This window comes from Mauremys reevesii, linkage group 22, assembly GCF_016161935.1.
Source record: "Mauremys reevesii isolate NIE-2019 linkage group 22, ASM1616193v1, whole genome shotgun sequence".
NCBI classification, from domain to species: Eukaryota; Metazoa; Chordata; order Testudines; family Geoemydidae; genus Mauremys; species Mauremys reevesii.
Genome location: NC_052644.1, coordinates 2092548 through 2147259, shown reverse-complemented (window position 1 = coordinate 2147259; position 54712 = coordinate 2092548). Strand labels below are relative to the sequence as shown.

At 56.7% G+C, this 54712-nt stretch overlaps 3 protein-coding genes and 2 long non-coding RNA genes across 5 annotated transcripts; 3 read left to right on the top strand and 2 right to left on the bottom strand.

Moving 5' to 3' along the window:
• The first annotated feature begins 1860 nt into the window (after positions 1–1860).
• On the top strand, positions 1861–9573 carry NOP53 (NOP53 ribosome biogenesis factor). The gene is made up of 13 exons (XM_039509860.1): positions 1861–2138; positions 3381–3445; positions 3815–3899; positions 4480–4694; positions 5162–5232; positions 5353–5448; positions 5708–5812; positions 6321–6494; positions 7271–7446; positions 7756–7822; positions 8814–8890; positions 9257–9313; positions 9483–9573. The coding sequence occupies exons 1-13, from the start codon at positions 1921–1923 to the stop codon at positions 9487–9489; spliced, it is 1413 nt and encodes a 470-aa protein (XP_039365794.1). The 5' UTR covers positions 1861–1920; the 3' UTR covers positions 9490–9573.
• Positions 9574–14224: 4651 nt separating this feature from the next.
• LOC120388668 (gap junction delta-2 protein-like) lies at positions 14225–20302 on the bottom strand. The gene is made up of 2 exons (XM_039510669.1): positions 20085–20302; positions 14225–15315 (listed from the first exon to the last, which is right to left on the bottom strand). Exons 1-2 carry the CDS (start codon positions 20153–20155, stop codon positions 14496–14498), a joined length of 891 nt encoding a protein of 296 aa, XP_039366603.1. The 5' UTR covers positions 20156–20302; the 3' UTR covers positions 14225–14495.
• A 6475-nt stretch (positions 20303–26777) lies between these two features.
• On the top strand, positions 26778–38311 carry LOC120388780. The gene is made up of 5 exons (XR_005590649.1): positions 26778–26821; positions 32278–32437; positions 32895–32950; positions 35230–35379; positions 38217–38311. It is a non-coding gene; the product is annotated as an uncharacterized LOC120388780 (long non-coding RNA).
• On the bottom strand, positions 32913–38479 carry LOC120388779 (thyroid transcription factor 1-like). The gene is made up of 2 exons (XM_039510860.1): positions 38137–38479; positions 32913–34055 (listed from the first exon to the last, which is right to left on the bottom strand). Exons 1-2 carry the CDS (start codon positions 38384–38386, stop codon positions 33508–33510), a joined length of 798 nt encoding a protein of 265 aa, XP_039366794.1. The 5' UTR covers positions 38387–38479; the 3' UTR covers positions 32913–33507.
• Positions 38480–43737: 5258 nt separating this feature from the next.
• LOC120388872 lies at positions 43738–51850 on the top strand. Its single transcript, XR_005590661.1, has 6 exons — positions 43738–43892; positions 46617–46641; positions 47169–47222; positions 48162–48236; positions 49675–49794; positions 51055–51850. It is a non-coding gene; the product is annotated as an uncharacterized LOC120388872 (long non-coding RNA).
• The last annotated feature ends 2862 nt before the right edge of the window (positions 51851–54712 follow it).

Here is a 54712-nt window from a genome sequence, read left to right as displayed (position 1 = left end):
TGGATGTGAAACACAAGTGTGGGGGGAAAGGGCAGCCCCGCCCTTCCGTGCCACCCCCACGCACCCACCCCAGTGCCGGCAGATGCAGGCCCCAGTGGGGAGAAGGGCCCACCCTGGCTTTGGAAAACAGCTGTGGGTGAGGCCAGGACAAGCATTAGCTTGTTAAAAGAAAACAGCAAGCAGCCAGGGCGGGGTGTGTGGATCCACTGCTTCTAAAGGGGCTGAGCAGTGTGTGTGTAGGTGCGCACATGTGTGTGTGTGTCTGTCCTTGTGCTGTGGTTTGTGTGCATGTGGTTTGTATGTCCATGTGCTGTAGTTGCATATTATGTATGTTTTGCGTGTGCATATTTTGTGTGCATGTTTTTGTGTGTGTTTTGTGTGTGCATGTTGTGTGGGTCTGTGCGCATGTGTTCTGTGATTTGTGTGTGCATGTTCTGGTGGGACCAGCCGGAAGTAGGTAGGTGGGGTGTGTGTGGGTGTGTGTGTGGGTGTGTGTGTGTGTGTGTGTGACATTCACACTGTTAATGTCCTGTTACTACCTGCAGTCCCAACCCCATTGTGTGCAGCCAGGCGGTTCTGGAGGAGACACTCACTCTCTGGTTTTTACACACAACCTGCAGATCCTGGGCCCACGCAGCACCACCCCACCCGCCTCACAGCTCCCTGGCACACCGTGCCCCCACCCCTTGCCTTGCCAGAGATACGGCCCCCATCAGCGCCACCCCGCACTCCTGATTTACACCGGAGTCAGGCCGACGGGCAGCGGCGCCTGGGGAGTTACGCTGGGTCAGTGAGAAGGGAATCAGGCCCGGTGCCCTCAGGAGAGTGACTCTGGCTGCTTGACACCGCGGCGAGAGAAGAATCAGGCCCGAATCTGCACACAGGCATCGTGTGGGTGGGTATGTGGGTGGGTTGGGGGGGGGGGATCCTCCTCTCTTCATTTCCAAAAGTGGAAAATCTCTGATGAAAATGGTTCGACCATTAATGAGGGTCAGGAAAAATATAATCACAACCCTGGGCAGGCCCCCACCCAAAGCCCAGCCCTAGGAGAGCAGCACGAGTGGGGTGGTCCTGCCCCCTCGTGGCTGATCGGAGAGTGAATTGTGCAGTTGCATTTACACTGCGAACGGAACCCGGATTTACAACGGGAAGTCTATGTGCGGGGGTGACCAGACAGCAAGTGTGAAAAATCGGGACGGGGTGGGGGGTAATAGGAGCCTGTATAAGACAAAGCCCCAAATATCGGGATTGTCCCTATAAAATCGGGACATCTGGTCACCCGGGGGGAGGGGGGGAATCTGGATCTGCACCTGGGAATCTGGGGTATTAATCTGGATTCCCACCAGGGAATCTGGGGATGAATCTGGATTTGCAGCCGGGAATCTGGGGTATTAATCTGGATTCCCACCAGGGAATCTGGGGATGAATCTGGATTTGCAGCCGGGAATCTGGACGCCCACCGGGAAATGTAGGGAGGGGTGTGAAACTGGATTTATACCCATGTAACTGGGAAGGGGCACAGGCTGGGAGGTGCAATGACAGCCCCATTATTCCCCGCCCCATTCCAGATGTTACTTACTAGCCCCCGCCCCCAGCCCCACATCTGCCCCCTGCGCAGCCTGCCGGGTCTCCTGAGCGGCCCCAGAGATGGGCTTGGGTGTCGAATCTGCTGATTCCGATACCAATCCAGCGACCAAAAAAGTAATCGCCCCTTAGCGCGGGTTCCCTTGTCCGGCAGAGGGAGCGGTGGTGCCATGGGAGGGAGGCGGGGATTTTTTTTTTTTTTTTGAAGGCGTGTGGAATCTGCTGATAAAAACCCTCCGCCGGCGCCCTCCATCTTTCTCCTATACCAAGATGGCGGGGACCGCCGGAAGTCGTTTACCCGGCACTTCCGGCCCTGCCTTTCCCTCCTTTACCAAGATGGCGGCGCCCACGGAGGCTCCCGGCGGCGCGGCCGCCTCGGGCTTCCTGGGCTTCCGGGCCGAGTCCCGCGATCCCGGCGCCCCCGGCAAGCGGCGCCCCCGGGGCGGCCGCCACCGCAAGAAGGGCTGGAAGCGCTGGGCGGGGCCCGAGGCGCGGCTGGGCCGGGAGCTGGGCGCCTTCCTGGAGGACGTGGGGCTGCAGCAGCGCGCGGCCGGGTGAGGGGGCGAGTGGAGGCGCCAGGGAGCGGGGCCGCCGGGGAATGGGGGCGCCGGGGAGTGGGGGGTGTCCGGGGGTGAGGAGGGGAGTGGGGGCGCTGGGGGAATGGGGGTGAGGAGGAGGGAGGTGCTGGGGGCAGTGGGAGGGGGCGCCAGAGGGAATGGGGGTGTCTGGGTGTGATGAGAGGAAGGGGGTGAGGCGGGGAGCGGGGGCGCCAGAGGAGTGGGGGTAATGAGGGGAGTGGGGAGGTGCTGGGGGCGATGGGGGTGGGAGGGACTTGGGAGCATGAGGGGAGGAGGGAGGGAGGGACATGGGGGCCTGGGATGAGGAAGGGGCTCGGACGGGGAGCGGGGGCGCCAGAGGGAGTGGGGGTGATGAGGAGTGGGAGGTGCTGGGGCGATGGGGGGAGGGACTTGGGAGCGGGAGGAGGAGGAGGGACATGGGGGCCTGGGAGAAGGGGCTCGGACGGGGAGCTGGGGCTGGGGGCGGAGGGCTTGGGCAGGAGAGGGGAACTGGGAGGAAGACAAGGAGGGGGCCGGAGGAGGTGGGGGCTGGAAAGGGGGCAGGGTGGGGCGATTGGGGCGGAGGGGGAGGATGCTGGGGCAGTTGGGACCCTGGGAAGGGGAGAATTGGGGGTCCTGGTGGGGCGAGGGTCTGGGCGAGACAGAGATTGTTGGGGATGAGTAATGGGGGGGCGTGGGGAGGCCTTGTGGGGTGAGCTGAGGGGCTCCTGGTAAGAGAGGGGGTGACGGGCGCTGATGTGGGGGGGTCCCGGGAGGGGGCGGCGTGTTGGGAAGGTACATGAAGGGGGGAAGCCTGGGGGCTGGGGAAGATCTCATGGGTTTGGGGTGATGGAGAATCTGGGGGCAAAGGGGGGTGGGAGACCTCAAGGATCCTCATAGGTGCCGGGGGGGGTGCTGGGTTAGGGCTGGAGGGGTGTCAAGAGGGCGCAGAAGTGGGGGGGGGGGTAGAACTGGGGAGGGTCTAGCGAGAGGGGTGGACATGGGTAGAATTTGGGGAGAAGGAGAAAAGGGGGGGCTGGCTAGGGGAGAGTTGATGGGGGGGCCCTTGGGGTCGGGTCTGAGAGTGAGGATGAGGAGGGGGAGCTGTGAGGTGGGTGGGCACCTATAGTCCAGACTGGGGGGGAGGGGGCATTTTGGACCTGCTGAGGAGATGGGGGCTTCATTGGTCCCTCCCCAGCGTGTGGTAGTAACGGGGCGTCTCTCCCCTTCGCTCCCCAGGGGCCTGGTGGCCGAGAAGCCGGACGAGAGCCTCTTCTTCCTGGATACGGGCAGTGAGGAGAAAGGTGAGTGGGGGGGGGGGTTAGCCTGTGCTGTGGGGGTCCCTGCGCTTTGGGTCAGCAGGGCAGGCCCCCGAGTTGGAGAACCGGGATGGGGGCTCCCTCAGAGTCCAGTGGCTGCCTCAGCAGAGGGGCTCGGTCTCTGCTCTGCTGCTTTGGGGGGATCCCTGCGAGGCACAGCCTGCTGGGGTAACCCTGAGCATGTCCCCGAGTCTGCGTGCCTCAGTTTCCCCCTCTGTAGCGGGCAGGGGCTGCGACGCAGTCCTCCGTGGCGGGGGGGGGGCAATGCCGTCCCTCTGGGGGCATCCTCGCGTCTCCGGGGTGCTGCGGAGCGTGTGGCCAGCCGTCCATCCGTGTCTCCCCTCCTCGCCCCAGACCGCGAGCTGAACCGAGGCAAAGAGAAGCCCCTGCGGATAGACCTCATCCTGCAGCCGGATTCCAAGGTGCCGGCTCCCAAAGAGTGAGTCCCGCCCGGGGCAGGGGCTGGGCTGGCGGGACGGTATCGGGGGCGCTCCGTCTCTCCCGTGTGTACACTGTAGGGGGGCAGGGGGCTGCTGTGCCGGGCTCAGGAGCCTCCCCATGGGGATCGTGGCTGGTTCTCTGCCTGGGGGACCCAGGGCAAGTCTCAGCGCTTCCTGCCTCGGTTTCCCCATTGGTAAAAGTGGATAATAGCAATGCAGAAGTGGGGGTGCTGGGTTTGGAAGAGGAGTGGGATCTAGTGGTTAGAGCAGGGGGGCTGGGAGCCAGGACTCCTGGGTTCTCTCCCCTGCTCTGGCAGGAGAGTGGGGTCTAGTGGTTAGAGCGGGGAGGGGGAGAGGCCTGGGAGCCAGGACGCCTGGGTTCTATCTCTGGTGCTGGGAGAGGGGTGGGGTCTAGTGGTTAGAGCGGGGGGCTGGCGTGGCTGGGAGTCAGGACTCCTGGGTTCTATCTCTGGCACTGGGAGGTGGGTGGGATGTCAGTCTCACACCGAGGGAGGCCAGGCGCCCCCTGCTGGCCCAGAGGCCTCAGCCGCCCTCATCCTGTCCCGCTCCCCTTGGCAGCATTTTGGCCCACCAGGTCCCCAACGGGAAGAAGCTGAAGCGGAAGCAGCGGCTGTGGGAGAAGCTGGCGGAGCGAGGCGTGGTGCCCCGAGAGCAGCGCCTCCTCCTGGCCCGCCTGCAGCACGCGCAGCCAGCAACCGCGGAGCCCTCGCACGGCCAGCAGGGGGCGGGAGCCCAGCCGGCTGGGGGCTTCTACGACATCTGGTCAGACACAAGTAAGCAGGGAACCTCTGTGGCAGGGGAGTGGGGTTTAGTGGTTAGAGCAGGGGGCTGGGAGCCAGGACTCCTGGGTTCTCTCCCCAGCTCTAGGAGGGGAGTGGGGTTTAGTGGTTAGAGCAGGGGGCTGGGAGCCAGGACTCCTGGGTTCTCTCCCCAGCTCAAATGGAGCCTCCCCCATCCCCACCTCGAGGGCTGCTGCTGATCGCCCCGACTCTTGTCCCCGCCTGGCTGGAACGCTCCCCAGAGCTGGGAATACCGGGGGGGGGAGTGGGGGACGCTCCCCAGATCTCTCTGGCTCTCCTGGATCCCAAAGCGAAGGTGTCACCCCAGCTCCCCTCTGCGTTAACCACCAGGCCCCACTCCCGGAGCTGGGATGGAACCCAGGAGTCCTGGTGCCCCCCGCTCTGACCCCGTGGGCGGTACCGTTGTGGGGCTGGTGGTAACGGTCCCGCTCTCCCGGCAGACCCGCTCGACCGGCCGCTGGCCGGGCAGGACGCCTGGTTCCTGGAGCAGACCAAGAAGCAGAGAGTGCGGGTGAGTGGGGGGGGCCCTGCTGGGGGTGGGCACAGACCCCCTGGGTGCACGGTGCCATGTGCGGGCTGGTGGGGGGCGGACAGGCCCTCCCCTCCTGGCTCACCCGCGTTCTCTCCTCAGCGCCCCGCCAGGCTGGAGACGAAGCCGTCGGAGCTGCCGGCCGTGGAAGTCATCCCCGCGGGGGGGTCCTACAACCCCACGTTCGAGTCCCACCAGGTAGGGGGCAGGGGGCTGCCCCCCGGCTCAGCCTGCCCCCGGCGCATTTGCAGCAGTGCATGCTGGGAGTGGAGTGGCTGTGCGGGGAGGTGTGATTTGCAGCCCCACTCTGGACTGCGGGGGGGGGCAGCTTTCCTGCCCCATGGTGTTTAGGGCTGGGGGAGGGCTATGTGGGGCGGGGGCTGGGCCCTGCTGAGGTGGGGCCGTGTGGGGGTGGTTCCGGGGGGGCTGTTCCCGCTGACCCCGCGTCTCCCCCCAGGCGCTGCTGCTCCAGGCCCACGAGGTGGAGCTCAGGCGGCAGAAGGCCGAGGAAAAGCTGCAGAGGCAGCTGCGATTCCCCACGGCGGCCGAGGCCCCCACCCAGGTGAGAGCCCATGGGGGGCGGCGTTCCGGCGGGGCTGGGGAGCCGGCTTGGGGGGCTCCGGGGCCCCCCAGGCTGTGGGTGCAGAGGAGACACGACCACCCGCCCCCCCGGTCCTGTCCCACCCACCTGATCCGCTATATTTAGCCTCTTAGGGAATCGCTTTAAGGGGACGGGCCGGCCCACAGGCCACCGTCCGTAACCCCGCCCCCAGCCACTGCCCGGGGAGGGGCCCTGCTGCTCCCGGTCACGGCGAGTGACCCCGGCTGCCCTGCGGTGCCAGTCGCTGAGTACCACGGTCCCCACCCACACCTGGCTGGGCACCCCAGGGTCCCAGCAGCCTTGGTGGCTCAGGGTCAAGCGTCTCCCCCCTCCACAAAGCTCCCTAGAGAACGGGAGGGGGGTTGCAGCCCATGTCCCCTTTGAGTCACCCCCCCGCTCTAACCCTTAGGCCCTGCTCCCCTCCCAGTGTCTGTCCCTGTCTCACGGCCGTTGCTCGCTCTGCCCGCAGGCGACGACCTTCCGGGAGCAGTGCGAGGGGCTGCTCGAGGAGTCGGCTGACGAGGGGGGCGAGGAAGAGGCGCCCGATGAGCCCCCAGCCCCCGGGGCCCCCCCACCTCTGGCCCCCTTGCGTGAGAAGAAAACAGAGCAGCAGCGCAGGAGGGAGAAGGAAGCCAAATTCCTGGTGCCTAATTCCCCTTGGTTTCCGCTTGCGTGGGGGGCTGGGATATGCCCCCGGTGTAATCCAGACCTCGTCAATGGTGACTGGCGGACGGATGGCAGCTGGCTGCTGCCCTCTGCCGTGATCCCATGGGGTGGGATGTCTGGGGCAAGCCCCCCTGCCATTGCCTGGGGATACCCCAGGGCCCCCTTACCCCGGGCCAGGCTCCCCGGGAGGCGAGTCCCCGATCCCCCTGGGGCTGCAGGTCGCCCTTGAGAAGCAGCTTGTCCGCGGCCTCCCGTGCCCCATGCCAGAGTGAGCTTCATTCCCGGCGCTGCAGCACGGGGCCATCTGCTGTGCCCGGCCGCCGCCATCTGCTCCCAGTGCCACGCGGGGGGGCCTGGCTCGCACCCCCACCCCCACACTGGGGTCCTCCTCTTGGGGGGGCAGTCGTTAGCAGCTGGGTATGGGGAGGTGCAGCACTGGTAGCTGGGGGAGCCAGGACTCCTGGGTTCTCTCCCCGGCTCTGGGAGGGGAGGGGAGGGGGGGGCTGGTGGGTTAGAACAGGCGGGGCTGGGAGCCAGGACGCCTGGGTTCTCTCCCTGGCTCTGGGAGGGGAGTGGGGGCTGGTGGGTTAGAGCAGGGGGGGCTGGGAGCCAGGACTCCTGGGTCCCCTCCTTGGCTCCGGGAGGGGAGTGGGGGCTAGTGGTTAGAGCAGGGGATGGGGACCAGGCTGTGGGGGCTGCTGGCAGGGCGGGGGGCAGCACCATGCCGGATCTGACCCGCTCTGGTCCCTGCAGGAGGCCCGGCGGCTGGGCGAGAAGGCGGCGCGGTGCCGGCGGCAGGAGCTCTTCCAGCTCCGCTCCATCCGGCTGCAGGTGAAGCGGCGCGAGGCCGAGCTGCTGCGCCGGAGGCGGGCGCGGCTGGCGAAGAGACGGGCTGAGGCCACCAAGCCCCGGAGGCTGGGCAGGCTGAAGTGAGCGCGGGGGGGGCCTGTCCCTCTGAGGGGGGGGTCCCAGGTGCCGGACCCCTGGGGGTGCGTGAGGGGGGCCAGGGCAGGGTTTGCAGGGGGGGGTCGTACGGGGTACACCAGGGAGCTGGGGGTGCCGGGCAGGATATGCAGGGGGCCCTGGGGTGAAGCGGGTGTGGGGAGCTGGCACGTAAAGGGGGCTCTGGCGGGTGCTGTTTCTGGCTTGGGGGGGTCTGTTTTCAGGGTACGTACGTGGTGGGGGGCTGCTCCTTTTCTAACACCCCCCCCACCCCACCCCCGAACTCTCACCCGCAGATACGAAGACCCCGACCTGGAGGTGCAGCTGAGCACGGAGCTGGCCGAGTCCCTGCGGACGCTGAAGGTGGGTGCCAGCGCCCATCTCCCTGGCGCCTGGGCTGCTGTCGGTGCCCCGGGGGGGGGGGGGGGGGTGGCGCGGGTGCCCCGTGATGAGACCCATCCTTGCGCTACGAGGATTCGCAGCACGGCATGCTGGGAATGTGAAGGTCACCCGGGGTTCCCGGGCCCTGCCCAGTGGGGAAGGACCTGGGGACTGAGGGCACCAGACGTAGCCCCGTTCTCGTGCGGCGCATCCCGACGGACAGGCCAGCCGCCCAATCGGCAGCGGGCACCATGTCCCGTGCGTCCAGTCCGGTCCCAGCCTCTGCCGGGCCGGTGCCAGGTGCCCCCCCCCCCGGCGAATGATTATGGGATATCCTGCCCGCAGGGGCAATTCCTGCCTGACCCCCGTGGCTGGCAGCTGCCTCCTGCCCTGATGCATGAGAGTTTATGGCCCGTTGTTCTATGAGGGGTGCCAACGACTGGCCCCATGGCGCCCCCCCCGCTTCCCCACCTCTGCACCCCCTCCTTGCTCTGTCGCTAGCACTGCCCTCGTGCGCAACACGTCTGTGACTGGGGGGGCCCACAACACCCCCCGCAGGTACCCAGGGCGCTGCATCCCCCACGCCCTCTGTAGCTCGGGGGCCTCAGCCGATGGAGTGTCTGGTGGGAGAGGAACCAGCTTCCTCTCTGCCCCGTGGCCCCCCTGGTCTGGGGCAGTGGGGGAGGGGGCTACAGCAGGGGCGGGGCTGAAGGGGGGTGGCTTCGTGCTCTAACTCATCGGGGGGGGCCGTTCGCTCCCTTCATCTCCCCACCTGGGTGCTCTGAGGGTCGTGTTCCCCCCCCCCATGCTGCCTCTTGAAGCTCCGGGGGGGGGGTCCCAGCCCTGTGCTGGGCGCTGAGATCTGGGGCCGAGCCCCTGCGCCCTGAGGCTGGGGTGAGGGGCAGCCTCCCCTTAGCCAGGCACAGGCTGACCCCCCCCCCGCCCCTGACCAGCTTCGCCGTCTCTCGCGCAGCCCGAGGGCAGCATCCTGCGCGACCGCTTCAAGAGCCTGCAGAGGAGAAACCTGATTGAGCCCCGCGAGCGAGCCAGGTGAGTGGGGGGGGGGGCGCAGGGCTGGGGGGCACCGGGCACCCTGGGCCTGCTCCGCGAGAGGGGAGGTTGGCAGGAGAATCCCGCCCCCCACGTGCCCCTGGGGGGGTGTCTCTGCCCGTTGGCTGATGCCCTGGGACCGGCCGGGCACAGTGGGCATCTCTAGCCATGCGCGGGGCATTGAGGTGCTGGACCCAGCACTGGGGGGGGGCTCCTCCCCCTCCCCCACAGGTCCCAAATCGGGCTCTGGCTGGGGGGGGCCAGAGCTCATCCTGGGTCCCTCCCCCGCTCGGTGGGTTTATTTGAGGGGCCAGTACCCCGTCCCTTGGGTCTGGGAACTAACCCCCTGTCCCCGTCGCCCCCCAGGTTCAAGAGGAAATACCGGCTGAAGTACGTGGAGAAAAGGGCCTTCCGCGAAGTCACGTGAGTGGGGTTGTGGGGGGACCCGTGGGCTGGGGGTGGAGATAGGGGGCAGGGCTGGCCCCTCCCCCTGGAGTTACCCCGCTCCGGGGATAGCAGCAGATTCCCTGAATGCCCCGTTCCTGCCCCCCCCCAGCTGCGCCCCCTAACCACCCTCTGCTTTGCATTGCAGGTTGTAACGCTGACGCCCCTCGGCTCCTCGCTGCGTCCGGCGCTGCCCGTTTGTACCAACGATCTATTAAAGCCCTGGGCACCTCCCGTCACTCCGGCTCCTCATTGCCTGCCTGGGCCCCTAGCACCCCCCACATCCTGCCCCGCATCCCCTGCTGGGCACCTGCTGAGGGCGTGACTATTGGGGGGAGGGGAGGGGGCGGATGAGGGGCAGTGGGTCCCTGCGGCGAGGTGGGGGCAGGCTGCCCGGTTTCGGCGTGGCTGAGATCCAGGGCTGGACGGCGGCTGCCTGCTGGCACCATGGGGCTGGCATTGGCAGGGCGCCAGTGCTGTGATTAGACGCGCCTGGTTTAGCAACATCTGGCTTCTATTCAGGACAATCTCCCCCCCCCAGCTGTTGTGGGGGGTCCGCTTGGCTCACAGCTCCCACCGCGGCATCTGCCGGGCACACGGGAGCCAGGCGCTGGTCAGGGCTCTGCCCGTCAGCTTCTCTCCCCTCCCGAGAGCTCGAGCGGGAGGGAGTGGGGGCTGGGAGCCAGGACTCCTGGGTTCTCTCCCTGGCTCTGCCCCTGAGTGCACCAGCCCCAGAGCTGTTGGGAGAACCCAGGAGTCCTGGCCCCCATCCTGCCACACACCGTCTGAAAGCACAGAGACCCCTCGGCGTCTCTGAGGCTGGGAGTGGGGGGGAGACAGACGCTGGCAGATCTGGGTTTCTGGCCGGATCCTCCTTGCAACACGGTGGTGCCTCACCTTCCCCTGGGCCGTGGGGAGCCGTGGGGCATGGCCCTGCAGGAGCTGCTTCGCGGGGCTGACACTGAACTGCTGGGAGCCTCTTCTTTGTTACAGAAGACCCTACAATAACAGACCATTGTTGCCTGGCTGTGGGAGGGGAGTGGGGGCTGGTGGTTAGAGCAGGGAGGGCTGGGAGCCAGGACTCCTGGGTTCTATCCCTGTCACATGTGACCACGTCCCCTCTTTCTGCCTCAATTTCCCTCATCACGCTAGTCTGCTTCTTGGAGCCAGGGCCCTCCCCTGGCCAGGGGCTGGAGATTTCTAGCTTTGTGGGGGGGGGTCTACTCCTGCCTGGGGTGACCCCCTCCCGCTGCCCCCCTCCACCAGTGAGGGAATGTGCCTGGCCAGCTCTGCTCCCCTGCTGGCGCCCGCAGCGGCTGGCTCTGGGGGCTGTGCCGACTCACCGTGCATAATTCAGGCCACCTAATGCAGTTCCGCTGTCGTGGGCCGTGACTTCCTCCCAGCTGCCACCAAACTAGCCCCAGCCCGGCTTGGCTGAGCGGCCTGGCCACTAGGTGCCCACCAAGGGGGGGCCGAGCCAAGCCCAGCTCCCTCGGCCGGCGCTGGGCAGGGACCCCGGGGTGCTCTCCCGACGCACGGCGCCGACCCCGGTGCCCCGGGACAGAGCGAGGCCAGGCTGCCTCGCCCCCACCCCCAGCCTTGCAGCCAGGCAGCCCAGGGGGCTCGTCCTTGGGCTGGGGGCTTAGGCGGGAGGGGGGGTCCCTGCACCCGGGAGCAGACGAGGGGACGCTCAGATGCCGGGGGGCCATGTGTCCTGGCCAAGTGCACAGATCAGAAAAGAGGTGATGGGAACTGAGCCCAGGAGTCCTGGCTCCCAGCCCCCCCTGCTCTAACCACCAGCCCCCCACTCCCCTCCCAGAGCCAGGGAGAGAACCCAGGAGTCCTGGCTACCAGCCCCCCCTGCTCTAACCACCAGCCCCCCACTCCCCTCCCTGAGCTGGAGAGAACCCAGGAGTCCTGGCTACCAGCCCCCCTGCTCTAACCACCAGCCCCCACTCCTCCCAGAGCTGGGAGAGAACCCAGGAGTCCTGGCTACCAGCCCCTCCCCCCCCCCACCTGGTGCCCTGCTCCCCACACTCCTGGTTATTAATAGAGGTGTGACTGAGAACGAGGTGTCACCTCGTTGGTGCTAACGAACAAGCGGGGATTGGGGGACGGGGATGCTGTTGCCATGGTGCCAGGTCCCTGCTCACCTGGCGCTGTCGTGTACCCCCCCCCCAGACCCCCGCCCAAGGGGCAATGCAGGATCTCAAGGGGGGGGCAGGTGCTGGGATCACCCATCTGGCTGGGTACCACCCCCCCCCCATCTGGGCCTGGGACGGGGCTCTGGCCTGGTCCGTCCCCCCTCTCCCCGTCTCCTGCCCTCATGGGATTGATACCCACTGCCCCTCCCTTCATCCCTCCTCCCACCCCCAGGGGTCACCGTGTCCCCCCAGTGGGGGCCAGGTGCTGGCCATGGGGAGGGGCTGTGGGTGGGGTGTGATGGCCCCCGGCTCCGTGTACAACCGGCCCCGGGAGGGCAGAGCTGGGTGTACGGGCGAGACACCCGCCCATAGCAGCTGCGTCTGCCCCCCGAGTGGTGCTGCCCAACGCCGAGACGACCACACCCCAGCGGGCACAACCGCAGCTCGCGCACAACCCGACAACCACACCCCAGCGGGCACAGCTGTGGTGGGCACAACCCGATGACCACACCCCAGTGGGCACAGCCCCAGCACACACAACCTGACAAAGACCACACCCCAGTGGGCACAGCCCCAGCACACACAACCTGACAAAGACCACACCCCAGTGGGCACAGCCGCAGCTCGCGCACAACCACCCAATGACTAAACCCCAGTGGGTACAGCCCCAGCACACACAACCTGACAACGACCACACCCCAGTGGGTACAGCCGCAGCATGCACAACCCGACAACCACACCCCAGCGGGCACAGCCGCAGCATGCACAACCCGACAACCACACCCCAGTGGGTACAGCCCCAGCACACACAACCTGACAACGACCACACCCCAGCGGGCACAGCCGCAGCTCGCGCACAACCACCCAATGACTAAACCCCAGTGGGTACAGCCCCAGCACACACAACCTGACAACGACTGCACCCCAGCAGGCACAGCTGCAGCGCGCACAACCACACCCCAGCGGGCACAGCCGCAGCATGTACAACCCGACAACACCCCCAGCAGGCACAGCTGCAGCTTGCACACAATCCGACAACCACACCCCAGTGGGCACAGCCAGCAACAACACCGACGACAGACCACCCAAGTACAAGTGCAGCAGCTCGCGCAGACAACCACCCAATGACTAAACCCCAGTGGGTACAGCCCCAGCACACACAACCTGACAACGACTGCACCCCAGCAGGCACAGCTGCAGCGCGCACAACCACACCCCAGCGGGCACAGCCGCAGCATGTACAACCCGACAACAACACCCCAGCAGGCACAGCTGCAGCTTGCACACAATCCGACAACCACACCCCAGTGGGCACAGCCACAGCGCACACAACCCGACAACCACACCCCAGCAGGCACAGCTGCAGCTTGCACACAATCCGACAACCACACCCCAGCGGGCCCAGCCGCAGCATGTACAACCCGACGACAACACCCCAGCAGGCACAGCTGCAGCTTGCACACAATCCGACAACCACACCCCAGCGGGCACAGCCGCAGCATGTACAACCCGACGACAACACCCCAGCAGGCACAGCTGCAGCTTGCACACAATCCGACAACCACACCCCAGTGGGCCCAGGGCTTAGCTTGGGGGTGGCTGGAGGTCAGTGCTGGGCTCACACGGGGTTGTTCCCCTTTGTGATCTCTGCCCCCCAGGAGCAGCATCCCCCCCCCCCCCCGGCTGAGCGGTGGGGTGGTGGGGGAGGGGGTTGTTTTGTTCAACAGCCCAGAGCTTCAGGGCAGCGAGGGGCTTAAGAGGTGAAAGTGCCATTGGGGGGGGATCAGCTTAGGGGGAGGATTACTAAACGGGGGCACAGAGCTGGGGCTGGGAGCCAGGACACCGGGGTTCTGTCCCCAGCGGGGGCTGGGAGCCAGGGCACCGGGGTCCTGTCCCCAGCTGGGGGGGGGGGGGCTGGGAACTAGGACCCCGGGGTTCTGTCCCCAGCTGGGGGCGGGGGGGGGGGGGCTGGGAGCCAGGACACTCGGGTTCCAGCCCTGGCCCTGCTGGGTGACCTTGGCCATGTCTTGCCCCCTCTCCGTGGCTGTTTCCCCCTCTGTAAATGGGGACAATATTAACGCGGGGGGGGGGCACAGCCCTCACGGTGCTTTGAGATCGGTGCTGGTGAAGGGCCGGACCATTAGCTACAGGGGCTGGTCTCCCCCCCCCCCAATAAATGCAAAGTGCCCAGGGCCCGGGAGGGGGGACGTGGCCAGATGGTCCCAGCCCAGAGCAGCTTAAGGGCCGCAAATCCCCCCGGGGGGGGGGGAAGACGTGCGATGCTGCCCTGCGGGCAGGTCCCTGGGACTGGCAGCAGGCGCTGAGCCAGAACCAGCCCCTGGCACCGCCCCCCGCCAGGCAGGGCCGCTGGGGGGGTCGGGGCTGAGATTTCTCCCTTTGCAGGCCCAGCGACAAGCCCCCCCGTCTCTAGCAGGGGCAGGGCCGGCAGCATTTCACCCCGTTTCTCTGTCTGCCCCCCTCCCTGGGGTCGCCCTGCCTTGCCCACGTGAGCCGGGCCAGGCCGGACTGCCAGGGAGAGCCCCCCCCCGCCCCGAGTCTCCCCCTCGCTCCCCGCAGCCCAGCCCCATCTACCACCCAGCTTATCTTTTAATTCTTAAAAATTGCATCTGGTCATCGATTCTTTTTATTGTCAGCCCAAGGGCTGAGAAAAGCAGGAGCCATGATCTGCCCCCGCCCTGCAGTAACACCCCCGCCCCCCTCCAAATATTCCCCACCCCTGGCTGATCCCAGGGCCGGAAAAGGCTGATTGGGGGGGAGTTCCAGGAACCCTCCCCCCTGCTTGCACCATGGTGGAAGACTCCAAGAAAGAATAAATATCTTTTTTAAACGAGTTGGAGCTGGGAGCCCCCCCAACACCCCGGCTGGATCCTGGGGGGTCGTGTCTCCTGTTCAGCCCTTGGAGCAAACCTGCCGCACCCGCCCCCGGCGGGAGGGGCGGCTCGAGAAGCACCCACTGGCATTTGCATTGTAAAGGGGGGGCCCGGCCGCCCCCAGGCTCACACGTAGGCGGACTCGCTGGACTGGGTCCGCCCCAGCGGCGGCACCGGGGCCAGCGCCGAGAGGTCCTTCCTGCGCCCCTCGCAGACAGACTTGCGCCGCGCCCGCGCCCCCCGCACGGCCGTCTTGACCTTGCGCCAGCCCAGGTGGTTGAGCTCGGCCAGGTTGAGCAGGACGCAGATCCCGCTGACGGCGAACATGAAGACCAGGAAGACGGTCTTCTCGGTGGGCCGGGAGACGTAGCACTCCACCGCCTTGAGGCAGGGGTAGCGGTCGCACTCGAAGATGCCCGGCACGGTGAAGCCGTACAGGAAGTACTGGCCCGCCAGGAAGCCGATCTCCAGCGCGTTGCGGAAAACCACCTGGATGATGTAGAAGCGGGAGATGCCCTCCTGCCGCTTCACCTTGGCGCTCTTGGGCGGGCGCCGGGGGGTGCTGGGCAGCTCCTTGACCTCCAGGCAGTCGGGTTCCTCCTTGGCCGAGCCCTCGGGGTTGTGCACCAGGATGCCGTTGGCGCCGCGGGCCTTGCGGGCGTCCGTCTCCAGCAGCGGGTAGAGGAAGGAGTAGCGCCGGTCCCGCTGCTTGGCCGCCTGGTGCACGGAGTAGGTGATGAAGCAGAGGCTGGGCGTGCACACCAGGATGATCTGGAAGACCCAGTAGCGGATGTGGGAGATGGGGAAGGCCTGGTCGTAGCAGGCCTGGTTGCAGCCCGGCTGCAGCGTGTTGCACATGAACATGGTCTGCTCGTCCTCGTACACCGTCTCGCCCACGATGGCCACGATCAGGATCCGGAAGATGACGACCACCGTCAGCAGGATCCTGCGGGGGGAGGAGAGGGGAGGGACCCAGCTGGGTGCGGCGAGGGGAGCCGGCCCCGCTGCGCTGGGAGCGTGGGGCAGGCGCAGGACGCCTGGGTTCTCTCCCCAGTGCTGGGAGGGGAGTGGGGTCTGGTGGTTAGATGGGGGGGAGGGCTCCTGGGTTCTCTCCCTAGCTCCAAAAGGGACTGGTGGCAAGTGGTTAGAGAAGGGGGGAGCTGGGCTCCCGGACTCCTGAGCCCTGTTTCTAGCTCCGTCGTTCACACGCTTTACAAGCTCTGGCCAAAGTCCTTTCTCAACCCCGCCCCCCGTGCCTCAGTTTCCCCTTGTGTATAATATGGCGCCTGATGCTTACTCGTCTCCCATCCAGCCCATGAAATTCCCCCAATATTTACACCTCTTGCCGCGGAGATGCGACGCAGAGCGCGGGGGGTGGGGGGGGTTGTGTCTCTATTATGCCTGGGGATAAACGGCTGGGGGGGACATCCGGGGCGCCGGAAAGTTTAGCAGCGCTGGGTGCTTCGAGCCAGCAGCCCAGCTGTGCTAAGGGGGGGCCCCGTTGCACCCCACTGCAGAGCTGCTGCTGCCCAGTGCCTCACTCGGTTGACGAACGCCAGGAGGAGCAGAGGTGAGGCTGGGTGGGGGGTGACAGCTCCAGCAGTGGGGTTCACAATCCCCTGACCCAATAAATCTGGGTGAGGGGGCAACACTAGCTCCCTCCCTAACCCCCCCCCCCAGGGCTGGGCAGGGGGCATTCAGCCCTCACCAGTCAGACCCCAAGCTCCTGGCGGCATTTCAAAAATCTCGTCTGTTTTGCGGGGGTCTGAGACAGGATTGCTGATCTTTGCAGGTTGGCAAGACTGTGGGTGTTGCATGGGGGGGGGCTGGGAGCCAGGACTCCTGGGTTCTGTCCCAGCTCTGGGAGGGGAGTGGGGTCTAGTGGTCAGAGCAGAGGGGCTGGGAGCCCGGACTCCTGGGTTCTAGCCCGGCACCAGGAGAGTGTTTGATGCACTTGACCTGTTGCCCAGCTGCCGGAGCGGGGAGAAGGGCCAGCGCCTCTCGGTCCCTGATTCTCGGTGGCAAACGCATCTGCTGCCCCTTTCCCTGGGGCCTTTCACACCCAACCGTGCACCCCTAAAATGCAGCTACCTCTGGGGCAGAGCGCCTCAGCTAGCAACCCCCAGCACACAGGGGGGTTCACTCCGCCAGGACGACACAGCCCACCCCATGCGGGGCTCTGAACCTGTGGAGCCAGAGACACCCCTTCGCCCACTGAAACCAACTGCCTCCTGGCCTTAATATGATGGGACGGCGGCTTCGTCTGCGTCTCCTCCCTCGGCAGCGTTCACAATCTCACCCGGGGGGCTGGCAACGAAACACCTGGCATGCTCCACTGAGACCGGCTCCCCCTTGGGCCGGGTGCTGCCCAGACCCCCGACTGAGATCGGGGCCCCGTCGCGCCGGGCATCGCAGACCCAGCAGGAGACAGTCCCTGCCCCAAACTGCTCACCGTCTGAGCAAAGGGCAGATCATTCTCCGTTACAGCTGGGGAAACTGAGGCCCAGAGACACACACGGACTTGTCCAGAGAATCAGGGCAGAGCAGGGATTAGAGCCCAGCTCCCAGGGCATTAACCCCGCGGCCGAGCCCGCCTGTGCCACTGACACGCTGCTTCGGCAGCCAGGAGAGCTGGTCCACCACATCCCCACTCCAGTCGGCCCCATGGCCTGGCCCTGGGCCCAGTGGAGAGTAACTGAGCGCAGCGGTACTGGGCAGCAGGGTTGTGCCTGGTGCGGGGGGGGGGGGTGGGGGGGGGCGGGAGGCCTGGCTTCCATTCCCAGCACTGCCACCCAGTCACCTCAGGCGGCTCGCACAAGCCCCGTGCCTCAGTTTCCCGAGCTGTAAAATGGGTATAACAATTACCCCTCGGCCTACCTGGGCGGGGGATGGGGGTACGCCCCACACCGGCGCTGAGCGGGTCCAGCAGGAGGCGCCAGGGAGCAGGGCTTGGTTAATCACACACGAGGCGCAGCTGGGCAGGAGCCAGGCGGGGCCTGTAGACAGCCCAGGAGCTGGCAGCCAAAGGAGGCTGCAGGGCCGCCCCGGGCTCCCCTGCCGGTGCCGCAAGGGGCAGGCGCCGTTTCGTACAGCGGGACGAAGGGGGAACCCCGGAGCCAGCCGGCCTGAGTCACCAAGAGGCGGCCCCCAGGAAGAGGGGCCCCCGAGGGGCTGCTCCTGCCCGCTCTGATTTGGGGGACGCTCGTCCTGACCTGAGGCCGAACCCGCCCGGCCAGCCGTGAGCATGAGGTGGGACCCGCAGGCTGGGGAGGGCGGTTGGGGTACAGGGCCACGGGCCCTCGAGGCCCCACCCCTCTGAGTCCCGATGGGGAACCCCTCCGCATCCGAACCCTCCTGCTCATCACGGCCCCGAGCCAGCCGAGGGGCCTTAAAACACTGTATGGGCCCAGCCCGGGGCCCCTGCCTGCCAACACGGTCCCGTGTCCCAGCCCCTCCGGGGGCACCGGACCAGGCGGCAGGATGGTGACACGGGGGCAGCCCCTGCTGGGGAACAGCCCCCGCTGACGTCAGACGGGATCTCACAGGCTGGAGTCGGCGTCCCCGTCCCCGTCCCTCCATCCTCCCCTTTCCCGCTCTCTGCTCCCGCCCTGCCCGTCCTGGCACCGAGCGCCCGGCTCCGCCTGCCCCCTCTGCCCCGTCCCAGCGCCCGGCTCTGCCCGCCCCCTCTGCCCTGTCCCGGCGCCCGGCTCCGCCCACCCCCTCTGCCCTGTCCCGCCCGCCTCTGCCCTGTCCCGCGCCCGCCTCCGCCGCCCCTCTGCCCCGTCCCGGCGCCCGGCTCTGCCCGCCCCCTCTGCCCGTCCCAGTGCCCGGCTCTGCCTGCCCCCTCTGTCCTGTCCCGGCGCCTGCCCGCCCGCCCCTCTGCCCTGTCCCGCGCCCGCCTCTGCCCTGTCCCGGCGCCCGGCCCGCCGCCTCTGCCCTGTCCCGCGCCCGGCTCCGCCCGCCCCTCTGTCCCGTCCCAGTGCCCGCTCCGCCCGCCTCTGCCCCGTCCCGGCGCCCGGCTCTGCCCACCCCCTCTGCCCTGTCCCGGCGCCCGGCTCCGCCCCCCCCCTCTGCCCTGTCCCGGCGCCCGGCTCCGCCCGCCCCCTCTGCCCCGTCCCGGCGCCCGGCTCCGCCCGCCCCCTCTGCCCTGTCCCGGGGCCCGGCTCTGCCTGCCCCTCTTCCCAGCGCCCGGCTCTGCCCGCCCCCTCTGCCCTGTCCAGGCGCCTGGCTCCGCCCGCCCCCTCAGACCCGTCCCAGGTGCCCGGCTCTGCCCGCCCCTCTGCCCGCCCCTGCCCGGGCCCGCCCCGCCCCTGTGCCCGTCCCAGCGCCCGGCTCCACCCGCGCCCCTCTGCCTCTGCCCCGTCCCAGCGCCCGGCTCCGCCTGCCCCCTCTGCCCCGTCCCAGCGCTCGGCTCCGCCCGCCCCCTCTGCCCCGTCCCCTGTCGAGCCACCCCCTAGCACAGCCTCCTCTGGCCCCGCCGCCTTGGTGGCTTTGTGCCAGGGCTGGAGCAGGGGGTTGCTCCCCCCCGGGGCAGCAGGGCCCCCCGCGCCCTGTTGTCCCTGGCTGACCTCTGGGGTCAGGCTGCCACGTCTGCCCCGGGGCCTGTGGTTCCCCCCGTGGTGTGGGGGGGGCGAGAGCGAGCAGCTGGCTGGGCCCCCCACACTGATCCGCAGCCCCGCAGGAAGGGCGGCTACCAGCTCATTCATTGCCACCCGGCCGAGGGGTTCCTGGGTCGGAACAGGGCCCCTGGCACCCCCCCACACACACACACTCCATGGGCCAGGATCCCCCAGCCCGCTGTCTGCCAACCCCCCAGCCCATGGGTCCTACAGAGGGGGAAACTGAGGCAGCATGAGAGGAGGACCTTGCTAAAGATCACTGGGGAAGGCAGTGTCCAGAATAGAACCTGGGTTCTGCCCCCAGCCCCAACCACCAGCCCCTCCCCGAGCCGGGGGGAGAACCCAGGAGTCCTGGCTCCCGGCCCCCCCTGCTCTAACCACCAGCCCCCCCTCCCTTCCCCTCCCCTCCCCGAGCTGGGAGAGAACCCAGGAGTCCTGGCTCCCAGCCCCCCCTGCTCTAACCACCAGCCCCCACTCCCCTCCCAGAGCTGGGGAGAGAACCCAGGAGTCCTGGCTCCCAGCCCCCCCTGCTCTAACCACCAGCCCCCACTCCCCTCCCAGGGCTGGGGAGAGAACCCAGGAGTCCTGGCTCCCAGCCCCCCCTGCTCTAACCACCAGCCCCCACTCCCCTCCCAGGGCTGGGAGAGAACCCAGGAGTCCCGGCTCCCAGCCCCAGAACTCCGGCCTCCTGCTCTCACCATCAGACCCACTGGGCTCTCCCGGTGGGTAATTTGGGCAATTCCCGCCGGCTGCTACAACGGGCAACCCTGGCCCCAGCTCCGTGCCCCGCCCCACAGAGCTGGAGGGTGCAAGGGACCAGCCCCCCCGAGCTGCACCCCAGAGCTGGAGGATGCAAAGGGCCAGTGCCGCCCCCCCCCAGCTGCACCCCAGAGCTGGAGGGTGCAAGGGACCAGCCCCTCCCCCGAGCTGGAGGGTGCAAGGGACCAGCCCCTCCCCCCCGAGCTGCACCCCAGAGCTGGAGGGTGCAAGGGACCAGCCCCCCCCCCCAGGGCTGGAGCGTGCTAGGGACCAGCCCCCCCCCTCCGAGCTGGAGGGTGCCAGGGGCCAGCCCCCCCGGGCCCCCCGCCCCGCGCACCTGCCGATCATAGTCGAGTGCTGCTGCACCGCGGCCTCCAGCAACCTTTCCAGGATCGTCCACTCGCCCATCGCGGCGGGGCGCCGGGGGCTGCCCGCATCCAGCAGCGGGGAGACCCCGAGCCGCTCCCCGGCCCCGTCAGCGGCGGGGACCCCGGCGTCCGGGCCCCCGCCGGGCAGCCCGGGCCATGGGAGCGGGGCTGGGGCGAGCCCGGCGCCCGCTGCGCGCTGCCACCTGCGCCGCTTTCAAGGACGCCGGGCGGGAGGCGGCGGGATTAGTGCCCGGCCCCCCCCCCCGCCCCCGGAGCGGGATCCCCGGCGCGGGGGGGCCGGGCACAGCGGGCCAAGGAAAGTTTATGGGGGGGCAGCGACGTGTCAGTGCGCCGAGGCGCACACACACTGCAACAGTGGAGATACACACACTGCAACAATACACAGACACACACTCTGCAACAATACACACACACATTGCAACTATGCACAGACACACACTCTGCAACAATACACACACCCATTGCAACTATGCACAGATACACCCATAACACACACTGCAACAATACACACACCCATTGCAACTATGCACAGATACACCCATAACACACACTGCAACAAGACACACACACACTGCAACAATACACACACCCATTGCAACTATGCACAGATACACCCATAACACACACTGCAACAATGCACAGATACACACTGCAACAATGCACAGATACACATTGCAACAATACACACACCCATTGTAACTATGCAGAGATACACCCATAACACACACTGCAACAATGCAGATACACACATTGCAACAATGCAGATACACACATTGCAACTATGCATACAGGCACACACTTTGCAACAATGCACAGATACACCCATAACACACACTGCAAAAATGCACACACAGACACATGTTGCAACAATGCACAGACGCACACTTTGCAATAGTACACACACACATTGCAACTATGCACAGATACACACTGCAACAATGCAGATACACACATTGCAACTATGCACAGATACACCCATAACACACATTGCAATGACAGTGCACCCATTGCAACAATGCACACACAGACACACACACATTGCAACAATGCATACACACATTGCAACAGCACACACACATTGCAACAACACACACTTTGCGACAGTGCAGATACATACAGCCTTAATACACATTGCAACCACAATACACACAGACACACACCCATTGCAACAATGCACACACATCACACACTGCAGCAACACACACACATTACAACGATACACAGAGACATATGCCCATCACACACATTGCAACAACAAACACAATGTGTATGCACACATTGCAATTATGCACACATACACTCAAATTGCAACCACACACATCGCAACAATGCACTCACACAAATATTCACACATCACAACACACACACAAATACACAGCCCAACCATGTGCACACACACGTACACACTCACAAATTGCAGCACTAAACACATGCCACAACAGTGCACACACACACATCACAGTGCAACAATAGACACATCACGATGCACCCACACCCCGATGTGATAAACTTTCCAGCATCAGAAGAGGAGCTGAGTGAGGACAGGCTGTGACATTGGTTTGTTTTTTTCCTACACACACACACACATTGCCGTGTTGCAGTATTTCCACAAACAGCCATGAATAGGAATGTGTGGCAGGTTTGTGTATTGGTGTGTCGAAGTGTCTCTGCCATCACATGCACAGGTGTATTGCAGTATTTCAGCGCCATCACACACACACACCGATGTGCTGCAGTGTTTCACACATACTCTGCTGGGTTGTAATAGCCACACACAGGCTGGGTGTGGTACAGTATTCCTGTACACACACACACACTTTTCTCTAGTGCCCTAGTGCAAGGGCTGTTCTCAGCTCCCAGTCCCCTTGAGGGTCAGTAGCAGGGGGCTGGGGGCAGAGCTGGGGGTGGGAGGCAGGGCCTGTCAGCCAGGGAGCGGCTCCCTGCCCCATGGGGCGGATCCTGCACCGCAGGCCTTTGCCACCAGCTATGGATAATGAAGGCGCCGGCCGGCCGGCTGGGGGAGCAGCGGAGGGGCTGTGGGGCCCAGAGCTGGTGTGTGGGAGCGGAGACCCAGTGTCTCCCTTGCCGGATGGTTACCTGTCCTGGAGGATAAAGGGGGCCGAGGATGCTGGGAAGGAACCACAGAGTAAGAGCTCACAGTGTCAAGAGACGAGGGCAGGGAGGGAAACTGAGGCACGGAGCGGGACAGTGACTCGCCCAAGAGATCAGTGGCAGAAATAGAGCCCAGAAGTCCAGCGTCCCGGTCTGGGACTGCACCGCACAGTCTGACGGGCACAGGTCTGTCGGCCTGTGCGTCTGTCCCATGCTCATCCCAGGGAGCCAGGATGGGGCATTCCCGTTCCAGGGAGATGTTCATAGGATGATTATTGGGGGGGGGGCAGGTATCGGAGGGGGGGAAGGCTGTGGCTTCTGCTGGTGCTGGCAGAGCCCCCGGCCCACGTTCCCTGCTGCCCCCCCAGTGGGTTCTGTCCCCGGTGATCCCGGCCTGTGCACCCAGCACCTCCCTCTGCCAACGCCCGAGGAAGCGCCCCCAGCAGTGGGACAAAGACGGGCTGGCCAAGAGTGGGCCCCCCACCCATATAGTGAGGCCCCAGCAGCGCAGAAGAGTGGGGTTCAGGGGTGACCAAAGTGGGGGGCTGGTTTAGGTTCAGCTCTGACCTCCTGCAGGTTTTTTGGGGGGTAGATTTGGGGACCACCACCCACTCGCCCATTCTTTGCAGAATCTGCTGCAGCAGCTTCCCCACCCCCACCTAATGGCCACACAGGGTATTGCAAGGGTGAGACCTGTCTGGCTGCTGGGAGTTGGTTAATTAAGCAGGTTTGCTAATTAGCCCAGCGCGGTTGGTTACTGGACAGTGCTGGGGTCAGAGCTCCTGGGTTCCACGTCCACCTCTGCAAGCCGCTTCCCTGTTGCGTGCCTCAGTTTCCCCTCCCACCCTTCGTCTGGTTAGACTGGCAGCTCTTTGGGGCAGCTCCCCGTCCAATGGGGCCCGGCACCCGGTCCGGCGGGGGGCCCCCGATCTCTGCTGGGCTCTGTGCAGCAGGGGAAGGCGGTAGGCGCTGTCGTTATACACCTACTAGCTGTTTAACAGAGCCAGGACGCGATGCGTTCTCCCTCCCTGGGGAACTCTGGCCTCGGAGGGCTGCTTAGCTCAGCCTCAGGTGTCTGGGCTGGAAGCAGGGACCCGGGGGGAGGGTCTGTGGCCTGGCTTGTGCGGGGGGGTCAGGTGCCCCCTTCTAGCGAGAGCCTCCCAGCGCCACGCTCGGCCCGATCACCCTCCCCACCCCGTCAGCCGCAGGGAGTCGTTGGCTGACGATGATACAGGGCCCACGCACCTGCTCCCTGCTGGGCCTGTCCTCGTGCACAGAGCTCAGCGCCCGGGGGGTCGACGCCGCGGGCCGGGAGCCCGTTCGCGAGCGGAATGGGGTTAGCCCAGCCATAGCCTCGCTCCCAGCATCCCCGCAATCCCAGCTCCCCCCGCACCCCATCGCCTCCAGCTCGGGGGCGGGAGGGGCTGGAGCAGTGTCCAGTGGCTGAGTGGAGGCTCAAGACGTAACACGCGGCACTGGGACCGGCCGTACGCTGTGTGTGTGTGTTGCATTGGGTGTGGGGTGTGTGTGTAACAAGCATGTGCGAGGTGTGTAATGAGTGTGTGTGGCCATGCAGGGTGTGGAATGAGCATGTGCAGGGCGTGTAAGGAGCACATGTGGAGTGTGGAATGAGTGTGTGTAGCCATGCAGGGCGTGTAATGAGCGTGTGTGGGTGTGCAATGAGCGTGAGCGAGGTATGTGGGTCATGTACTGAGTGTGTGTGGCCATGCGGGGGTGTGTCATGAGCCCGTGCGGGGCGTGTAACACCCCCAGCCACCTGGCCCTTGGCTGTGTCTAACCAGGGCCCTGCTCTGCCCTGGGCGGGCAGGCGGGGGGGAGGCAGTGAAACAACGGCCAGCGAAGCGCCGTGTTGCCTGACCATGTCTCCTTGCCCCAGAGACAGCAACGGGCAGGGAAAGGGGTCGCGTCCTGGGGGGACGTTTGGGGCCAGATTGTTAAGGGGGCAGAGCCCCCCTCTCTGCCCCACTGCACCACACTGGAAATGTGTGTTTGTGTCCCACAGATAAGAGCCTACTACTGCTGCTAGCTGGCAGAGCTGGTCCCCCAGCAGAGCCCCCAAGCTCCAGGGACAAAGGCAGCGGTTCCAGCAGAGGCACAGGCAGGCAGCGACGGGGGTTCAGTTCCCGGTGCCGCTGCAGATTGTGTGCGCGACCTTGGGCCCAGTGCGGAAAAGGAGACAACTTCGCTGCTCGAATGAAGGAACGTGTGTAAACGCTCTGGGAGCGTCTGGGTGCCCAAAACGTGGCCGGCGCTCTGGGGGCGTGCCTGCCTGGCTCTGAATGCAGCTCCCTGGGGATGGCCGGCACGGCAGCACGGTCTATTGCAATGATCCGTTTCTCCTCCTCTAGGAGTGGAATATCCCTGCTGCGAGCCTGTCACCGGGGTCGATCTCCAGTGCCCCTCCTGGCACGAAAGCTGCACGGAGATCAGAGCTGTTTGCTTTGCTGTGATTACATGGACGCGCCAGCTGGTCTGATGGGCTGGAAATCCCACGCCCGCCCAAAGGCTCCTCTACCCTTGGGTCCTCTCGGCCTCCAGAGGTAAGTTGGTGTCGAGCACAGCGGCCTCCAGAGAGCTATTAATGTTGCTGTAACATGTGACTGAGATCAGGGCCCCGTCGCGCCGGGCGCTGCCCAGACCCCAGCCGAGATCAGGGCCCCGTCGTGCCGGACACTGCAAAGATACAGCTGGAGACAATTCAGCTGAGTGACCAGCATGCTTAGTCCAGTGAGCCTACAATAACAAACCTGCTTGAGCAGTCCTAGCGCTCCCGAGAGACCCTACAATAACAACCGTGTGCATAGCTCCAGCACCCTACAATAACAAACTTGGCTTTCCCTGCCACTTCTTGAATTCCCCACTCCCTGCCTCCCAGAGCTCTCCTGCTCGCTGGCTGGTGGGGGTGGGGGTGTTACACCAGCAGAGATGGGTCGGGGGTCCCCCCCCCCGCCTCCATGCACGAGGCTGGCTAGGAGTGCGAGAAAGTCGTTGCCATGGTGACGCAAGGTGGCAGGCGGGTTGGCGCTCGGCTGTGACCTCGTTAAAGCTGCTCGGCGGGTGGGACTCGCTCCGTCGTTAGGCAACTTAGGGCTCAGCGGGGGATTGGTGTCCCGGTTATCCCAGGGCCCTGCCGGGGCGCTGGCCAGAGCCGCTGGCCGCCCGCTGACCAGGGGTGCTGGGCGCCCGTGTCATTGAGAGCTGTCCTTTTATCTGCGTTAATCGGAGCATGGAGCAGCTCGAGGGCTGGCAGCGTCGCTGGGGCAAAGGCCGCCCTGGGTGCGGGGCAGGGGGCAGGCAGGCAGGGCCCAGGCAGCACAGACGAGCAGTCCCGGACTCCTGGGTTCTATTTCCTGCTGGAGGAGGGAGCAGGGACGGGGCAGTGGGTGGGGACGGGACAAGGCGTCGCAGGACAGCAGGCAGCTCCCTTCCCTCTCCATGCTGCAGTTTCCAGTCTTGTCCGCTTAGGCTGGGGGCTCTTTGGAGCAGGGATTGTACCTTGGGGTCTGGGTGGCGCCTGGCCCTCTGGGGGCCCCAATCTGGGACCTGACCAGAGACTCCCCCAGTCCCCAGTGTGCAAACCCCCAGCTTAATGGGAATTAGGAGCGTCTGTCTCTTAGAGGGGTGGGGCCCAACCTCCGCATTTCACTCCTGGCTGATTCCAGTGGGAAAGACCCCGACGGGTCTGTCCACACTGTGCACCAAGCCCCGGCTTGACTCCAGTTTGAGCCCACACACTGTCCACACACAAATTCGTCTGACTGGGGTCAGCTCAGGACCCAGGTCCACCCGTGAGGGTCTGAGCCCAAGTCCTGCTAAGACTCCGGTCCGAGCCCTGCTATCCTGCAGTGTGGACGCAGCTCCAGCCGCAGCCCTGAGGCAGAAGGTCTGTGTCATGCAGCCTGGCGGGAGACCTGGGGCTGGCAGTTGCAAGCCCAATGCAGTGTGGACACTCAAGTGGGGACTTGACCACCCCGAGTCCCCGTGGGTCCCCCAGACCTGGTTTTTCAAAGCAGTGTGGACATATTCTAACTCCCGCCAATGTACTGTACAGGAGCCTGCGTGCCTGGCGCCAGGCGGAGGGGCTCTGTTACCTGGCAGGGTGCCTAGGGGTTAGCCGTTGCAGGGCCTTACGTCCCTCTGAGGACGGGCTTTTGGAAACGTGACTTTCTGAGCCCTTCGGTCTGTGGATGAGAGGAAAACCCTGTGGCAGCTGCTTTTTCCCTCGCAAAACAAGCTGGGTGCAAACACAGCTTCCGCTACCAACCCACCAGCCTCCCCTCCTGGCCACGTTGTCCCAGAGATCTGAGCACAAACCTGCTCTAGTTACTGGGCAGCTGACATCTGTGTTATCGGCAGACCCAGCCCTGCTCCAGAGGAGGGCAGACAGCTGTGTTGTTGCTCTGGTTAACCAGAAACAGGTACTGGTGGGCGATGGGAGATCAGGTGTTGGAGTTAATGATGTATAAAGGAGCTAGCAGTGTGCGATGTCTCCTCCCAGCATCCAGAGACCAGTGGGCCTGCTCTGTGCTAGCCTCCAGCATCACAAATCTAGGTGCGTCTTTTTTTTACATCATGTGAGAACAGCATGATTTGATCTAAGGGACTGGGCATGAGGCTCTGCGCCCGGCCTCCTGGGTTCCCCACTTTGAGAGCTCTAATAGTGCGAGGGTTCTGGCTCCCAGTATGGGAGGGAGGGTCATCGAATGGTAAGAGGGGACCCAAAACCTGGAAAATCCCCCCAGTGAGACTTTGTTTTGTTTTTTCTGAAAAAAACCCAAACGAACCAAACCAAAAAATAGTGTGTTTGGTGGGGAAAGGACTATTCTGGGTTGGAAATGAACAATTCTGGATGGAAAAATGGCAACTCCCTGCAGCCGGGGTGGGGCCGGTAGGAGTGGTCTCTGTTCAGTGTTTTGGCAGCAGGTAGCTTGGTAAATAGGCCGTGGCTTTTACCAGGGGGTCTGAAAAACCTTGACAAAGGAGCGCAGAGTCATTATACCCCTTCTGCAGATGGGGAAACTGAGGCAGGGGGTTGATAAGGTCACCTACAAGGCCAATGCTCTCTTCACTAGGCCACGCTGCCTTCCCTTTCAGGTCATATGTTATAACACCGAATGAGCTGATTCCTCCCCTCCATGTTGAGGATGGCACGTGGGCGAGGTGAGAAGGTTTCCCTGTTTCTGTCTGAGCCCTACCTGTCCTGTGGAAAGAAGACATTCGTCTCCAGAGCTGTCAGTCAGCAATAGATCCCACCCAACCACCCCAAAAATACAGGCCAGATCAAAGGGGCTTGAAGGGGGTGTGCGATGCCCTTGAAAACTCCCTTGACTTTGCTCTCCAAGGGAAGCCTGTTGACTCTGAGCTACTGGAATGTTAGTCCTCAGGGCCCAGCTGTTTATCTAGCAACTGAAGTGTGCAGGGGTTGGGGGGAAGGTGGGTTTTGCCAGCTGGCATCCGTCTGAAATGTGCGCCCTGTCACCCTCGGTTTGGCATCTGCTTCCTGGGGAAGGGATGCAGCAAATTATTAATTGGCACTGGCGACTCCAGCAGTGTCATCCCCGAGCAACGGGATGAGCATGTGGCAAAAATCACCTGGGAGATGAGGGTTCAATTCCCAGCTTGGCCAAGACCTCCCTGGGTGATTTTGAGTCTGCATTGCCCTGGGCCTCAGTTTTCCCAGCTGTAAAATGGGTTTCTTTGTCTGTTTAGATTGTAAGTTCTTTGGAGCAACAACTGGGTTGGGGTGGCACCTGGCCCAGTGGGGGCCCTGATCTTGGTTGGGGTCCATGCAGCGCCCGGCCCAGTGGGGCCCAGATCCCAGCTGAGGTCTCTATGTGCTACCATATTAAAGTAAGATGTTTTGCCAACTCAGAAGCCCAGATCCAAACGCTTCTCCCTAGCACCTGGGAAAAGCTTGAAGCGGGATCTGAACTCCCAGCAGGTCTATTCCCTCCCCTGAAACGAACCACAATCTCAGGTGTCAACACCCTTGAAGTGTGGATCAAAATTTAGCTTCTGGCACAGTCCAAAAGGAAATCCCAGCTCCTGACAGCCATGGGGCGCAGCTGAGAGTCCAGTGCAAAAAGCCCTCAGATAACTTAGGGCTATATTTGCCAGTGCGGATGCGGCTGAGAAATCAGCAGGAAAACCTGTCCTTTACTGAGCAGGTTAAACCCTTTAATTGCCTTGATCAATCTGCCGGGCCAAACTCAGGATCAAACAGCTGCTTCTGCTAATCTCAGAAGCAGAGTCAACACGGCTTGTTTTCACTCCTGGCGCCACACAGGAGCCTGGCTCTGTCTTTCGAGGGGCTCCCAAGAAGCAAAGCAAACCACAGGCTGACTCACTGGGGGGGCAGACAAGGAAGCTGATGAATCAATATTGACCCAGTGCACTCTTGGCACACAATAGATCTGCAATAGATGAGGTCATTACCTCTTCCAGAGTGCGAAGGTGGCTGGGGGTTTGAACCCGCCCCTCGGAAGAGCCCCAGCCCTCTTGGGAGAGATGGAGGAGGAAAACAAATAACGATCTTTTTGGTCAGCTTCCGTGGTTGGGGGCAGCTGGGGCCCTGGGGGCTAGGATCTGCCTAGATTAAGAGCACTAGGCACTCCAGGGAGGAGGGCTTGGCGGGACAGGCTGGCTCGGGGGCTTGGGGGAAAGGACCCTGGGCCTTTCTCTTGTATAGGGTCTTGGCTCTGGTCTGGCCCCAGACTGGGGGCATAGGCTGGCTCAGGGAATATGAGTGTGGGGGGTCTCTCCCCTCTAGGAGAGCAGTTTCAGTCTGACCCCAGGTCAGGGAGGGAGCAATTGGCATTGATCCTGGGGGGTTCGCCTTCCTCTGCAACGCGGGGCACGGGTTAGTTGCAGGTTTAAACTAATATAACTGGAGTCACTTGAAGTCTTTAAATCCTGATTTGAGGGTTTCAGTAACTCAGCCAGAGGTTAGGGGTGGGTGTAGGATGACCAGACAACAAGCGTGAAAAATCGGGACGGGGGAGGGGGGGTAATAGGAGCCTATATAAGGAAAAGACCCAAAATCAGGACTGTCTCTATAAAATCAGGACATCTGGTCATCCTAGGTGGGTGAGGTTCTGTGGCCTGCAGTGTGCAGGAGGGCAGGCTAGATCAGGGGGTCTCAAACTGGGGGTTGGGACCCCTCAGGGGGTTGTGAGGTTATTACATGGGAGGTCACAAGCTGCCAGCCTCCACCCCAAACCCCACTTTGCCTCCAGCATGTATAATGGTGTTAAATATATAAACAAGTGTTTTTAATGGATAAGGGGGGGTCGCACTCAGAGGCCTGCTGTGTGAAAGGGGTCACCAGTACCAAATTTGAGAACCACTGGGCTAGATGATCATGATGGTCCTTTCTGGCCTAGTTCACAGATTCCAGGCCTAGTTCAGGACTGAGCGTGGGGGTCTAGTGGCCAGCACAGGGGACTGGCAGCCAGGATTCCTGGGGTTCTCAATTGTTTGTGTGTGTGGTGTGTGACCACAGGCAAGTCACGTCCTCTCCTGGCAGCCAGGATTCCTGGGGTTCTCGAGTGTGTGTGTGACCACAGGCAAGTCACGTCCTCTTGCTCTACCTGGCTCTCACCATGGGTAAAACACTTCCCTCAAGTGGCAGGACGATTTGTCTTAATATTAGGAAAGTGCTTGGAACTGCCCGGACAATCAAAGCGCTCTTGAGGTGCCGCCGGTTTCTGTGCAATGCCCTTTTTCAGAAATTCAGCAAACCAGTAGCATCAGACCCCAAAACCCACGCTGGGGAGAAGAGATTGCTGACTGTTAAGTGCGTGATAATACGCAAACCCCAGCCTAGGTACATATTTGCCTGTGAGAACAGAATGGTGCAGGCACATAACCTGCGTGATATTTATTTTAAAGCCGTGAATAGTATTTACTCAACCCAGCAGCGTGGCTTCTCCAGCAGTCATCAAATAGCAGCTGGTCTTAACACAGAAACACACCAAAATATTTACCTGGCAGCAGAAATTGTTCTGATCTCCCAGCCAGGTAAGTTCCAAGGGCCTGGGCCCGAAGGGCAGCGCTGCCAGCTTTCGTGAGTCTCGCTGCATCTTATTGTTTTCGGATCCCCGGCTCTTGGGGTCATGTGACTGTGTGAGACTCTCCGTTCTTTTTTTTTTGTTGTTAACCAAAGGTAATTGTCGAGCCCTTCGGGCTGCAGAGAAACGCCTGGAAACACCTGAGCACCCCGAAAGGCACTGCAACAAATACAAAGAACCCAACATTCATTTAAAAAAAAACTCTTGGTTTTTTTTTTTTTTTTTTTTAAGCCAGTCTCATAATCTTTGACCATTTGGCGTTGATCCTCTGGGGAAGCAAAGTGAGGGTGAAGTGTAAATTAGCAGGATTGCAAACGAACATCAGAATGGCCAGAGTGGGTCAGACCAGTGGTCCGTCTAGCCCGGTATCCTGTCTTCCGACAGTGGCCAGTGCCAGGTGCCCCAGAGGGAATGAACAGAACAGGGCAGTTACTGAGTGATCCTTTCCCTGTCGTCCAGTCCCAGCTTCTGGCAGCCAGAGGTGTAGGAACACCTAGAGCATGGGGCTGTGTCACTGACCATCGTGGCTAATAGCCATTGATGGACCTGTCCTCCAGGAACTTATCTAGTTCTTTCTTGAACCCAGTTATGCCTTTGGCCTTCACAACATCCTCTAGCAAGGAGTTCCACAGGTGACTGTGCGTTGGGTGAGGAGTTCTTTCTTATGTTTGCTTTAAACCTCCTGCTTATTCATTTCCTCAGGTGACCCCTGGTTCTCGTGTTCTGTGAAGGGATAAATAGCACATCCCTAGTCACTTTCTCCACACCAGCCATGATTTCATAGACCTCGATCATACCCCACCGTATGATCTTTTCTAAGCACTGTCCAGCAGGGGTCAGAATTAGAGGAGTCAGGTTGGATTTACACTCCTATGGGTGAGGGGCTAACACGTTAGGTACCAGTTATTTCCCACAGGGACAGATTTTACCCTCAGGGGCCCTTGGTTTGGATTGATTTGGACCAAAGGAAAATCAGACACAGAAAAGTGAACATAGAGTGACCAGACTGGTGCATGGTGGGAGACGTAGCTGAGCAGGGAGCCCGGCCTGGGGTGAATTAGAACTCGCATTGTGCATCCCGGCGACATTTCAGAAGTGAGAGTTTTATTTTCAATTTGTTTTACTGAAAACGTGAAAATTTCCCTGAAACATTTTGATGAAAACAAAACAATTTGTGTGTGTTTTGTCTCAATTTTCCATGGAAAAAATAACATTTTCCAACTAGTTTTAATGGTACGGCCAGACAGGATCACTGTGATCATTTGGTCTAGTCCAACCCCCTGTATAACCCAGGTGTTGGTACTTATATGCCAGATCTTTGGTTTTGTTCATTCTACTAAACCCTTAGCTTCAATGAGATCCTGTAGCAAGATACCTGGTATGAAAAAGTATTTCCTATGGATGAATGGAGAAATACAACCAGAATAGCTTTTTTTTATTTAAGCAAGGGAGTAATATTTTATTTAACTCTTTGCCTTTTACCTGTCGCTAAAGAAGTTATCAAATATAAACACAGGTGTGATTTTAAATATATATATATGAGTACACAGGGAGGTTCCAACTGCACGTGTGTAGACTGTCCCTGATTTTCAATGTTCTTCTAAGAAATTAAACTATCAAGTTAAAAAATAACCAATAGATTTTTCCAATCTACATTTTTCTTTAAAGGCGAATAAATAAATGGATTTGGAAAGCATAATTAAGTACAATTAAAAGGATTATGTGATGATTGTGATCATATTAGAATTGTAATATCTAGTTCTGATGCAGTGCATTCCATCTGTAGATCTCCAAGCTACAGCCTCTTAAAAAAACACAACAAAAACATTTATTTTCCCAATAAAAATGGCTTTTAGACCAGAATGAACATTTGAATGGAGAGTTTTCATTTAGGCCAAAATTTTCTAGGGTTTTTTTTTTTTTTTCCCCACCCCCATAGATTCCGGGGCTAGCAGGGACCGTTGTGATCATCTATTCTGACCTGTAAAACACAGGCCTGAGAACTTCCTCAAGATAATTCCTGGAGCAGATCGTTTAGAAAAACATCCCAGCTTGATTTAAAAAATGTCAAGTGATGGAGCATCCACCGTGACCCTTGGGTAAGTTGTTCCAATGATTAATTACTGTCACTGTTAAAAATGTGCCTTATTTCCAGTCTGAATTTCTCTGACTTCATCTTCCAGCCACTGGATCACATTATACTGAATCTCTCTCTGCTAGATTAAATATTTGTTCCTCATGTAGATACTTACAGACTGTAATCAAATCACCCCTTAACCTTCTCTTGAAGTAAATAGATTGAGTTTGTTTGTTTGTTTTGTCAAAAACAAAAAAAAAAGCAAACCCTGAACATTTTTTAGCAAACGTTGTCAGTTTAGGGTTCAAATGTTTGTTTGTTTGTTTGTTTTTTTATGTTTTTAAACACAAATATTTTTATCTAAAATGTTTTTCAAATTAGCTTTTTTCAGGATGAAAAAAAGCCAGAAAAATTTGGCAGAGATTAAAAAAGAAAAACTTTTTCTTTCTTTGTTCATTTTGGAAAAAAAAAAAAAAAAGTGAAAAATAAATGGCACTTCTAAGACCAACGCGATACCCAGCATTTTACAAAGGAGGTAAGTGTCACTAGCCTCAGCTGTCCCCCGTTCATGCTGCCTTGCAGTCACCAAACCAAAGCGCCTGTGCTAAAAAGAAATGCCTCATGTTTGTGTTCCTTGTACCCTGGAGAGAGCAGAGTGGAGTAAATGGGATGTGTGTTGTGAGCAGCTCCGTGGGGGTCTCTGTTCTCAGGCACCGTTAGCTACGTATGCTATGCCAGTTCTGAAGGCTCCCTCGAAGGCGGATGCAGCTCTGGCCTAGCCCACTCCAGAGTGCCACCCACCCCTGTAGGCAGGTAAGTTTGGGGAATTAATGGTGAAGGCTAGAGACTTGAGTTCAGTTCCCGCCTCCGCCGCTGCGTGTGTGACCTTGGACAAGTATTTCTGCCCTCAGATCCCCAGCTGTGAAATGGGGCGCATCAGGCCGCCTTCGAACTGAGAAAAACTGGTTTGGGCTGAAACTTTTTGCAGTGGAAAAATGGAGATTTGGATTGTGTGAAATGTTCTGTGAACTCGTGTTGAATTTGTGGAATGATCTCAGTTTGGGAAAATTCCGCCCCGTTCCCCAAATGAAGCTACCACGACTTGCTAAACATGAGGCTTCTGTTGCTGGCCTTGGGCTGACAGTCTACAGTAGTGTTGGGGCTCACGGCCAGGCCTTGGCCTCTGAGACCACCTTGCCCAAGTCTGGGGAGGTTGTAATGGGCCTCCGGAGGGGATTTATTCTCCAGCTCAGGATCTGCAAAGCCATAGTCAGCGTGGGAGGTGACGGGGCTGCTGGCACAGGCCTTGTGGAGCACTGAGATTGGGCTACGCGGCTGCTCCAGGTCCCGCTGCTTGGCTTGCCTCTTCATCTTGTAGCGGTGGTTCTGGAACCAGATCTTCACTTGGTTGGGGGTCAGGTGGGTGACCTTGGCCAGATGCTCCCGCTCAGGAGCAGTCAGGTATTTCTGGAGCTCAAACCTTTTCTCCAGCTCGTAAACCTGAGCCTGAGAGAACAGCACCCTCCTCTTCCGCCTGGACGTGTTCTGGAGGAAGAGGGTAGATTTGGCCACCTCCCCGATATATCCCAGGCAACCAGTGCTGGGCATGTTAAATCCAGACGGTCCCATGTACCTAGAGACTGGGAAAGGAACGAGAAAGTTGAGGTCACTTTGGCGCCAATCCTGTCAATGGGCCCCCTGCTCCTAGGCAGATCCCCAGTGAAATCGACGCCCTCCCTGTAGGACTGGATGGGGTGATGTGTCATCAAGTCTGCTCTCCTGGGTTCCATCCCTGCGGATCCGGTGCTAGGATTGGGCCCTTGGTTTTAAATGTTCATGTAAAAACAGCTGGTGGCAACTTCACTGTCAAATATTAATCAGAATTATTCAGCACAATAATTAACCGCTCCCAGTAGTTAATGAGAAGCATCCTGCCGTTGGTTTCAATCAGGGCTTAATTTGTGCCAGGGATGAGCTCCAGCACCTCTAAGTTCATCATGCTGGCACCTCTGGGCTTGGTGCGTCAATTACAAAAGTAAAAAAATGGCTTGAGCCCCCGCACCTCTTTCATTAGAAATCAAGCGCTGATTTCAGTGGAGGTTTCTGCTTAAAAATCCACCGCCCAAGCGGTACTTGGCAATGGCATAGGGTAACGCTTTTTATCCCAAGATCTCAGAGCACTTTACAAAGGTGGCTCGGTGCCATCAGCCCCATTTCACAGAGGGGGAAACTGAGGCAAGGAGCGGCAAGTAGAGGATAAGTAGCATTAACTCATGAAGTGAAACTAGTTGACATGGTTACTTTCAATCTTGACTTTTTTTAAAGTCGAAAAGAACTGCTGGTATCACTAGTCTAAACATTCTGAATTTTAAAAAAAAAGCTTTGATGGTAACATTTAAAATATTAGGGTTTTAAATTTGTTTGTTTTTTAATCATTAGTTTAAATCTGTGGAATGGAAAGGATTTTAGAGCACTCAGAAAAACCGGCCGTTGAACAGCAAAGCTAGTTTAAACCTTAAACTATAGAAGGGTCACTGCAACAACTTTGGTATCATTAGGGTTTTATTTTAAAGCAAAACATGTGCCCACCATGCAAATAGAGTCAATGTTACGCTGGTGCATGTAACTGGGAGAGAGGTGATGGGAAACGCAATTATAGGGTTGCATTTGGGGGAAGTAAGGAAATACACAAGCAAAGGTGCTGAGTGATTATTTGACATAGTTCGTTCTCTTGGAGATGACAGCGGATTCATGCTAGATTCCCAGGTCAGAAGAGGCTACTGCAATCATCCAGTCTGACTTCCTGTTTTACAGGGGCCAGAGATAAATAATAAATAAATCCTCCAAATAATTCCTGTTTGAATGGAGAGTATCTGAGAGAGAAACAGGCTTTTATGCTCTCCATCCAGTTTCCTCGGACCACCACCAGAAGGAATGCTCTGAACTGCTGGCAATTATTTCCAGGTAGCCAATTCAATTCCCTTTTTGAATGTTCCAGATCTGACAAGTAGATCTTAAGTATCAGTTTTAAATATAGAGCCATGATGGGTTTCTATGGGGGGGGGGGAATGAGTAACTGATTGTTCTTAGGTAAACAGCAATAGGTATTAGCTATTAGGTAAACTCTGAGTTGCTTAGCCAGAGCCAAGGAGATTGGGGGCAGATTCCCAGCCCCATTGCACCATTGACTAGGATTTACACCCGCTGAGGATCTGACAGTCGCCCTTATTGGTTTCCTGGGTGTAAAATACAACTTTGTTCTGTTCAGGGGTGGCTCTAGGAATTTGGCTGCCCCAAGCACGGCGGCATGCCGCAGGGGGCACGCTGCCGGTCGCCGGTCCCGCGGCTCCGGGGGACCTCTTGCAGAGGTGCCTGCGGAGGGTGCGCTGGTCCCATGGCTCCGGTGGAGCATCCGCAGGCACACCTGCGGGAGGTCCACCCGAGCCACGGGACCACCGAACCCTCCGCAGTCATGCCTGCGGGAGGTCCGCTGGTCCGCCGGAGCAGCCTGCCGGCAAAATGCCGCCCCAAGCGCGCGCTTGGCGCGCTGGGGTCTGGAGCCGGCCCTGGTTCTGTTGATCTCTTTGAAGTTTGCTCTAAAGTCACATGGCTATGAAGGAGATCGGAATCTGACCCAAAGATTAATTTCTCAGCCTGAATCAGCAAGAGACACACGCAAACACATACACCAAAATATCTCGCCAGTGCCCTAGGAAATCTGCACCACTCAGCTAGGGAATAACTTGGTCACTTTCCTCTTTAGAACAGCAGCTAGATTACAAACCACAGGGGAGAAATTAACCTTGATAGGTGCCTTTTAAGCAACAGGATTTTAAAAGCATGAGAATCCAAACTGTGCATCAGCTGATCTTAAATTGTGGCTTCTTTTCTGAAGGGAACACATAATTCTATGGCATGAGTTATACATGATCACAAAGGTCCCTTCTGGCCTTGGAATCTATGAATTATATAAACCCTAGTGATATTTAGCCGAGTAGCATGTGATCTGAATCAGTTTCCTGGGGATCAGATAAATGGGGAAACATTCAGACAGAAAAATTTCAAAATATTCTAGCTGGGTGGAGTACAAGCTCTTTGCTGCTGCTGCTTTCTTTATTTCTCAACATCAGTTTCCGTTAGAGTTTAATAATCAATTTACTAATTTACAGGTTGTATTAATTGTTTTGATATTTGATTGCTACATATTCCTGGGGGTTTGCTTTATATGTATATGTTAACGTGCCACTTTAATAATTAATAATGATTAATAATAAAACCTAGCTCTTGTATAGAGTCATAGATTCCAAGGCCAGAATGAACCACTGTGATCTAGTCTGATCTCAGGCCAGAGAACTTCCCCCAAATGATTCCCAGAGCGGATCTTTTAGACAAACATCCCGTTTTGATTTAAAAATTGTCAATGATGGAGAATCTTCCATGACCCTTGGTCAGTTGTTCCAATGGTTAATTACTCTTCTCGTTAAAATTAATATAGCGCTTTTATCAGTAGATTTCTGCTAATTAAAATGCTAATATTTTAGCTAGTTTTCCTCTTGAAAGAGGACTTGTTAAAATCTCTTGTCTTCAAATAACCAAGTGAGATCTTCAGTTTTAGAATGTAATGTTAATGTGCATATATTAATTTCCATTAAGATTTTTCAGAAACTCGGTAACATCATTAAACATTCCTATAAATGATACACAAATCACAATCAAAGTGGATTGAATTGGAGAAATCTCAGTTAACAGCTGATTGTTTGGAGTTGTCTTTTTAAAAAACTACTGGATCAAGTTATTTGCAATCTAACCGTTAGAGAAGGGTCTTTGGAATTTTAGATACAATCCTGCAAACTATCCGGTACCCAACATAACACTTACTGCTCCGTATATCTATTAATGCCAGTGTCCAGTCCTCCAACAGCTGTAAATCAATCAAGGCAGCTGTGTTGATTTACGCTAGCCGAGGATCTTGGCCAAGAAGCTTGATTCTCTGCTCATACTAGCGTAAATCATGAGGCACTCCATTGAAACCTTTGGAGTAAATGAGCGGCTTCTTGGCTTCAGTGCGGCAGTTCCTGTTAGTAGCTAGCCTGACCGTATAGGGCTGAAGTTTGTTTATTGGGGTAGCAGCACAGCTGACACCCCTACTCAGGGCAAAACTCCCGTTGATCTGAAGGGGCATTTAGCTACATGTGTCAGTCCGGGGTCTTTTATTTCTTCATTCATATTTTTCACATGCTGCTTGAGGATTTACAATGAGGTGTATTTGAGATCTTGCTGTCTCTCTATCCACCCCCATACATACTCCAGCTGTCCTAATGCGCACACACAATCTCATCTACCTATTCCCAAATACCTTATCGATCTATCGATCTCATCTGAATTATAAAATCAATGTGCGTTTTTCAGAGGCAGGTGAATCAAAAGTCCTATTCTTTATTTTAAACCAGAGGCGTTTACCTTGCCTTCTAGATCAAGCAAAATCAATGCTACAATAGGGCTGATTTAAATTGCATGGTATGGCCCCGTAACCAGGGTTCAGTGCGGATTAAGGCTAGCAAATAAGACAGTTCTGAGCTCCAGAACCAAATTGTGTTCACCTCAACTCCGATGAGTGGCTCCATTGAAGCCAACTCTCTGGGGAAGGTGAGCGGATATCGAGCTGGTATTTCTAATGGGCCACAGGCTGTAGCATCTATCATCTGTGTTTCTTTCACTTACTTGGTGGGTACGGTCCGTCCTGCGTCTGCCCGTACCAATCTCCGCTGGTGACCCCATTGCGGTAATTGTCCTGGTGGTAGGCTGGTAGGTCAGCTGGGCCTGGGAACGTCCCAGCGCAGTAACCTCGCATGGAGCTTTGAGAAACGCAGTGAGTGACGGAGAAGCCAGAAGAACCCAGTGCAGGCTGAAGACAAGGCTGGTGAGTGACCTGCATGAACTGCCCGAACCCTTCCATGCATGAGGTTTCCATGGCTAAACAAACCTCTCCGGCTCCTCTGTGGAACTTGGCTTGGTAACTGCGTTAAACTGGCTGGTCCCCAGAGCTCATGTGAAACCTGCCGGTCCTGAGACCTCAGAGGTGACTTTTTCTTTTTTTTTTTTTTTGCTTTGGTGACTGTCATAAACCCCAGACTTTTGCTGGAGGTTTCAGGGTAAACCCAGCTTCTCACCTTTCATCTTGTGCACACACCTTATCAGGGCTTATGGGCAGCAGACGCCACAAGGAGAGGAGGGGAAGGGAAGGGAGGAGGAGCCTTCCTATTCAGAGCCTCAGACAATAGGGGTGAATATGCCACAAGCCTAAGTTAATTGCAACTCTGATCCATTTAAAACTATGTGAAAGGCAGTGGGTGGGGGAGTGATGAAAAGCAAGGCTCAAGGCAAGAGGAATCGGAAAAATCCTCATTTAGGATCCTGGTGCCAGATCCTCAGCCAGTATAAATTGTCATAACTCCATGGAAGTGAAGTGAGTGGCGCTGGGGATCCGGCTCACTGATTGCAATGGAGGGACCCCAGTTTGCACCAGCTGTGGATCTGGCCCCATGAGGGTGACTAGATGTCCTGATTTTTATAGGGACAACCCTGATATTCGAGGCTTTTTCTTATACAGGCAGCTCTCAACCCCCACTCCCTGTCCCGATTTCTTCACACTTGCTGTCTGGTCACGCTAAGCCCCGTTGATGGAGGCCTGCTGGGGATCTGGCCCCACTGACGGAAAACGTGAGAAGGGGAAGATCATGTGATCACTGCTCTCCCTCTTTGATGAGAAGTGGGGGATGGAGATCACTCGTTCAGCGCAGAGGCATTTGTCTCCTTGGAAATGCTGCACCTTCGGGCTGGACTACGCGGAAAACTTGCGTCAGCTTAGCTGTGTTGCTCAGGGGTGTGGAAAACCCATGAGAGTGGGAGCTATGCCAGCCTAACTCCCGAGAGCCAGCACAGTTCTTCTGTCGACCTAGCTACTGCCTCTCTGGGAGGCGGATTAACGTCCCTCACTGTAGCAAGGGTCTACACTGAAGCGCTGCATCAGCGCAGCTGTAGAGGTTTAATTGTAAACAAGGCCTTAGATGGGTTTTGTGATATTTTTTTTTTCAGTGTAAGGTAAAAATAATTTAAAAAATGGACTAAAGGTTTGCTGAGTTTCCACAGGAAGGGAAGACTTTAATTGTCCACAACTCAGGACTGAATCGGTCTTGTACACTCTGTGCATGAGAGAGCTTGTGGGTGTGAATCTGTTTTGTGATGTGTGTGCGTGAGAGAGGCAGTGTGTGAATCTGTTTTGTAGTGCATGCAATGGTAAAGTGTGAGTCTGTGTGTGTCTAAATCTATTTTTAGGGTTTATGTACCTATGGAGTGTGTGTGTTTGTGTGTGAATTGGACCAGAAGCCTCATGCAAAATGTGGGTCAATTAATAACATGTGAAAATAGACACTCTTTGGAACGTCACGGAGTAAATGATTGAAGTGAGAACACTTTTTCCCTGGATGTGGGTGAAACACCCCGTGATCGTCCTTTGACATACACCATAAAAAGTGGCTCTGAACGATAACAAATGATTGACTAGGTGACTCGTTTGGTAACATTGCACCCCGCTCTGGGATGATGTCATTGCATGGGAAGACGATCCTAAATTCTTGTTTGATCTCATCAGAGTGGTCTGTAGGGGGGAGCTCCCCGTCCCCGCTGGGGTTTGTGTTTTTAACAATATGCAAATGGCAGTATTAATTAGTAGTTATGGACCTTTCATTTGCTAAAGAAGCCTGTGTTGGATGGGTGTTCAGGTTATCAGGGCTCAGATGATGCAACTGATCACAACTGTTTGTGCACTGTTGTTGCTAGGACAAAAACTCTGCTTGTGTATTTAGGCCCTGGCTCAGGACAGCACTTTAGCACTTGCTTGAAGTCAAGCTTTGGCTTAATGAGGATGCTAATTGGATTCACACGCTACTTTGTCACTAGATTTACAACTCTTTGGTTTGCCTAGCGAGAAAATACGTGTCAAACAAAGTGACCAGTGACAAATCTAGTGACTTTCACTGCCAATCCCAGTGACATTCAGAGAAAAGTCACCAATATGTATTGTCACAAAATCATTCACAAGCAGCTCTTCTTACTACTTTCTTTTGCACACCAAGTCAATGTCATTATGTCTCAATTGAGCATGTCCTCGGTAGGAATCGCATTCCAGGGCTTCTCGGTCTGAGATCACTGTAATCTGCTGGCAAGGAAAAGAAGTTTGTGGAGGCTAATTAAATACTTTGCTAAAACCAGGTGCACTTTGGAGAGAGCAGCATATGAGCCAGCTTGTTTTTAGCCAAATGTTCTTTCTCGCCCCTCCATAGTAGGTAGCGCAGCCTGTGATGGAGGGAAAGCCGGCTAATGAAGTGGGCAGGGTGTGGGGGAGGCAGGTTAGCCAGCGAGGAGAGCCACACAGGTGGGGTGGGATGAGACGGGCCATGTGCCCCAGTGGGGCAGGGGGCACCATGCCTCCAGGGAGGAAGCCCTTACTACAGGATCAAAGGTGGAGCCAACTTGATTTTTCGGCACCCCCTTATTCCTTCCCCTGGCCTGGCCTTAGCTGCCCAGCTGTTTTCAGAAATCAAACCCTGGAAGCGGGGGAAAGGGGCCAGCTAGCAGATTTTTGCTTTTAAATCTACTTTCTTGGCTCCTTGCAAAGCCGAACGCAGGTCAGCGATTGTCCTCTTCGTCAGGCTCTGGGCCCTCCCTTTCACTAACCTGTCGGCTCAAATCCAGGCCGGCAATCTTGCTCAGTGTAAGTATTTGTATGAGCTTTTGAGTTACCAGATATCTAGAGAGGTGGCAAATTGGATACGGGAATTGTTCTTTGCTTTCTGAGATTTCATGAGATTGGCTTTAAATCATGAGATTATTTAAAAAAATAGTAATAAATATTGGGCTCTACTTCATCCTCTGCTGTCTCCCCTTTTTGCTACCACGAGAGCTAGAAACTTTTATTATGATTATTAGTCACGATTGCAGCTTCTCCTGACTCCAGAAGGTAGAAAGCTTTCCACAGAACACCAGCTATGCGGAGCCTCATGAGCAAAGCATAAGAGCTGGCAATGCTGATGTAGGATGGTGTAATTTACACCTCCCTACAACCGCAACTGCCAAATAAAAAGGGGACTTGACTGTTTCTTCTGGTTAATATTTGCCCAGTGCTTTGAGCATTCAGAAGGGGCCACGCGAGCATGGAGTGTTATATCGGGTTGAGTTTAAAAGGGGAGGAAATGAATTATTCGCCGCAGTTCCACTAGGAGGGGGTAGAATCTCCAGGTTGTTTTATGGTCACCGTTCCAGGTCATTGCAGAAGATGAGGCTATTGCAGTCTGGGGCTTGCCATCCTCCTAATCGATTCAGCAACCCAGGGCATCCCATAGTGCAAACAGGGTCCTGTGAAAATTCCCACCAGAGCCATACTTTCAAAGCTGTTCCGCAGCCAGCGGGCGGTTTGATCTCATGAGGCCGTGCATAAAGGTTGCTCTTATTTAGCATAGGACATGGCTGAGTCAGATTCCCCCAAGCCCCCTCTCTGCCTGGAGCTGGAAGCTAATCTTGTGACACCAGGGGCTCGGACGCCACCCGTCTCCTGTTCTGTGTCTGCTTGGTGGGTGATATTCGCATGGCCTGCTCAAAGACTAATGAGGAGGCGTCCGTGGGCTTTGGGAATGAAACCCATCCCCCTCCCCACCGACCCTGGTGCCGGGACTGTAATGCCCCTCTCCAGGAGGAACCCTGCTCCGGATGTAGGGCTGTAGTGCCCCAGCTTCTTTGCAGCACTGGGGCCATGGGGTTCCCTGTCCACCTTGCTAAAGGCTTCTGTAGGGTGAGGGCTTGACTGGCTCCACCAGCCTTGTCCCCAAATCTTGCTTCATGCTACTGCCACCAGATTGCAGGCCCTGGCAACGAGGAGTTCTCTGTGGCAGAGAGGAAGGGTGGCCTAACGGTTTAGGTGATCACCTGGGACTAGGGGCGAATGCCCTGCTCTGCCACAGCCTCCCTGTGTGACTGTGGGTAAGTTTCTTAGCCCAGATCCTCAAAAGTATTCAAGTGCCTGACTCCCATGGGCTCTATAAGTACCCTCTGACAGGAATGGCATTGGCGCTAGTGTCTGTTAAGCTGTATCTGCCCATGGAGCATTTGTATAGCACCCAAAAGCATGCTGGAGCTCAAACTTGGTCCCTGCCCCAGACAACCTACAATCAAATTGAAGATACGACACAGAGAGAAGCCTCATCTTGTGGTTAAGGCACTGGGCTGGGACTCTGGTGATCAAAGTTCAATCAGAGGCTCTGCTATGAACTTGGCATGCCTGAGTGGAGACTAATGTCAGTTGTTGGGTTTAGCAGGGAGGTGGTGTTGGTGGCCTGTGATATCCCTTCCGGCCTTGTGACAAAGGTGGCTTTATGCTACATTTCCATCTGCCTTGATCCTGCGGCCAGTAATGTGGAGCAGCCTAAGGGCTGTTCTCAAATCCACTGGCTTGTAATGGCCAGCTAGGGCTCATCCTAGTCCTCTTGATATGCCCTTTCCCTCCAACGAAGGTAGAAGGATGGGGTGGGAGAGAGAGTTGTGCATTCTCTAGCCAGCTGAGGATCCCTCTGCCCTCAGTGGACAGGGGATTTGTGGGATCAAGGCAGGACAGTCCAGCCGAACACAGGACTGGTTGGAGGTCTGTGTGTGCCCAGCTGTACCCAGGCCCTGGCCCAGGAATTCTGCTTTTGCACAAGTCTGACGTTGATAGCCGTGTGAGGAAAGAGCAGGTGGTGTGGGGAATTCATTTAGGAAACCTTGAATTTAAGGATCTGTAAGTCCTGGAAAGCTTTTTCCCCCTTTCAAAGAAATGCCTTAGCCTCCGGATTGTATCGGCTCCTCTCTACAACGCTTTCGTTATGGGACTGGAGCTCTATCCGTACGTTCAGGGGAAAGTCCCAGCTCTGGGGAGGGGAGAGGAGAAACTTCTTTCCTCAAACTAATTGCGCGTTATTAAAATGGTTGTTCTGGAAACACCAACGAATCTCTCCGCCTCCCCTTTGTTAATTACACCTGTCAGCATCAAGTGACAAGGGGAGCCTGGGGCGAGACCACTGCCGCGAAGGAGCAAGGGGGAGTCTTATGTGTCATTGCCAGACCGCTGCACTCAACTCTAGACCCGTTTCCCACGAAACACGACCCTAGTGGTATCGAACCCAGTTTTTTTGGGGGGGAGGAGGGAACAGCTAAGGGACTAGGTTTACTGCGCGGAGGAACAAAGGTGCTGTAAACGGTCTCCTCCCCTTTGCTTCCTGCCAATGGACTCGTCGGAACGTTGGCGTTAAAATCGGCTGCGTTGCCGCGTTCTAAATTAGAACGTCCGAGGTTTCAACGTTCCAGGTTAGCCCCCCTGCGCAGTGGCTGCTGTCCCGGGCTCCTGCGGAAGCAGCTGCCATGGCTGTCCAAGTCCAGGTGGTTTATTGGTAAGCCGGGGTGGGGAGTAGCTGGCGGCGGGGTTGCATGCGTGGCCCCGGCGCCGTGGGAGCGGGCCGGTTCTGGCCCGTTAGCCCCTTGGGAGAGCAAGGAAACACGCGTGTCTTGCCGCTCGTCCATGCAGCGGCTCCAGCGTGCTAGGGCCGCTTACCAGGCCAAGAGGAGAGAGTGACTCCCCCCCCGCCCCTTTGTTCTCTTGCTGGCTTCAACTGATGGGCCTCTCTGGCGGGGCCCCGAGGAATCGGCTCCCTTGCTGGTGTTAGATGCCTTAAAGCGCGGGGGTGGGGGAGGCAAGGCTCAGATTTATAAGAGTGGCCTCGCCCAGACAAAAATCGAGGCAGGACAGATGATGCGGCCCTGGGGGACGTGTGGATGGAAATGGCGTAAAACGTTTGGCTGCTGTAGGGTGACCTGATGTCCCGATTTTGGGGTCTGTTTCTTATATAGGCTCCTATTTCCCCCCCCCCCCGACCCGATTCTTCACACTTGCTGTCTGGTCCCCCTAGGCCGCTGTTACGCTGACTTGGCCGGTTGCCTTCTCTGAGGGCTCGTCTCTCTTGCCAGCAGAAGTTGGTCCCGTAACATGTATTCCCTTCCCCACCGTGACACAGATGCACACAAGCCGCCAGCCCTGCGTTGACCTGGGGCGGGGTATTTTAGAGGATGTGCCACAGGCTGGGGCGGGGAACGTTCTGATCCAGCAAAGTATCCATTAAAAGCAGCGAGACTGGATAACGCTTATTTCCCTTGTCCCAGTTGTCCTGACCCAAAGCCCCCTGAAGTCAGTGGGAGGTTCTCTGTTGATTTCAGGGCCTACGGGTAAATCCTTGGAGTTGCTGGCCAGAAGGCCACAGGACAAAGGAGGGGGGGGGGGAGATGATGCTGTGCTGCCCTCTTAGGAATGGTCTGGCTGGATGCCGGTTTCACTCCCCCTTGAGAACAGGTGACTGGGCTGGAGGGTAACTGGGTCGATACCTTGGCTGTTTGGGGCTTAAATTGAGAGTTCTTTAAAATAAACCTGCACAGGTGTTGTAGGGGATTAAGCCACTTCTGTCCCACAGGGTGAATGAAGCTGCTTACAGCCTAGCACGTGCTGGCTGAATGGTAGGTGGACTAATGCCACCTCTGGGCAGTCAGGTGAGTCCTCGTTTATATTTGGTACTTCTGCCGCAAAGTGGCAGCTAACATGCCACCTGCCCACGTTCAGTCAGCCAGAGCTTGAGCTAGGTATTGCCACCCCGAAATAGACCGGCATTTCTCTTGCTTAGTGCAAGACACCTTAATCCTGACCTGCTGCAGCCTTTGCTAAGTGAATCCTCTGCCAGGCTGCCTCTGCGGTGATCAGCGCCGCCCCCCCCCCCCCCCCCTGCGCTAGAGTAGCCCATGGCCTCCCATATACACAACTCTCATGCCTATCAAGCACGACCCACAGCCCTCCATGCACCTATAGGTCCGGCCTCCCCAGGCCTGGTTCCCCATCACCACCTCCTACTCAGACCTGAACTGCCTCACTTTTTGTTCCATAGACTTAAACTTTCTAACTCCCCTCTTGCTGCTTCACCTGTCTTCCAGAACGTGTGTAGTCGTGGTAGCTGTGTATCCTCTGGTTATCTCAGTGTAATGAAATCTCCAGAGCGATACCAAGTCTTGTGTGCTGTGGGAGTGGAGGAGTTATTCCATGTCCATGGGGCAGCAGTGAGAAGTGATTCCTGAAGCTGGGGTGGAGCTTGGGGGGGGGGGGGGAAGAGGGTGGAAATCCTACCTCCTTGCCAATAAAATGGTTTTATCCTGCACAGTTAGTTGCTGTGACTCTAGGGTTTAGCCAACTCTGTAACAGTATCTTCTAAGAGGTTTCTGTTCCTCCTCCTACATTCCCATGCCTACTTGAATGACTTCTGGAAGCGCTCTCCTCTGCTGCCTGTGCATCTAAAATAGACACAGGAAGGGTTGGTATGAGTCTCTTTCTCAGCAGCCAGTTGCTCTCTTGCATCTCTGATAGAGGGTGATTATGGGGCCAGTTTGTCCCAGCACCAGCAGGTGCGAGTGCAAAGTTCATACGCGCCCTATTCCAAATAATAGCCATTAGCGTGGGCGGATAAAGTCAGCGGTTGACTGTTTCTTGACATGATCTAAATGCAATAAAAGTAACCACATGGCAAGAAGGCTCAACTTCAGTCTTAAGTTTCTAATGAAAACAACTAGCAACAATCAGTATCTTTAGTGGGGTTTTACCCTTCCAGGGATTTGTAACTTTATCATTTTCTGTGGACCAACATTGATACTCAAAATCCAGTGAGATGCCCTCAAAAAGGGGGTCATGTTGCCATCTAGTGTCTTTGTCCCACAGAGAAGACAACAGGCCACTGCTTCTGGAGGCAGCATGGCCTTGTGGCAGAGCACTGGACAAGGTTTCGGGATTCCCAGCTCTGCCACTAACTTGCTTGGGTGACCTTGGACAAGTTCCTTTCCCTTCCGTAAAATGGAGCTACATGCTGCTCCTTTGCAAGGCACTTTGAGATTGGCTGATGGAAAGCACTATAGAAGAGCTAGGTGGTGATGATATTTTGCAGCCTAATGTAGTTCCCCTTCTCCTCAAATAGCAGGAGACCAGGTGGGATTTTCAAGGAAGCTCAGCTCCTGTTTGAATTTCAGCCTTTGTCCCTTCTTTGGTTAGTGTCTAGCTGCTGAAATAACTCTTCTTTGTCTCCCTGCAGCGGGGCCTGAGGCTACGGTCCCAAGGTAAGCGTCCAGATTCCTCGGTTCAGTTCCAGTTATAACTGTGGCAGTGGTGGGTGAACTGGACTGATGTGCTCCAGGACCCCATTCCTGTTCCCAGCACTTGGTCCAAGTCACTGGCCTTGTGCAAAGAGAGGAAGTTCTCCTCCAGAGAAAGTTGGGCTGTAGCACTTCATTGGATCTGCTCCTGAAGCATCCCCAACCCTTTTGTCCCAGCCTGACCCAGTGAGCTTTTCCTCCCCCTCCGGTCCCCAATCGGCTGCCTGGGCTGTCTGAACCTGTGCATGAGGAGGTATAAATGGAGTTGCACTGGTGAGAAAACTGATGTGAAGGGAAGCAGGCAGTTGGGCTAGAAAGGGCTCCTGTACCCACAGCAGGCCATGTGGGGCTTGGCTCACTAGCTGGCACTGTTGCCAGCTGTTTTAGGTGTGTGAAGTAACAGTGGAGCCAAGATTCAGCAGGGGCGAGTCCTGACAAAGACCTATCAGACATTCACTCTGGGTTCTGCCTTTCCTCTCTCTCCTTTCTAGTATCAACAGCTCAAGAAGGAACTTCAAAAACAGTTCCCAGGCAAGCTGGAGATCGTGAGTATCCTGGGACTGTCCAGGGCACTTAGCTTTTGTGTCTGTCTGACTCCCAATCAGTGAATATGCACGGCCAAGGAATAGCCATGTCCTCTACAGCTCCGGTTCTGTACTGTCAAAACTCCTGTTGCTTTCAGTGGGACTGTGCGATGCAGGCGGCTCTAAAGAAGTCCCTCCTCATCTGGTGAGACCTGACTGAGAACTGTCGGGCTAAAAGCACGTCATGTCCAGCGTGAATCTGGAACATAGCTGTCCGATCCATGGTTCATCTAGTCTAGTATCTTGTCTCTGAAAGTGGCAAGGGCCACATGCTTCAGGGGAAGCTGTTAAACCTCTCAGATGTGCAAACGGGCACAAACATAACCATGGGGAAAGCTCTGACCTGACCCTGGGCTGCTGCTGGTTGGTTTACAAAGCATGCACCGTGTGGTAGAGGTAAGGGAAGCCTTGATCAAGGAAGCATGGAGAGTGGCATTAAGGTAGAAGGAGAAAGTCCTTGCAGGACTGAAGATGTTTCGACAATCTAGTATTGTGTCCTGATTTCCTTATGCGCCTCAATCTATAGATACTCTTCTTCTAGATTATAAACGGTTTGGGATAGGGATTCTTTGATATGTTTGTACAGCACCTGGCACAATTGGATCCTGGCTTCTAGAATATAAATTAACTTAATAGATTCCAAGGCCAGAGAAGGGACCATTATGATCATCTAGTCTGACCTCCTGTATGACCCCAGGCCAGAGAATCCGACCCTATCATTTCTGCATCAAGTTCATAACATCTGTTTGCAGATGTATTCTCCTCTCTGAGGCCTGTAGGGAGCACTCCTGTTGGTCTAACTAGGAACTAACCTGAAGGGGAGAGCTTGCTGCTTAAAATAACCCAGACCCCCTTGGGGCTCGTCATTCTCAAGGTGACTGACTCCTCTTCTCTGCTTAGAGTGGCGAAGGGACCCCTCAGGTCACAGGATGGTTTGAAGTGACAATCGCAGGCAAACTGGTGCATTCAAAAATGGTGAGTGGTCTCTTCCTCCCCTCTCATCTAGTTCCTAACTGAACTGCTCAGCTGATTGTCACCAAGGCGGGTGATGTACATGAGACAGGAAGACTTCAGTCCAGAGATGAGTTGTGAGCACAAGGCTGGGTCAGAGGCCGGTATCGAAGCTGGAGCAGTAATCCTGTCCCAGCCTGTACAATGATCCCCTTAGAATGTGCGTGCTGAACGGGGATCAGTTTGGTGCGGGCTTCTAAGGAGCAGTCACTGTGGGTCAGGGGGTTGGTACTCTTCCTTCAGCGCTGCTGGAAATGAAACCTAAAACACATATCGGCCACTGACTCCTACTAGCCCACTCACTGGGCATGCAAGTGTTAACCCAATGCCTTGTTCAACTTATCTTGACTCCGTAAACTTCCTCTGCAGTTGCAGTAGGATACAGGCTGTGGTTTTATTCTCTCTTCTTCCCTGCCCTTCCCCTCCAACAGCTGCCACTTTCCACCTCAAAGATAGCTGCATTTCAGTGATGGATGAAACCTGCATCCTTTATCTCCAGGGTGGCAAACTGAAATGGCTTATTAGCAGCCACTGCTGCCGGCCTTTACAGGAGGGAAAATACAGCTCCTTGGAAAACTTCACTGATGCTAAAATAGCTGTTGGCTCTTGCAGCTGCTGGTGCTGCAGGTCCTGGGGGATGGGGAGATTAGAGCAGCCGGTCCTACATTAAAAGTACTTCCACTGTCAAGTGTCTCTCTGAGGTGGCAGAACTGTTGAATTCTGTGTCCTTAAGGATGCTGCAGGAGCCTGATGAACTTGGACTGTCCTGTATGTGGCACCTTCTAGAAAGGGTCGTGTTTGCCCATATTTCTTGGCGGGGGGAAGGGGCTGTAAGCTTCACCCACTTTTTTTTTTTAAGCTAATATTTTGTCTGAGATCTTTGTGAGCCGGGAAGGTCCAGCAGCAGAAACAAGCTTTCTGTGTTTGCTGCTGTAGCCAAGGAGGAGCCGTGAGGTTTTTCCAAGGCTGCCTTTCAAACACTGCATTGTCCCTCCAGTCCTGGCACTGCTGTCCTGTCACAGCTTCTTGGCAGTGATATGAGTGCCTAAGTAGAAGGTGCCTTGCGAGGAATGCTCTTAAATAGTGGAACTCTCCGGGGGCATAACTCTGGACACCGTCAGTGGCTGTGTCACCCTGGAGGATTGAAGAAGCCTTAAAACATAAGGTCCAAAGGTCCATCTAGCCCAGTATCCTGTCTGCCGACAGTGGCCAATGCCAGGTGCCCCAGAGGGAATGAACAGAACAGGGAATCACCAAGTGATCCATCCTGTCGCCCATCCCAAGCTTCTGGCAAACAGCCTTCTCATGCTCTGACTTCTTTTAGCCTTATGGGGCATGCCTGGGTGGGGGGAGGGTAGAGTGGGTTCAGCTGCCCCCTTGCTAACTGGCTGCTCTCTGGCAGAACGGGGATGGATTTGTGGATAATGGCACCAAGCTTGCCAAGATTGTGGCAGCCATTAAAGAGGCGTTGGCTTTGGGATAGGAACAGCAGACTGCATGGGCGACTCCATACATAGCACAGGTAAGGTGGTGGGTCTGGCTATCCCAGTAGCGCTGGCTCAGCCCTTCCTCCTTGGATAAATGGAGCCTTGCTGCATGTGGCTTTCTAGAAGGAGACCTTTAACCCAGGTCCTATCCCCCTTGGCATGGGTATTTATAAATATGATGGGGCACTTGAAATAGCAAGGACTTGCCATGTTATGGTTGGTCAGAACTTCATCTCCCCCCTCCCCCGCACCCAACAGCAGTATGCTGAGTGCTGGAGCAGCTGTTGTGCTTCACCCCAGAAGTGGCTGCATTCCAGCCTATCTACATAGAGAAGGAAACACTAGGGAAGGCTCCATGTTAAAATGCTGTAATGCTGCAAATCCCCAAACTCCCAGCCACTCTGGTTATGCTGGCTACCACCAGCAGGGCAGAGCATTCATGGGAGGCAAAAAATTCCATGAGGAGTCTGACTCTAACTTGGCAAAAGGGGTCAGAAAAGGAGCGTGGCTCTGGTGGGCTGAGGTGCAGTGAGTTCAGGTGGTGCTGAAGGCAGACTCGCCTGCTTGGTAAATCCGGAACCAAGGCTAGCATCCTGGTCTGCTGGATCCCAAAATGCACCCCTCCACCCTACGCCCACACTTGTACTTGAGGACTGTTCCTTAATTAGTTCTAGGAGGTCTCTTGTCCTCTGTGTGGGCCATTGTGTTGTGTTGGGTTTGTCTAGAGTGCTTTTATTTAAACACTAGAGGGCATTGTTACACTCTCGCTGTATTGCAGCATGCAGGGTTAAGAGCAGTAGCTGCTGCTTCAGGTACATCAGACTGGAAAGGTCCTTTCTGAGCCTTCAGTCCACTGCTGTCACAGACAGCTCCAGCATAGAATTCTGTACCTAAATGTAAGTGTCTCCATCTTCAAACTAGCTCGCGCTTTCTGCTCAGTTTGGGAGGCTGTTCCAGACCCTCGCGCCGCTGATGGTTAGGAACCTTCTCATTTCCAGCCTAAATGTATTCACAATCAATTTGTAGCCGTTTTGTTCTTGTGCCAATAATGTCCTTGAGCTTCAGTAGCTCTTCTGGTGTTTTTCCCCACCACATCCTGACCTATTTAGAGAGAGCAATCAGATTTTTCCCCTCTCAGCCTTCACTTGGCTAGGCTAAACAAGCCAAGCTCTTTCCATCTCCTCTCCTAGGATGGGCTCCAACTCCTGATCATCCTAGTAACCCTTCTTTGCGCTTAGTCCAGTTTTATTTTTAAATTTCTAGTTTAACTATATACGTTCCTTCTCTTCCTCTAGCTTGATGAGCATTTGCTTCGTTCAGCTTGGCCGAGCGCTTGATGACGGGAGTTGCCGAAATGTCCCCTGACGCGTGGCCGTTCCCAGAAGTTTTTGCGCAGGATTCCGGTTTGGACAAAGACAGATGATGATCCAGCTCTGTGCTTTGACATGCTTTATATCTGTACGCAACACCTGTCTAGAGTTGAAACAGCCCCTCTAACGTGCCCTGTTATATCATTGTGCCATTAAGGTGCCTCTAACTTTGAGTAATTATTGAGTGAGTTTCACTGTTCAACCTCACAGAGAAATCTGTCTTGGTGCTGATATCGCACCAACAAGCTCTTTGTCTGGGGTTGCTGGGATGAAGGCTGTCAAGTCAGGGAGGGTCACCATCTGGGAATCCCATCAGTGTGGGAAGAGGAATTACAGCTCATTGTCGGGTATGGGGGGGAACTGGACAGGAAATGAGAGAAAATGTTTTAACAAATGATGCAATATTCTGTTTAAATTTAAACTCGGGATTTTTATAAATCCCAACATTTTCTTAAACTGTTGTCGAAACAGTTTTCCCCTCTTCTGCAGAACCTTGATGCAGTCCTGACAAATCGCATTGAGATGTCCCAGCTAGGCAGTGGCGTTTGCTCACAAAATGTAACCTCTAAATCTTGATGTTTCTGAATCGTGATAATGCACTTCCTCCTTCCAGAATCACCTAGTGTTGCAAAACTTTGTTTTGTTTTTAATTTTGTTGTATGATTAACTTTTGTTGCACTTCAGAAAGGTGTCTGTCAAATAAAATAATGAAAGTCGTAAACTGGTTGTGTAGTGGCTTCTTTCTAGTGCTTGCTAACTGACCAAACACACAGCAAAAGCAGAATCTCTGTTCCCTTGCAATATGGGGTATAATTCTTCTATACCAATACTCCGAAAGAAGCGGCGAGTGGTCTAATGCTTCAATGCAGTGTGAATATCATGAAAGCAGCATTCCAGGTCCTATATTCAAACCTATTGAGCGTCTTCCATCCACACGCTCCACTCCAGCAAGCCTGATGCAGCCTTTCATGTTTCAAGACTTTGCAACCTCAGTAGCGGGGCTCATATTGAGATGTCCCAGCTAAGCAGTGGATACTTCTAAAGCAGGCAGGACCTTGCTTTTTGTGACCTCAAAATTCTCCTCCTACCACATCTCCAGGGTCTTGTTACAATGGCTTTGAGCCACAGTCCCCCAAACCTTGAAACAAAGGAAAACTGGTTGCATTTGCAGGCCAATTCTGTATTGTGACTTTTTTCCGCTCTCTGCTTCAGGCTATGGTAGCATAGGGTGCTGCAAGTTAAGATTGTGGAGCAGGGCAGAGCTGGGCTGGAGAGTGGGAGGTGTACTAGCAGAGAGGGCTGTAAATGGGGACTGAAGTACATGAGCAGTGTGCACAATGCCTACCCTATGCCAATATGTTCTTAGTCTCGTTTTCATTAATGCTAAAATAAACCTCCATTAATTGTTCTTTTAAATCAGCTTGGCCCAAGTTACCCCTGTAATTTGTACCTATTATGAAACAACTCTTGTAAGTAACCAGTAAAGGAGTAAATCCTCTGAGGCCAGGCCAGTGAGAGGTCTCTGGTGCATAGGGTGAGACTTATTTAAAGCTCTGACCTTCTGTTGCCATGACAACTTGATGCCCTCTCCTTACCTCTCCAAACACTGCTTTTTTGTAATAATTGTACCTTTTAATCCAACAAGCCTGTTTTTGTTCTTCCACAATTTACCTGATTTAATGTGCAGCCTAGGAACCCATGACCCTCTCTGTAGTGCTTAGGGATTAGCTCAGAGCCCCCACATTTCCAGTAGAGTGGAGCTAGTTGTAAATAAGTTCTCACATCCCCAATGTCTCCTATATGAAAATAGTTTAAGATACCGCACCGTGGGGGTGGTCTAATTCAGATCTATTGTCAATCAGAACACTCCTTTTTAAAAGGAGGTCTTAAAAGGAAAACCAGTGGTCTTGTGGTTCAGGCCTAAAACAACAGAGGTTCTAGTCCCAGTTACGCCAGACTTGCATTGTGACATCACCTCTATCTCCCATTCCTCATCTGTAATATCCACCTTCCCAGGAGCAGCTGAGGTCAAATTTCAGTAGTGTTTGTAGTGTTCCAAGAGTCAGAGGGGATGATATGGAAGGACAAAATCTATTTTATTAAAAATTGATTAAACTACATTTAGTACTTTGTCTAAATATACAGTTAGTACAGTTTTTTAGCAACTCTGGTGGGGTGAAGACATACAACTGTGCCCTCTGGTGCCCACAATGATAAATGCAAGTAGTATAAAGTAGCATGTGATTTCCTGGTGGTGGTTTTCTGAATGTCCTTGCAGTACAAATCTAGGAATTCATGCTTTATTTCTATTGGGGTAGTGCCCTGGGGAGCCCAGGCAGCATCAGATGCCCAACTGTGCTGGGCTACTGTAGAAACACTCAGGGAGAGATGGACTCTGCATTTAGGACTCCTGTATCTTTGGAGAATGAGGTATCAGAGTGAGTTTTGAGTTGTCTAGTAACCGTGGGCCTTAGTCCAGTTTGAGCAAAACTGGATCACGTAACCACTCCCATCCGTCCTCTGCTGTAATTCAGTTTGTACTGGTGATCTCTTAGAAATTATTACAAGAAGGCCACATGCTTTGTTGCTCATGTCGGCTGAGCTTTGTGGGTTATCCAAGTGCAAATGGAGGCCCAGCTGGATGGGCTGCCCAAGAACAGGGCCCCGTTACGTTGGGCATTTCACATTCACACAGTAGGAGATATTTGTACCTCAAAGAGCTTACTTATGTTTCACACCATCTACAGTTGAACATCTTTTGAAAGTGATCTATTGCTCTTCATAACCACTGAGGTCAGGACAAGAAGTAATTGGCTTAATTTGTAGCAAGGGAGAGTCACATTGGATACTAGGGCAAACTTTCTAATGCAAAGCACAATTAGGCACTGGAGTCACCATCACTGGAGGGTTTTTAAGAACAGGTTGGACAAATCCCTGTCAGGGATGGTCTAGGTATAATTCAATCTACTTCAGCGCAGGTGGGTGGGCTAGATATGACCTCTTGAGGTCCCTTACAACCCTACATTCCTCTGATCATACTTCCAAGGCTCCCATCTTGGAAACACCTTTTGCACATGCTTCACTAAAGCAACTAGTAGTTGAAGTTGAGAGGACTGCTCAGGGCAGCAAAGTTAAACATGTCTGCAGGATTGGGCCTTAAGACTGAAGATTTCCCCATGACCCAAAGTCAATTCTTGTGTGTCCTACAAATTGTCCCTCTGGGTGTCAAAGTTTACGGACCTTCAGCTATGCAGTATTTTTTGGATAGTTAACTTATTGCTTGAGAATGGTACCAGCTTGACAGCCTTGCAGCCTAAAGCGCTGCGTTTATCCCCCAGAACCAGTACAGCCCAGGCAGTGGCAGGGTGAACAACCTCACCACAGCCCTGGAGGGACAAGTACGAAGGGTTAGAGGAGAAGTCAGTCTTCACAGCCCATTCTCCCTTTGCCCCTTGTTACTGAGCCTCAGTGAGGGGACGGTCACAATGCGGACACTTCTCCAGCTAGCAGTCAATGAAACCATCAACTCAAAGAGAGAGAGACGAGCATATGGGAAAAGTGAAGTCCTGTCTAAAAACATGTC

Coding starts and splice junctions, on each gene's coding strand:
- LOC120388779 (XM_039510860.1), bottom strand. CDS start 38,386: ATGGAAACCTCATGCATGGAAGGGTTCGGGCAGTTCATGCAGGTCACT. Junction 34,056..38,136: donor GGACGGACCGTACCCACCAA/GTAAGTGAAAGA, acceptor TTCCTTTCCCAG/TCTCTAGGTACATGGGACCG.
- LOC120388668 (XM_039510669.1), bottom strand. CDS start 20,155: ATGGGCGAGTGGACGATCCTGGAAAGGTTGCTGGAGGCCGCGGTGCAG. Junction 15,316..20,084: donor CACTCGACTATGATCGGCAG/GTGCGCGGGGCG, acceptor CTCCCCCCGCAG/GATCCTGCTGACGGTGGTCG.
- NOP53 (XM_039509860.1), top strand. CDS start 1,921: ATGGCGGCGCCCACGGAGGCTCCCGGCGGCGCGGCCGCCTCGGGCTTC. Junction 2,139..3,380: donor CTGCAGCAGCGCGCGGCCGG/GTGAGGGGGCGA, acceptor TTCGCTCCCCAG/GGGCCTGGTGGCCGAGAAGC. Junction 8,891..9,256: donor GAGCCCCGCGAGCGAGCCAG/GTGAGTGGGGGG, acceptor GTCGCCCCCCAG/GTTCAAGAGGAAATACCGGC.